This window comes from Vigna umbellata, chromosome 1, assembly GCF_029865625.1.
Source record: "Vigna umbellata cultivar VRB3 chromosome 1, Vumbellata_1.0, whole genome shotgun sequence".
Lineage (NCBI taxonomy): Eukaryota > Viridiplantae > Streptophyta > Magnoliopsida > Fabales > Fabaceae > Vigna > Vigna umbellata.
This window is the reverse complement of record NC_142165.1, coordinates 81,613,110-81,685,198: the sequence shown is the minus strand read 5'-3', so window position 1 is coordinate 81,685,198 and position 72,089 is coordinate 81,613,110. Positions and strand designations below refer to the sequence as shown.

Below are 72,089 nucleotides of genomic sequence, written 5' to 3'. Positions count from 1 at the left end.
TACATATTCAGCATGTGATAAATATGTGAGAATTGAAAAATATGACTGTAAAATATGAAGAAAATGTCGAATTATAAATTCTATGAAATTGTGATATTTAAGTAAAATATGTAATTAAGTAATTCTCATATGCAGCAAAGGTATATGAACCTAAGTAAAAATTCCAATAATCCCTTATGAAAGAGGTTAATTGGGTCATATTTGTTGGGAAATTTTAAGTGGGTCTTCATTTTTTCAACTATCTCAATTTGGTTCATATATTTGAAACATTGTCTCAATTGGGTCCAAATATTTTAAAATTTGAACCAATTAAGCCCTATTCGTTAAGTTTTCATAGACAACGCTAAAATTTGCTGACGTGGTGCACACTTAATCTGCTGATGTAAAACTATTATATTATGTGGAATTTTTTAACTAAATTAACAATTTTTGACGTGGCACAAAATTGAATTAGTAATGTTAGGAATTTCTTAGGATTAGAAATTTTTTAAGTAAACAGGGTTAGAGAAAGGGAATTAGATTTGATCAGTGAACACAATAGACAAACACACGAGAGAAGACAAACACAGGAATCTGATCCAGCCATCAAAACCTTGGTAGCCACCGCGTAGCACCTCCACCGAAACCTGCAAAACAGAAAAATCAAACTAGCCTTAATCCATTCCACACTGCAACACCCAACACTTGCAGTTCCAGGTCCGTTAACTCTGCCTTCAAGGCTTCTTCCAATTCCATTGATTAGCTTGGCAGAGAGATGCTCGAGATGAGATTGAGAGACCACGACGAAGACAAGGTCTGTACACTGTTACCCTTTTTCATCTTTTTTTTCATTTTTTTAATTCAAGAAGCATAATCTCACAATTCATCTTTTTCCTGTTCCATTCTCTTCTTCGTTAACCAGTATCAAATGTGCTCGGGACACAAACACAAGATTTGAAAACACCTTCTCCCGAACTTTTAATTTTTTTTTCCTACCTTTTTGTTGTTTCTGTTTCAGTAGGTTTCAATTGTCCCTGGTTTATATTCTGCAGGATAGTGAGCATGACATCATCGATGGTGTGTGGTCAGTGTGTGTGAATTAGGGATTGGAAGAGAGCTACTGATGGAAGCCTAATACATTGTGGCCAGCTTTGGGACAAAGGTTTAGGGTTTGGAGAATAAAATCTGGGGTTGGAGTGATGTGGAGTAGCTGAGGTGGAGGCGCTTCGAAACTAAGATAGGGTCAGAGTCTGGTTCTTTCAAAAGCTCAAAGGAGAGGTTATGCGCAATTTGGTCTATTTGGGTAACCGACGAGAAATGTCTGGTTATCAATCTCTTTGGAACTTGGAATTCAACATCCCAAAATGAGCTGCATTAAAAAAAACCACAACTTTGTAGTCACCTAAATGTTGGATACTTACTCAATAACTTTTTCTATCAGGCATCTTAGTCAAAATTTCCTTTTCTTCACGAGAAAAGATATGTGGACTCCCAGAAATTACACTAGATCCAGGGGACCATTGCTGAGTGTTCCACCAGTAAGTTAGCTACAACACGTAGTGGGCAACTGGAAGGGATCATTGGTCTTGTATGTTCTGTTGGCCATAGGCTTCAATAGTTTAAGTTTGCGGGAAGACCAGCTCACCACCGTCAACAACCATCGTTGTCGCCGTTGGCGAAGGGGTCATTTCCGGTCGCGACACACCTCTAACCCTATTTCATTAAAAATATCCTAATCCAAAGAAATCCGTAATCTGAACAATTAAATAATACAACATAAGACGTCATATAACACTTATACAAGACTTAATAACAAATTAAATAACAAATTCCACGTCAACAAATTTTAACGTCGTTTGTGAAAACTTAACGGACAAGGCTTAATTGGTTCAATTTTACAAATATATGGATTCAATTGAGACAGTTGAAAAAACGAGGATCCATTTGAGATTTTCCAACAAATATGAGGATGATCTGATGATTTAAACCTTCTAATATATAGCAAAAAAATTGTGATGAAACGTTGTCATTTTATTAGGATATACAAGCATTGTATTACATATGATAAATATGTGAGAATTGAAAAATATGACTGTATAAATATGAAGAAAATGTCGAATTATAAATTCTATGAAATTGTGGTATTTAAGTAAAATATGTAATTAAGTAATTTTCATATGCACCAAAGTTATATGAACCTAACTAAAAATTCAAATAATCTCTTCTTTGTTTCAAAGCAACAATGATTATAAAGAGGTTAATTGGCTAATTCGTTGAATGTCTCCATGAGCTTACGTTAAACTCGATAAATCTTATAAATTTTCTGAGATTATATTAGATTAGATAAAATAATTCATTAATTTATATTGATTAATTAAAAATTAATTAGAATACAATATAATCCAATTTATCTAATAAAAATTCAATTTCTCCATTAACAATTTTTTTATGGATAGATATTATAACATCACAACGCTCCATACTATTTCAATAACAAATATACATACAACAAATATTTACTATTTTCATTATTTATATATACTCAATAAAATAATTTACATGCCTACTGTATTTTAAATAACTATAAGTGAATATATATTACTAGTGCAAAACGGGGATTCTAACGCGGGTAATACGCTTCGATTTTCAGAAAATTGAAGCATAAGAAAACACAGTGGCACTTTTATAATTTCAACGAACTTATAGGTCTCGATTCAAAGGGAACCGAGACAAAGAAATCGTCTATTACCTCGGTTGCTTCAGAACCGAGGCATAAAACAATTTTAAAATTTTTTCGAACACTTTAGACATCGGTTAAGTAGATAACTTAGTCAGTATCCCTTGATATTTTCATTTTACCCTACTGCACTATTCTTTTTCCTCTTGCACAAGAGCGTCTTCCTCTCCCATCTCCCATGTTAGACGCGTTCTGCAGCGACTGCAAGAAGTAAACAGAGGTTGTGTTCGACCACTCCAATGACGACATCGTTTGCTCCAAGTGCAACCTCGTCCACGAGTCCCACTCCATCGACGAGACCTCCGAGGGGCGTACTTTCGCCAACGAGTTCAGCGACAACGATCCCAACCTTGTCGGTGGTCCCTTTAACCCTCTTCTCACGGTGACGCCCTGTATGATTATATATATATATATATATATATATATATATATATATATATATATATATATATATATATATATATATATATATATATATATATATATTCAAAATCATCTAAGTATATTAAGTACAATTAAAAAAAATGAGATTTTAACACTTCGTTAATAAAATAATAATAACAATAAATAAATAAAAATTGAAGATATAAACTTCTCATTAATAAAAAAATAAAAACAATAAATAAATAAAAATAAAATTATAAACACTTCATTAATAAAATAAAAATAAAAATAAATAAATATGAGGGTATAAACAATCTCACTAATAAAATAAAAATAATAATAATAATAAATAAATAAAAATGAAGTTATAGACACATCACTAATAAAATAATAACAACACACGTTATTAATAAAATAGTATAAATAAATAAATAAATAAATAAAAATTAAAAGTAAGGATACCAAAACAAATAAATCAATCAATAAATATAGATAAATAAAACATATAAAATGATAAATATTTTGCTTCCATTGCCTTATAAATTCTTTTAGAACTTGTAAGTGATGAATGATGAAGAAGATAAATAGGAAAATAGAATTTGATGTAATGAAGAGTTTAGATATAGAAAAGGAAGTGGTGCGTTAAAGAGAAAATATTTGGATATTGATAAAGTGGTGGATAGAAATGATGAATGTAGAAAAATTATAAAATATTAGTGAAATAGTTAGATAAAAAAAATTATGATTGATGAAGTAATTAGGTAAAAATAATAAAATAATATGGCTAGACTACGTTGGGCTTGTCCAAAAATTTTGAAGTTATGAGCATAAAATTTAGGGTGTTTTACCTGCATCTCTAAATCCTGTTCTTTTGAGTGGATTTGAAGATAAATTTTTTTGTCATTTATTTGAGTGAATTTTGAGGTAAATGAGAGTGAATTTGGAAATAAAATTTGTAAGAATTAGTATAGAATTGTATTGACGTGACAAATTAAAAAAATTTATTTCCAAATTCACTCTCGTTTACCTTCAAATTCACTCAAATAAACGACAATAAAAATTATCTTCAAATCCTCTCAAATTCCCTCAAATCCACTCAAAAGAACAGGGCATAAGGGTTTCATCTTGCACTTCCAAATTCTATAAAAATCCTTGTAATTAATTAGGTCTGTATTAAGTTAATTTGATCAAAATAGTTGACCAATTCAGTGATGCATCAATTAAAACAGCATGGAATATATACTTCCTTCTTCACTTTCATGCCTTCACTTTCTTTCTGTTTGCACCTCCATTTCATTTCTTTTCCTTCTTTTTTTCCGTGGTCCTTAAGAGAGAATGAGAGAGACTTTTGCTAACCTTACTTGTGTTAGAGACAATTGGAAGTGGTGGTTCGAGACAGAGTGGTGATGATTGACATTCAAGTTGAGAAAGTGTTTTTTTTTTAAAGATTTTGACGTCAAACAAGTATATGGATTTACTCTTAAATTCATAGTAATCAGATATGAAAATCCAATGAATAAGTTGAAATTCGATCTGATATTAAAATCTGATTTTCTTCATATGTGAAAATCTGATAAAAGAACAAAAATCAGACTTTGAAATTTGATGTTCTCTTTCACATTTTCATATCCGAAATATACTTTTTTTTTTCTCTTACATTTTGACATCGGAGGCATATTTCGCATTTACATATTCAAATCGAGACATACATGTTTTTTAAATTTTATTTATTTTAAACTCTTCGCAGGTCAATAACCGAGACATGTTTGTCTCGTATCCATATCCGATGGAGGCATAATGTGTTTTTTAAGTTTGTTTATTTTGAATGTTTAATTGTATTATATTGTTTTAAAATTTAAAAGTTTATTAAATTATTTTAAAATGTTTAATTATATTATTTATAATATAAAATTTTGTTTTTTTAAATGTTATATTATACTATTTTAAAATTTAAAAGTTTATTTATTTTGAACTAAAAAATTTATTAGATTATTTTAAAATGTTTAATTTCATTATTTATAATTTTTTCATTAAATAATTTGTATGAATATTTTAAATTTATTAAAAATATAAATTTATTTAAAATTCATATGAAAAATGTTTAAAAATTATTAGGTAGTTTTAACTATTATTATTTTGGTGTTTTAATTTTTAAGTTTATTAGATTATTTTTTTGATTTTATAATTTAATTATAAATGTTTATTTATTCTATTAGTTTTTCATTTTGTTAAAATTTTGTTATATAACAAATTATATGACTTTTTTTAAATTATTTAAAAAAAAATTGTATGTAAAATTGATATCAAAATTTTGAATGATTTTTTAGGTACTTTTATGTATTATTATTTTGGTGTTTATTTTTAAGTTTATTAGATAATTTATAATTGTTTCATTTATTGTATTAGTTTATAATTTTATAATTTAATTATAAATATTGAATTCATGGTATTAATTTTTTATTTTGTTTTTTTATAATGAAAATTTTAAATAAATATTAAATAATTATAAATTAAAAGAGAGCAATGAAGAAGAATGAAATCCAAGACAGTAGTAAGATGAGAGAGAAACCTGAAAATGAAACTAGTTAAGAATTTTTTACCATATTTTTTTTCATTTTTAGCAAATTAAAACAAACTAAAAACGTTTTTAATTAGAGATAAAATAGACATCTTTTTAAATTTTGGAGGTACAAAATGAAATCCGGGTAGGTGAAACTCCTAAAATTTATTAGATTAGATTAGTTGGCCCATTAGAAGGATTGGTAAATATGTAAAAATGGTGCGTGCGAGTTTCAAAATAGTAACAGCAAGGGTGCAATATAAGATAATAATAATAATATATTTTGTTTTTTTGAAAAAATGGCATACATAAGATTACATTAATTGTGAGAAGTTATAATTATAAACACCACACTCAATAAATTAAATGAATAGAATAATAGATATAAAATAAATGAGTAATGATATATGTGATATAACTCAACTTTCGTTCATATCCAATCTTGATTTTAATAAGGGTTATGTTGGATTTCCTAACAAGTAGAACATAATTTTTCATGTATTATTCTAAGATAAACAATTCAATCATAATGAATTACTCGATTATTGATCCTTGAACCTCAATCGTCGATCCTTGATCTCTATCTCTTGATGTCATCACTAACATCTCACACATAGACCTTTGCCCTATCCACTCATTAGCACCTATGCTAACTAACTACTTAATATAACCATTATAGTAACACCACTATTAAGTTAGCATAACCTATAACATTTTCAATATTATGATCATCATCATAGATATACCACCATCATGATTATCCCAATCATGATTAACACTGTGAGCATCACCAAACCATGAACTCCATCGTGACAAGATTCAGTCACATTCCTGTACCTTACGTCACCCGCTTGTAGTCACTCATATAGACCCATCTGTAGCTTCCTCTACAGATACACCCGAGTAATCCTTCTTCTAGCTTTGGACTTGTCCCCATATCACACAAGACAAAACATTTATTCCCCCACCAAAGAAGATTCAACACTCGAACACCATTCTTTTTTCTACAATTTTTTGATAAAGAGATAAATATTCTCTTTTTAATAACCAATGCTAAAGAGAGTCACTCCCTTTTAAACAACCATTTCCAAAGGGAATTTCCCTCCCTTTTCAACTATCCAATGCCAAAGGGAGCACCTATCTGTATATTATCTTAGGATTTACTAGGTACAACAAGTAGAGTAATCTCTCATGCCTCATGCTCGTTAATCACACACACTATTTTGCATTCCATCTTCAACTCATGCTTCAATCTCAACCATAAGTCAAATATGAACTTAAACACAACCACTAATCTCAATCTCTGATTATCATCACATTCCACAGCTCCTCAAGCTTAGGCCATGTTCATTCTTCATCAAAACGCACTATTTTCAATAAAAATACTCTAGGATAATCGATTACATAAGTGATAATTAATTATTTCTGAAACATACACATGTACACAAATTACACTATGATGATCGATTATCATTTAAGATAATCGATTATTAGTTGTTTCACACAACAAATCACCATAATTTATCATGCATTAAGGGATAATCAATTATCATTCTAGATAATCAATTATACCCACGAATAATCACATTCCTGGACCAAAAAACCTAAGGTCCAACCCTCATATATGAATTCCAAATCACGTGAAAACATGCTTAAGACATTATACATGCATATATCTCTTGTACATACATAGATTCACACTCATATGCACACAATATATCAAAAGAACCATCCAAAACCTCGTAGGAATTGGTATCGCACAACAAAATGTTTAAAAACGTGTAAACGGACACAAAACCAAGTGGGGAGGGGTGAATTGGTTCTATTAAAAACTTTGTTTTCCCTTTTAAAATTTTCTTCAAACAAATTAAAGTAAAGAGACGAAGAGATAAAGAAAATCACACAATTGATTTTTATACTGGTTCGAATCAAAAGATTCTATGTCTAGTTGTTAATCACTTTAAAATAAGTGATTAACTTTTCTCTAAAATCAGTTTGATGTTACAAGATGTATAAAGAACTAAACAGAAGAGAAAACATCTTCCTTCGACACACGAGGGAATAAAGAAAAACTTGAACAACTTGGTAGAAAACCACTTTCACCTTAGACGCACTAAGACAAGCTTCTTCTTCTTCAAGAACTTGATAAAGCAATCACTTAAAACACTAGAGCTTCCTCAAAACCAATTTTGTACTCTATAATAGTTTAGGTAAATTTGTTAAGGTTGTGGAGACTTTTATTTATAGGCCAAGGGTTAGAAAATGAAAATGCAGCTCCCAATTGCCAGTTATAATCGATTACCAAAAGTGATAATCGATTATTTTAGACCGTTATAGGTTTTGAAAAAAATGATAATCTATTATCCTTAGTGATAATCAATTATTGTCGAACCTTGGATAATTGTAGCTTTTGATGATAATTGATTATTATTGAAACGAAGTCTATTTTTAATTCTACTTATGATAATCTATTATTTCCGTAATAATCGATTATTGCTTAGAGAAAACTATAAGAAAAAATAAGTTACATGATATTTAAATGCTTACAATTAAAAGATAAATCCTAATACAAATGATTGTACAACAAGTGCTTTAACAATTCCTTTAGGTTTTCAAGTGCACGAGAGAATGAATAAGAGGCTGAGAAAATACAAGACTGAATTGAAGAAGAAAAAGGACAAGAGATTGAAGGAGTTCGAGGAATCCTTCAAGTTTTGAAAAATTGTGATTCTTTTTGTCTAACACTAAATTTTGTCTGAATAACTAAAATAAAATAAAAAAGTATTTAAAAGAAAACGAAAAAGAAAAAGTAAATAAACACAAATAATAAATAATAACCAGACAATTCTTTCTTTTTCATGATGTTTATTTTGTTTTACTTTGTTGCATTTTATTTGATTTGATTTTATTTATTTTTCGATGACTCTATTTGATTTCATTTTATTTGTTTCAAATTTTTATTTGATTTGGTTTTATCTTACTTTATTTTATTTTGTTTTATTTTAATTTTTTTTATTTTTTTATTATTCTATTTTGTTCTATTTTATTTTATTTTATCTCATTTTTAATTTTTTCTTTTGCTTCATTTTATTCTATTTTGTTTCATTTTATTTATTGTTGTTATACTTTGTTTAATTTAATTTATTTATTTTGTTAGGGATTCATGGACATGGACGGAGAAAACTAGAAAATGTAAAGCATTGTCCAATACATACAGAGAGGGGTTTTTTTTGGAGGCAGCTAGGGGAGGCTAGAGAAAACAAAAAAAATAGGAAGAAGTTTTGGAAACAGAGGGAGAGAGAGAGAGAGAAAACGGGGGAAATAAACCAAGAGAAATCTGGAGAGGGGTTGAACGCAAGATAGAGGGAAGGGTGAGAAGAAAGGAGGAAGACACAGAAAACAAACCAAAAAGAAGTAGTCTGGAACAGAAGGGGAGAATTAGAGAAAACTTCAAGAGGTATGTCACGAACTTGTATGAAATTACTATATGCATTAGTTATGGTTTAGACTCTTTTTAATAGTTGAAATGCGCTTTGAGATTCTACAATTACGTTGAGATTATTATTGGCTGTGATATTACCTCCCTTTCGTCACCCTTATCATTGATTTCATTCATCACCCATCAATTCACGTTACCTCTGTATCCTCCTATTCCTATTACTCTGTTACACCACACCAAAAACGGATTAATCATTCCACCCTCAATCATAAGCTCTTAATTTAAATATATAGTTAGCCAAACCAAGAAACAGAGGAAGAGAGGAACAATCATCAATGAAGAATAGCGGTACTTCTCTCTCGCGAACGAAAGGATATATGAAGGAGAGGAGATGACGCGGTGGTTGGCGAGGACTCCGCCGACGATCGGTGTCGCTGGTGATGCCTTTGGCCAGGCGGAAAACACGGAACGAGATCGACTCTGGACCGTGAATGCATCGCGAAGGGGAGAGACGACGCCGTGTTGCTATGAGCATCTCGCTGAAAGAAGAAGACGAGCGTCATGGAGAGAATGGCTTTCGCCTTTTAGGGTTTCGGTGGCGACCCCTGGTACAAACGGCGTGGGTTCATCGAGAAGGGAGGCTGCTCTCCTTCACCTAGGGTTTGCGGGTTTCTGAAGAAGAGAAAATGAAGGTTTGGATCCCTAGTTGGACTTGGACCGCACAGGCCCATCAATCTAGTGTTTAATACCCTCAATTTAAAATTAAATAATGGAATGAGTATTTGATCTCTTATCAAGTGTAGTGCTTGATACCTTAAATTTAAGAATAATAATGGGATGAGTACTTGTATGGTCGTTTGCATCATGTAATAGTGGTACCTTTTTAAGAATAATAATGGTACGATTACTCATATGACCACATCAGAATAAAAGTAAATTAGATATGAGTATTCGTGTGATCGTCTGCATCGGCTTACTATTCAGTACCTTCTTTTCCTCAATCATATAAAAAATACCAAAAATTCAAAATCTCCAAAAAAGCTAAAAACATTAACATTATCCTACAAATAATTTGAGTCAGAACTATGTGATCCTTGATTTTTCATTGTGAGTGAAAATACGTAGAAGCAAGGCTAGTTCTTGTTAGGTTCATTTCACTAAAATTCAAATCATTTCTCAAAATCATTCCTATAAAGAATTTCAATGAAGAGTTTAGAAAGAACTATGAACTCCTGATTTCTCATTTTGAATGAGAATACGAAGGAGCAAAGTTGATCCCTGATTTTTGTAGACCATGTCTTATTTTTATGTTTTTTTTAGTTTTTTAGGATAAAAACTTCGGTGGCAACTCTCAAACTCTATTTTCAAAATAATTCTTATTATTTTTTGTACAATTTATCCGTCTCCGTTGCGATTCTGGTTGTGACAGTTACTTTTTGATTTTCTCTTTTTCTTTCTACGTTTGATTTATGAGAAAAATTGGAAAAATTGCTTCTATGTATACTAATGATGTGTAATTTGCTCATTTACACATCCTTTTAAGAGGGATTAAAAGCTTCACTATTAACCCAATTTTATAGATTTAAAACATGCAGCTTGCTTCAAACCTAAGAAAGAGATTTGCATAGTAGAAGATTATGTAGATAAATGTATTATGTTTGACTTTAGTGGTGATTAATTTATTTTGTTGGAATATGTTTGATCATATGGCAATTTGTAGCATGATTCTAATTCAAATCAAACCAATCCTGTTTCAATGATTCAAAACACAACCTATTAAGAAACTATCCTATTAGTTTTCTTAAGCACAAAGTTGCAACCATTTTCTTCCTTCACTCTTCTCCTATGTTCCCTCTCACCATATTATCTCCTTTGATATGTCATTTTTCTTTCATTACATCAACAAAATTGTTCAGGAATCATTGTATATTTGAAGGACTTTAGTAGTTTTTTCATGTTTCCTCAGCATATTTAATAATTGCTCCTTTGGTTTGTTCATGTTTCATCTAATGCTACTGAATACAACCTAGGAAAGAACCAGTGTATTAAGAGCAAATAGTATGTTAAAAATAAGTTCCATATATATAACACTAATATACTTTCATTTTGTCTTTGATCATTTTAACTAGTTACATTGATTAAATCTGGTGGTACCCAACTTCTACTATCTGAACTTTATGACATGTGACATCAATTTGGAGTGACTTGTATCTCTCTACTGCATTTTCTGATACAATGCAGTTACAACACAATCTATTTATCTTTCAGCTGATTTCATACCCTTTTTGTTAATGACTTAGAGGCCTTGAACAAATATTGTATACTGTGTCATTCACTGATTATTCAAGTTGCAAATGTTGGAAAAAGCACAAAAAATTAACTCTCCTCGAAGTATAGCTAAATGTTCTAGAGAAATAGAAATTTAGAAAAATTAAATGATGTGAGATGCCATCGACATCTCACTCACCCGAGAAAACCTTTCCTGAGTATTTGCTTTCTATTGTAGATAAGATTAGTCTTTGAAGGTAGTTCAATTTTTGCACACTATCAAAATGTAAAGTTCAAATGACTCTTGTATATTAAAAATAAGACTGCAATGACCAAATTGTTTTGGAAAAGAAACATCTCACACGCCCACACAAGTTATGATGGCAATTGCTCTAGCTAGGACAAGCCAAATCTAGAAGCAAATCAAGTCATAAGTTCATGGATGAAGATTGCGGAATTTGGTGGTGGTGAAAGGTGTTGATAGCTCATGGTTTTGGTGAGTTGTATGGTGAGGGAAGATGTGTTTAATGGTTCTCTGAGAGAGGTTGGGCCAACTTTTGGAGGAAGGTGGCTAGAGGAGGCCACTTGGGTTGCTTTAGCCTAGGGTGACCTTAAAAGAGTAGTATGGCATAAAAATGGCAGCATAACTTTACTCTAAATCAAAGATGATTACATGATAGAGAACACCTCTATTTATAGGTTAAGGTGTCTCAAAATGGGCAGAAACTTTAACCTAAAAGAGCCACCTTGGTTGGCTTGGAGAGCAAGGAGAAATCCTCTCCAATAGGAGGGAGACAAGTGGCAAAAATCCTCTCAAATGAGAGAGTGACATGTGGCCACTACCTATGGAAAAACTCTCCATTCCTAGAGTGACACATGGCCACTAACTAGGAGGAAAACTCTCCAATGGGAAGCCTCCACATGTCTAGGACAAAATTCTTCTCTCTTGTTCTCCAAGCTTAGCCAAAATGTTGACCCCTTGGTCAACACACCCATTTTGGAGGTCCAAGCATAGTCAACTTTGGGCCTTGACCCTTTGTTGACTTGTTTGGTCAAAATCCCATTCTACTTGGCCCAAAATACAAGGCCCAATTGAAGTCCTACACTACTAGGCCCATAATACAAAACCCAAATAAAACCTAGATTACTTGGCCCAAAATACAAAGCCTAAAAAAACCTAGACTACTTGGCCCAAAATACAAGGCCCAAAATTATTCTTACTCTACTAAATCTTCATGATGACTTAAGATGGCCCAAGAGAAAGAGTCTAGGCCCATCTTCCATAGATGCCTCCAACTCTTCATGAATGTGCTAGGTCATGGCAAGGGGTATGCCATCATCCCCTCCCTCTTGAAAATGATTTGCCCTTAAATCTTCAACATGGAACAAGACAAACTTCCTTATCTTCTTTGGAGTTTTGTGTGCTTCTCCACCAAGGTCAAATACCCATTTTATAACACAAGTTAGAACAAATGTTATAATAATGAGTAAATGAAGAATATAGCTCCCAACAATGATACACCTTAAATCAAATGAATGATCAAGGTCTTGGAGTGTAAGAGCATCTTTGAAGCTTTTATTTGTCTTGTGTTGGATGTATATGTTTGAAAGACTATCCATCCCAAGAGAAGAGTTAAGTTTTAGGGATATGCCATCAAGTTAGATGGACACAATAATTTGAACACTTGTTTTTGTCCATTAAATCACTTAAAAATTGATCTGTTCTCCCAACAAATTCCTGTTTTAAAAAATTGACTACTTTTAAGTATTTGTAAAACCCTGAAAATGACACCTGGAAGGGAGGGACAGATGTCTCAAATGCAAGAGAGTGAACATTTTATAAAATTTCCCAAATCACAGCTCATCTCATTTTCTCAAAAATCTGCATCTCTCTAAAACTCAAACCTCCATCTTTTCTCCTCCTTCTCTCTAGAAATCCTTCATCTCATTTTATCTTTTCTTCAACCAGCCACAATCTGAGCAATTTTGGGGGTCCAGATCTTCTTTTCCACCAATCAAAATCATGTTTAGAGTCAGTAAGTTCACTTTCTTCTTAGAAATTCTATTTCCTGGCACATGCAAACCAAGTTCCTGGTTGCATGTGTTCATCAGCTTCTTCTTCTTAGTTCTGATCACTTTTCTGGTAATTTTGGGTTGGTCTTTTCTGACCAACCAGTGAAATATAGGTGTTCTTGGGATTTTCTGGTAAGAAAGCAAAGTCTGGAAAGAATAATCGTTGTTCAGTTCGGTCAAAGAGGTAAGGGAAGCTAGATAATTTAATTACTTGGTTTTGATGTATGGATATGTTGTTTGATAATTATGCATGTGTATGAAATTGATTTGGATAAAGCTGTATGAGTGTAAAATTGGATGAATTGGGTGTTCGGTGCTGTTGGTGTGGAATATTGATGCTGTGTTTATGATGATTGTGTATCTGTATGATTATGGAACAGTGGTCGAGTGAAATTGGTAAGGTTTGGTGTCGATCTTAATTCTGTAGCTATTCTGCAGAATTATGTAGTTGCTGAAGGCCTTTAATTGACCGTTCGACTTTTATCTGGTGCTCGGTCTTAATTAAGTTCTGCTATTGTGAATTCTCAGTTAATGACTGTTCGGTTTAGTGTTGATTTTAAATTAATGTAGCATTCGGTCTAGACATAACTTTTGTTGTGAACAACGTTCAGTCTGTCATAGGCTATAACTGTTATTGACCGCTCGGTCTTGAACTGTCTTGGTAGTGCTCGGCTAGATGCCAACACTCGGTCTCAGTAATGCTCGGTGATGTACTAAGCACTCGGTGTCGTCATATTACAAAATTATGTAATTGAAATTGTAACTAAGAGGGTTCGGACTAAGCTTGTAGTGTTCGGTCTAGGCTCTTAGATTTTGGTTATGAGCTTTAGTATTTGTTTATGTCTAATTATAGATGTTCTATAGTATTCAGTCAAATCTTTGGATTCTGTTTAGTAAATATCCCGTTCGACCATGTTCACCATAGGGAAATAATATCCCCTTCGGTCATGTTCACCATAGGGAAATAATATCCCGTTCGGTCATGTTCACCATAGGGAAATAATATCCTCTTCGGTCATGTTCACCATAGGGAAACAATATCCTGTTCGGTCAGGTTCACCATAGGGAAACCATATCCCGTACGGTCATGTTCGCATATAGGAGGTGTTCTACGGTCAGGTTTTGTTCATAATAAGTGTTGATATTTTCCAAGTTAGTTATGCTCAATGGTGATGTTGTTTTAATGTTCGGTTTGAAGTTATTTAAAGATGTTATGGATGAGGAAATATGTTGTTAATGAGGTATGGTATTTAAAATGTGATATGAATATGAAGAAGTATGATGTGATTTGTATTATATGGATATGAACGAGTGTTCCAAGGAGGAATATCTCAGAAATGGTTATGGAATTGTAAAGTATGAATATGGTCAAACTAAGCTGTCGTTCATCCTGACATTCTAATGGTCACCGAGTCTCAATTAGAGAATGGTGATGCATGTGTTGAGAATAGCAAGAGGCCCTAGCCTGGGCGGTATTTATTACCTTGACCTAAGGTAAGGAATAACGGGCTAACCTCGTGTGGCAGCAGCTCAAGGGTTTTCCATGCTGCGGTAATCATAAGGTTTTTATATTACCACCCACGAGTGCACGAACGTCGTAGCTACATAATTCATATAGTTCGGACAGTCAAAGGGAAAGTGGTCGGTTATAATATGTTGGTGTGATTTCTGTAGAAGTATGATTGTTTTATGTGTTTGTATGAATTGTTTTCCTATCTTATCATGTTGTCCGTTCGGTCGTCCTTGTCTTTGCGATGATCACCCTGTGGGTATGAGCAGAAGGTGCAGAAGCTTCTCTGGAGCAAGCGCTGGCAGAAGAGGATGGTCTTCGCTAAGAGTAAGACCGTTCGGTCTTGACTTTGTTTTGATAATTAGTATAGGACCGTTCGGTTAATACACTTTTTGTATGATCGATCGGTCAGCATTTTTTGGGTTGTATCAGTGTAGGTTTTTGTAAAGTTTTTATATGGTTATTTTAGGATAACTGTAAGTTAAACTTTATTTCCTGTAACTATTATATTTTATTGTAAATGTAAGTACTCTTGAATATAGTTTGCAGCTATATTTTTGGGATGTTACAGTATTTATTGAGAAAATTCTGTATTGTGATTCCAGCAAAGGGTTGTTAACAAATGCTCTAAACTAAAAAATATAAAAAATATTTTATAAGTTAATTACAATAGGTTTTAATAACTATTATACTTTTCCAGCAAAGGATAGGCACCACATCTCACACTCGTATCATCCGTCTGTACCGTCTTTGAAATTGGGTAAGGCTTCTTGTGTTCAATTCTAATTATGATCGTCTGTACGTTTTTGAGTGCTTTTCATTCTATGTTATTGTAAGCTTTTGTTGAAAAGAAAGCCAATTTGCAGAGCAAGTGCGTGTATTATGTAAAAATGACGAAACTTGCATTGAAGGTCGGCGAAAAGAATTGCGATTCTCCGTGCCTATCAGATTCACTTTGTTTTGATTATGGCCTCGAACAAGTCGCCACATGTTCTAGATTTTTCTTTTTCTTTTGATCAATTATTTTCACTGATATTTTGCAGGGTTTTTCATTTTATGAATTCATCCAAGTTAAGGTATTTGGATGTGATTTATGAATGAACGAAGCTCTTTAAATATGTATACTATAATGATTTGGTTTTCTAAACTTGTGCTCAAACTTAATAAAGTTTGAATATATGGTTATCGAATAGTGATAAGTGTGAAATATATGGTTATTTAAAATCTAGATTTTGAAGTTTATTTAGAGTGGAAAATATGGTCATCTATAAAGCAAACTGGTTTTTATATACCAAGATTGTGTCGGAAGATGACTAAATTCATCTTATGTCCTCCATTCCGTTAAAACACATGAAATCTTGTGTTCATGCAGTACTATAACATCGGGGGATACACATTTTATTTTATTTTAATGTTCGATATCCTTTTTGCAAGACGTTTATAATTCGAAATGATAGGAAATAGAAGTTAAGGACTAATGGATTGAGAAAATAAAATCAAATTTGTTTGATAACTGGTAATAAGGGAAGAAATTAAAGAAGCTATTTGAAACAAACCTAAAATACCATGTTTCATACCCATTGGACCAAATTCAAATGAAATCAAACTTGTTTGATAACTGCTAATTAGGGAAGAAATGAAAAAAAAAATGCTATTTGAAACAGACCAAAAATATTCATACCCATTCGACCAAATTCAATTTTCCATTTTTGTTGATTTTCACCGAGTATGACTTTGCCTCTTTTCTTACTCTTAAGGCTTTTGAACATATTCCTTTCTTTTGTCATGGGTGATGAGCTATCACTGTCTAGGTACAATCACTATATCATCTTGATACCATTGTTTTGTTTGCAAGATAAATTGTTTTATTTTTAAGTACCTGTATGGAGTTGAATGCTTGTTGTTAGTGTGTTTTCATAGTCCTTTTTAGGAATGACATTAAACAGTCTATTTTGGTTATGATACATGTGATTTAACTCAGCTTTCGTTCATATTCAATCTTGATTTTAATAAGGGTTCTGTTGTATTTCTTTACAAGTAGAACAAATAATTTCTCACGTATAATTGTTTGGGATACAACTTTCCTTAAATAAGTGTTATAATTGATTAGGTTTATTGTCTTATTCTTGTCTTCCTTAATAGAACATTTTCCAAGACTTTTGAAAGTGATTATTTCTTAGTTTTCTCAAACTCGTTTGGAGTTTCAACTTTTTGTTTCAAATCCTTGTTCTTCTCCTCTCCCACCGTTATGTTTGAGCTCAAGGTTTTCTTCTAAAAGACCATATGATGTTTCAAAATTTTATTTTAAACACTCAAGTTAAGACATGATTTTAAAATCCTCTAAAAGACTTCTTAAAACATGCTAGCTTGCAGTATTGGAAGTAACTTAATGATATGCTTCAGTAATAAAATGAATGTTAATGTAGTCTAAGTCATCGGAAATTTGGTTAGGCGTTGTATTTTTGTCAGTATCTAACCATGGCCCTCTTCTTCCTTTTCATCCTCAAATCTATAGATGTCAAGGTCTTCCCATATGGATATAAGACTTCCCTTTTTCTTTGTCCTGCCCAGAACATTCTTACCCAAAGCGTTAAGGCATTTTATGACGAGAGTAAATGACTTTCTAATATGTTTCCTTAGACTCTCTAGTATTGTATTGTCTACCTTTCCTACCATGTTTGAGTACTTTTTAAACTTATTTGTAAGGAAGGAGAAATCATCATTATCATCTTCATCGAATATTTTGGCATCTGATGAATCGTTTATGATAATTGACACCTTGGATGGAGAAGTTTTCTTTTGTTTTTGAATGCTAATGGTTAAATGGGTGTTGCGGTTGCGGTGAAACACCTCTTCATGTACTTTCGGAATTCCAATGATCTCTTCTAAAAATAATTTATCAAGTTTCATAGACAAGTTGTTTCTTAAGATCTCTATTTTGGGGGAGTAATCTGGTCAATGATATCGTAGCTATCAATCATTCTTTCAATTAATAGATTTAAGTTTATTGATGATAATCCAAAAGCTTATGACTTGAATGCTTTCAGTCATGTTGAACAAGTCATATATTGGCAAACTACAGGAATCAACATATTCCTCTAAACATCTTTTGATCCTTCTTGTGCTGATTTCTTACTCGATGAATGCTTAAAATGTAACGCTGTAACGCTCTTATGTGTCATATATCTGAAGATGAATATGGCAATATGTTAAAAGAGATGTGTAGTTTGTCAATATATGACTTGTTCATGATGCTACAACTTTATATAATATATTAAAAATATTTATAACAAACATCAATCACAACATTAAAAGGTCTCATGATGCTACAACTTTATATAATATATTAATCGCAACAGCCAAAATATCTCAAAAGTTTTGTATTTATATTTATTATCATCAAGATGCTATCTACTGAGAGAATCCACCTATTCAAAAAAGTAGACTTTCAAGGTTTCAACATAGATTATTCAGTTTCATGTTCAAAGAACTCATCTAAACTTTGCTTTTCATGAGTTTTATATTTAGCCTATGAAGTTTGATATTTTAATTTTGTTTAATAGGATGAGATTTATAAAGCATTCAATGTATATGATATCCTCTTTTGATTTAGTTTTGGTTGTAATTAGGATTGTTGAAATAAATCTAAATTGAGTAAATTGTTATCAAATGAGTAAACTCTTAAAAAAAACGCTAAATTGCATTATTTTTCAGTTTAGTATTTAAACGTGAACTATACTTACGATAAAACTAGTTAAACTTAATTAAACTCTGATTTATTATATTACGAAGCTAATTTATTTTTTGGTTTGTTCGATATCTCAGAAAATAGTTAAGAGGAAGAACTAAAGATTTTATTTTTTTGGTCAGAGGAAAGTTGAAGATCCAATTACTTGTTTATTGTGAAAATTGGGCCAGTGTAAGATTTCCAAAACAGAAACCCCATACCATTAAACACTGAAACTGAAACCATTCTCTGCACAAATCAAGAGTGAAGCAACAATAAATGAAGCCTGTTTCTCAAAAATGGGGTTACATTCGAATCATGGCCGGTACAATCCTTGGAGGCATCCTCGGATTCTACGTTATGCACCGTGTTGAATCTAACTACAAGGTTAGCATACCTTCTCTCTCTTCTTTCTTTTCAGTTGCTTCTTTAGCCTCTTCAATTTTATGGCTTTCTGAAGCTACCTAATGGAGGCTCGTTAGGGTATTCAGAAACCCTTTTCCCTTTTCTCTTTAAAGATTTTTTCTTTTTCGTTTGTTTGATATGGTGTATGTGCAGGAGAGAATGAATGAGAGGCTGAGAAACTACGAGGCTGAATTAAGGAGGAAAAAGGACGAGAGATTGAACGATTTAGAGGAATCCTCCAAGTTTTGAAAAATCGTGGTTCTTTTTTCTTAATTTTTTATTTTCTCTTTTTCTTTCTACGTTTGATTTATGAGAAAAATTAGAAAAATTGCTTCTATGTATACTAACGAGGTGTAGTTTGCTCATTTACACATCCTTTTAAAATTAGATACCATTAAACACTAATATACTTTCATTTTGTCTTTGATCATTTTAACTAGTTACATTGATTAAATCTGGTGGTACTCAACTCCTACTATCTGAACTTTATGACATGTGACATCAATTTGGAGTGACTTGTATCTCTCTACTGCATTTTCTGATACAATGAGATAAAGGAGTAAAGAAAGAGTGGAAATGTTTATTATGTAAAAACTGGTTTATTTTAAGAGCTAATAAGCTGGGTAACTTTCTGCAGGCGTAGTCTGTTTGGATGTGTTCTAGGGATGAAAGTTGCTAAACTGTCTAGTAACTAGGAAATACTAATCTCTGCCCTGTAGCCAAATACCTGGAATTAACTAAGTTGTGAACGTTATTGTTTTGAGATTGTTGGTCATGTTTGATGACCCCCTAATAACCATTGCATGATACACTAATTTGGGGTATAAACATAATGCAGGATACTTGCTCTATTCAAGATAGAGTCAGGTTTTCTTATGCGGCATGTGATAATATTTTGGTGTTCATGTATGTATGGAAACATGAAGAAATTTGTGCTAGTTATACGGTACCTCATTGCGTAGTATTAGGTGTCTACATGCATGATGGAATGTGATTGGCAGGGTGTAATTTAAGTCTGATAGAATAATTTCAGAACTACAGATACTACTATGCAAGCCATTCCATCTACATGACGCTAATGTTTTACTGCACTAATACCCTTTGTACTCCGTTGGGCATTGACTTTTTGATAAGGTTAAAAAGAAGAGAGTAAATTATTATTTAAGGGATGCCTAGGATATATGACTTAAGGATATGGTTGCATCGGTAATAATGCTGTTGTCTCGTAAGCCTAGTACAATGGTTGAGTAGATAAGGCTGATATGCTGTTCTGTTATGGGTCTGATTGAATTCTGTGGTTGTGATGAAGCATCTATGTATTGTTTTTACATGCAAAGTATCTGTCAGAGTGTTCCTTGTAGTAGTTAGTTCTGTTTGATATTTTTTTTGGGTTACTAGTTCCGCTGGGCTTATGAGTACATATGTAGCTATAAAGGATGGAGGTGTGCTGATATGTATCAATTATAAATTGAATTATCTGGTTACCTGAAATTGCTATCTGTTTAATATTGTTATTGTGGCCTAATGGAAAGTAGGAAATAATTGAGATATCATGTGTAGTGGATTGATTGAACTTTTCTGATTGTCTCAAATGAGCCTTGTTCGGTGTTTGATTGGTGCCATTGCATGGTCAAAGTTTATATTACATTATTCTATTGATAGGAAGTAGATTGGGTAAGACATTTTTCCAAGTACTTAGGGTTTACCGGTTGTATTAGGAACTTAAAAGCAAGAGATACACTCAATCTTGAATTCGGAATCTGTTTTTCATATTTTAAACTGTAGACTGAATTGTATGATACATGTGAAATAGTGAAGGTTGTAATTACTTAACAAGTTGCGCTAACTGAACTGGATGAAGAAGCATATACATGATGATGTTTGTGTACCTTGCTCTGTTCCATTTCTCTTAGATCTTTCAAAACAAAATATAACATGTTATAACGGATTTAAATTGTCTAAATAGATGAGAATTGATGATGTTTTAGTGTTTTGTCTGTTTCATTTGTGGTTGAAACTTCCGAATAGACTATAAAAGGGTTGGTAATGGATTCAACATGGACTAAACGTAATATAGATTGGAATTAAAAATGTATGTAATTTCGGTGCTGTTATATGCTATATGTTGGTAAGGATTATGTGGTGGGGATGATTTCATGCATTCCAGCCAGGAATTAATTTCTGGACTGTCAAAATGTGTTTGGCGTTGGTTTTAGCTATTAAAACATTGGTTGCTTTAAATATTTTGGTGAATTGAGTCAATCTTTGGCCATTGACTGCTAATGTGTGATGATATATGACAGGGGAATGTGTTTAACGTCGAATTAAAATTTGTTTGGACTGAAAAAGAGATTGTAATATTATGATTTGTGACTATTTATACAGTCATGCGTTATTGAGTTAGATTTTCCTTTTATAAACATTAACATCGACATTTCTTTTATGATTTTTATTAATAACTTTGAATTTATGAAATGTTTTATTTTTGTTTAGATTAAAATTTATAATTTTTTTTCCAAACAAATAAAACGAAAAGTGTAGATATTTTTAATGTAGACATGTTTTTGTTTAAATTTTACTTATTTATAATATTTAATTCTACCAACTTCAGTATCGATGAAAATCAAATTGATCATACGAGATAAAAAATTCAATAATATATAAATTATTCTTTAAAGAAATTTATTGAACTTCAAGTATATTATAAAAGTTAAATCAAGACAACATGATAAATTATTTAGTGATAAAATTGTTAGGTGAGAGGTGATTGTGGAGTAACTTTTGTTATCATAAAGGAATCAAGATGTTATTTAGTTAAGTGATTAATAAATTATTTTGCCAATAATATAAAAAATTCAAAGTAATTAGTTGATATTAAAGTTTATGAATGACATAAAATGTTTTGATTAAATTAAAAATACTTATAATTCTTTTAAGAAGCATTGATCAAACAAAACAAATGATGTTTGTAATAAAATAAAGTTGCAAGTGAATGATTTGAGAAAAATGTTATTTTCTGCTATTATTATTACAAACACTGATAATAAAGCCCTTTCTTCCACGGCCATTATCGCACCCTTCTTCCTCTGCCTACACAGGTGGTCCTCACTCGTCACTTTCTTTTTCCTCTATCGACATCTCCACCCATAACTTCATCCATTACAGAATCCAAAATATAAAATAAAATATACATTCTAATTTACATAATTTAGAATATAAAAATAAAATTTATATTCTAAAATCTTTTTATTTTGTATTTCAAAATATATAATCTAAAATATAATTTTTATTTTGTATTTTAGAATGAATGTATAATAAAAAATACAAAATTTTTATTTTAAATTATATAATCTAACATTTTTCTATTTCAAAATATATAATTGAAATACAACTTTTTCATTTTTGGTTATGTATTTCTGAATGCCTACATATATTCTGAAATTAAAAATAAAAAGATGAAATTATAATTTCTAAGTATATAGAGGTGTAGGAAGAAATTATGGATGTGCAGGAAGCAGCCCCAAATAACTAATTAAAGCCCATCGAGCAACTTTGAACTGAAATGAAGCCCCATTCCTTTAAGACTGTCGTGGCGCCTAGAACGAAATTAGGGTTTTCCGTTCCATTTAGCTATCTATAAAATCGGGGCACCACATCTCACACTCGCATCCTCCGTCTGTTCCGTCTTTGAAATTGGATAAGGGTTCTTGTGTTCAATTCTAATTCTGACCGTTCTGTACGTGTTTGAGTGCTTTTCATTGTATGTTTTTGTAAGTTTTTTGTTGAAAAGAAAGCCAATTTGCAGAGCAAGTGCGTGTATTATGTAAAAATGACGAAACTTGCATTGAAGGTTGGCGAAAAGAATTGCGATTCTCCGTGCCTATCAGATTCACTTTGTTTTGATCATGGCCTCGAACAAGTCGCTACATGTTTTTTTTTTCTTTTGATCAATTATTTTCACTGCTATTTTCCAGGGTTTTTCATTTTACGAATTTATCCAAGTTAAGGTATTTGGATGTGATTTATGAATGAGCGAAGCTCTTTAAATCTGTATACTATGATGATTTGGTTTTCTAAACTGGGTAAATAAATGGTTATTTTTAAATCTAGATTTTGAAGTTTATTTAGACTAGAAAATATGGTCAATCTATAAAGCAAAGCAAACTGGTTTTTATATACCAAAATTGTGTCGGAAGATGGCTAAATTCATCTTTTGTCCTCCATTCCGTTAAAACACATGAAATCTTGTGTTCATGCAGTACTATAACATCGGGATACACATTTTATTTTATTTTAATGTTTGATATGTTTTTTGCAAGACGGTTTATTATTCAAAATGAAAGGAAATAGAAGTTAAGGAATAATGGAATGAAAAAATGAAATCAAATTTGTTTGATAACTGGTAATAAGGGAAGCTATTTGAAACAAACCTAAAATACCATGTTTTATATCCATTGGACCAAATTCAAATGAAATCAAACTTGTTTGATAACTGGTAACAAGGGAAGAAATGAAGAAAATGCTCTTTGAAACAGACCAAAAGTATTCATATCCATAAGACCAAATTCAATTTTCCATTTTTGTTGATTTGCATCGAATATGACTTTGCCTCCTTTTATTACTTTGGAACATGCCTCCTTTTATTACTTTGAAACATGTTCCTTTGTTTTGGTATGGGTCATGAGCTATCATTAGGTACCATCTCTATATCATCTTGCTACCATTGTTTTGTTTGCAAGATATATTGTTTTATTTTTATGCATCTATATGGAGTTGGATGCCATTAAACAATCTATTTTTGTTATGATTCATGTGATTTAATTCAGCTTTCGTTCATATCCAATCTTGATTTTAATAAGGGTTCTGTTGTATTTCCTAACAAGTAGAACAAATAATTTTCCATGTGTAATTGTTTGGGATACAATTTTCCGTAGTGTTTTCATTGTTAGGTCTATTGTCTTATTCTTGTCTTCCTTAATAGAACATTTTTCAAGACTTTTGAAAGTGATTATTTTTTAGTTTTCTCAAACTCTGTTTTGAGTTTCAACTTTCTGTTTCAAATCCTTGTTCTTCTCCTCTCACACCTTTATGTTTGAGCTCAAGGTTTTCTTTTAAAGGACCATCTGATGTTTCAAAATTTTATTTTAAACACTCAAGTTAAGACATGATTTTAAAATTATCTAATAGACTTAAAACATGCTAACTTGCAGTATTGGAAGTAACTTAATGATATGAAAATGAATGTTAATGTAGTTTAAGTGATCTGAAGTTTGGTTAGGCATTGTGTTTTTGTCAGTATCAAAACATGGCCTCTTCTTCCTTTTCATCCTCAAATTTATAGATGTCAAGGTCTTCCCATATGGATATGAGACTCCCTTTTTCTTTGTCCCGCTCAGAACATTTTTACCCAAAGCGCTAAGGCTTTTTATGTCGAGAGTAAATGACTTTCTAATATATTTTCTCAGACTCTCTAGTATTGTATTGTCTACCTTTCCTACCATGTTTGAGTACATTTTAAACTTATTAGTAAGGAAGGAGAAATCATCATCATCATCTTCATCTAATATTTTGGCATCTGATGAATCGTTTATGATAATTGACACCTTGGATGGAGAAATTTTCTTTTCTTTTTGAATGCTAATGGTTAAATGTGTGTTACGTTGAAACACCTCTTCATGTTCTTTCGGAATTCCAATGATCTTTTCTAAAAATAATTTATCAAGTTTCATAGACAGGTTGTTTCTTAAGAACTATATTTTGGGGGAGTAATCTGGTTAATGATGTCGTAGTTGTCAATCATTCGTTCAATTAATAGATTTTTATTTATTGATGATAATCCAAAAGCTGTAGAATATGCTTGAATGCTTTCAGGCATGATGAACAAGTCATATATGGGAAACTACAAGAATCAACATATTCCTCAAAACATCTTTTGATCCTTCATATGCTGATTCCTTGCTCGATGAATGCTTAATAACGTAACGATCTTATGAGTCATATATCTAAAGATGAATATGACAATATGTTAAAAGAGATGTGTAGTTTGCCAGTATATGAATTGTTCATGATGCTACAACTTTATATAATATACTAAAGGTTTAATATCTATTTTGGCCCCTTGGTTTGTAGGGTGTGTTTAAAGTTGTCCTCCTTTTTTTTAAAAGTTCATAGGTTTACGACAGACTTGCTCCCATGACAAAAACTTGATGACTTGTTTAGTTATTATTGACGTGACACTGTGACATCATTTGAAGTGTTAATTACATTTAGGGTTAAAATAATGTGGAAAATCTAAAACATCTTTCAGTCCACGTGAGGACACCATTAACACCATCTTCTTCCTCCCAATTCAGACACAACAAAATCCAGAAAAATTCTCAATGTTTGAACTCCTAAATCGCATAACAAAGCAACCCAATTGCGTTGTTGCCATGAACCCTAGCTCACAAGCGTCGTCGCGATAAACCTCTATCGCGAAATTCCATCACGCTTAAAAAACCAGCATCGCGACCTTCGTCCTCTACGAGAATCACCATGCCAACCACAACGCGAGCCCCTCCACCAATCTCCACTACCTGCAAATCAAACACAAAAATCCAGAAGCTGAAACCCTAAATCACATATTCTTCGCGAGTTCATCATTCTTGCGCAACCTGCAAATGCATGAAACCCATTCTCCTCTCAAAGTGTTACCATCAAACCTGCATCCAAAATAGAACCAGAAACTCATTTACATTGTGAGGATCGAATCGTAGTGCCATGGCGTTTTCCTTTGTTCAACAATCGCGTTGCCGTTGTGAATACCTGAATCGCGCATCCATGGAAATTCGTGATAGAACCTCCAGTTCTCATGACGATGCAGAGAAAGCCGTTGCCCATTCTGCAACTGTGAAACCCTAACTTTGGGTGGAAAGGGATCTGCCACGTGGCATCATCTCATTGATCAAACAAGGGCTAAACACTTCACAGTGCCATGTCAACAATAATTGTAAAAGTCATCAAGTTTTTGGACAGGGGTCAAGTCTGCCGTTAGCTTTTTTAACATCATAAGCAAAAAGGAAAAGAGTGAGCTTTTAAAAAAAGGAGGACAACTTTGAAAACACCCCACAAACCGAGGGACCAAAATAGGTATTAAACCTATATTAAAAATATTTATAACATAAACATCAATCACAACATTAAAAAGTCCCATGATGCTACAACTTTATAAAATATATTAAAAATATTTATAATGTAAACATCAATCACAACACCCAAAACATCTAAAAAAATTTGTATTTATATTTATTATATGAAAGATGCTAGCTACTGAGAGATAGTATTGCAAAAAGCTTTTAAATTTAAGATACGTATTTTAGTGACTCTCATAGTTGGAGTGTTATTGATATAATGGTCGGGCCTACCAGGATGGGCAAGAAGGACCAATTGGCAAGATGGACAAAATTGGACGATTTGACAATATGGACTATGCTGGATGAGATGGACAAGTTAACTTGATAGTCGGGATGAATAAAGTTGACGAGACTACCAGAAAGGCGGGGCTATCTCTGATGGACCTGGTTGACAGGATGATCGGAATGGATGTGATAAACAAGATGACCAAGATGGACGCGATGAACAGGATGACTAAGATGGACCGGATGAATAGGATGACATGATGACCACAATGAACACGATGGACAAGATGGATGTTGGATAGGTTGACGTGATGGCCAGGGCCAAGATGGACGAATGATATAGTTAGACGGGTTAACTAGGCTGACGTGATGATTGGGATAGAAAGGCTGACATGGATGGACCGGGCTGACGAGTTGACCGAGATGGATGGACTGACAGGATAGTCGGGATGAATGTGAGGGAGCTTGTCGGGATGATCGAGATTGTCAAACTGATAAGATGGACGGGTTTGTCGAGATGTTCGAATGGACTGGGCTACATGATTATCAAGATGTATCGGACTAACGAGTTGGCCGGATTGATAGAATAATGAACGGGATGGTAGACCACGACTGAACGACCTTACAAATATTAAACTTATTTATACAAATATATTATGTTTTAAATTTATTATTATTAAAAGAATAGATTAAAAAGAAAAATAATTTATGTGCATACTCATTGGTCAAGATACTAGTACTCTTGAAAACGTTTCCCATCTTCTACCAACCTTGGGGAAAGGTTTATGTCCAACATGGCGTATTGATAAAAACCCACACCATAATTTCATGATTGCTGGACGAGTGATATCAAGTTCATTTAGATGAAGTACTATTTTTGATATTTTATCAGTTAATAAGAATATTTTTCTCTTAGAAGGATGGCACTGGTATCCTGTCTATATCTTCTTTTCCAATATATTTATAAGACCAACTTTTACAGTTGAATGAAGGAAGGAAGAAGAATTTTGCTTGTTTTTTTTTTTGTTATCATTCTTAGTTTGTTTGCCTTATGAAATTCAATATAGAATAACATTATAAATAAAAAACCAAAGAGATACGTATGTCATTTTCAGCATGCTTTCACCAAGGAAACTTTTCATCTCATATGCCATCTTCAGCATCAATAAATATACAAACAACGAAGGAAAGGAGCAGTTTGTTTAGGGTAAATAACTCGAAAGAAATTAGAAATGAGATCTGTAAACAGTTTTTTTTTATACACTATTTTATTCCTTATTATTAATCAATTACATTCATTTACTATATTTCAAATATACTAGAATTGATAATTATTGTATTAGTTTTCTGATATAGATTGTTGTTGCAGCATGATCTGATGATCAGTCTCTTTCTCTTAGCTCTTTCAACCTTCAGTTCATGGCTTGTGGTCTCTTTCACTTTTGGAAGCCAAAATGCATATCAGTAAGGTATGACAAACCTTGTATCCTGTGTCACTCACCGATTAGTCAAATTACAAATATTGGAAAAAGAACATGAAATTAATTCCCCCACATAAAAGCTCTATCAAAAGACAATTTGAGGTGAAATTATTTTGACATCACACTTACCCCTGGAAAAACTGTTCCTAAGAAGTGATATTTGCTTTCGGTTGTAGATAAGATTATCGTCTGTGAATACAGATCAATTTTTGCACACTGCATAAACATGTAATGTTCAAATGTCATGATAAAATGCATTTACATATATATGCAGCCAAATATATCCATTCATCTAGGACTGACAAAAAAAACAAATTTTCTTATGAAAAGTCACATGAAAGAAATGATTCCTATACCAATTTTTCACTCTTCATATGTTCGTACAGGTCAAGATTGTTGAATTTAGTTATGTGAAAGAGCACATAATCAATAGGTCCACCACATGCCCTAAGTTTAAACGTAATTAAAATACCTGTAAGATTTCTCAGAAATAGCAACGTTAATTAAAATAAAGCAATAACATTATATGCCATAAAATTACTTCATTGTATAGTTGACCATCCTTGTGGGTAAGAAGTGCACGATCTGAAGCCTACTCGACCAATCATCAGCAAGCCTGAAAAATGAAAGCAAAAATTCTTCGAATAAATTGTCGATTTAAACAATTATATATACCCTTTTGATTTTTATTATAAATTAAATATCACCCAAGCAAGTTATCCAATCTAAATAATAAGGGTTTTCCCTTACGTTTGAGAATTTTTTTTTTTTTTGAAAAAGACAAGACAATTAAGAAACTATAGGAATGGAAGATGAGTTCACTTACGTGACAGGAGATGTTGGTTTCCTCACTGCCTGTTTCACATACAAAAAACGAGATAATTTCTCATAATTGTTACAATGTTGCTCAACTAAAACATGAACAGAGTCCACTTCTGATATATTATTTCATCAAAAATTTAGACATTTATAAGCCTATAAAATTATTTCTTTTACCTTTGCAGCATTAAGGCATTCGCGATACGAGTAAACTTTTCCAATCAAACATCCCTACATGCACAAGAAAATATATTTAATGTAAGAACATCTATATATAAGCTATAACATTACATACCAAATTTAATATTAAAGTATTGCCTTTTTCGAACCACATATATATGTTCTGTCTTATACCTAATCAGATATTTGCTGGTGATAATTACTGCACATACTATATAAGGTTAACACAATAAAATTCAAAATTAATACATCTGCAACTTAAAGCACATCACGAACATGCTTCTTCACATCTAAACTGTCAATAAATTTAATATGCAAAATTTATGAAAACATCACCCACTACATTAATCAAATATTTATTACGAAATATATTTTTTCTCGGAAACGGTAAATATAAATATATATATATATATATATATATATATATATATATATATATATATTTGCTTTCAAAAATATATAATTGATTTTCACTTATGTCTCTCTCCTAACTGATGACTCTAACATTGCACATCGAACAAGGCTATATATGTAAATATGTATTACAAAAAATGATAAACTCTAAAGAGTCAAAATAAATCAAGAAATATACATTGAAAAGAAAACACTAGAATATATTAACATGATGTAACAATGTTTAAATTGTCTGTATAGATATTGTTACGTAGACAAACGTAAAGGAATAGATGGATTATGGTTTATCTCAAACTTTTGTTTTCTTACATGAGTTCATTCAAATAGGGTTTCAATCAAAGAAGATGTGGGAAGGCATTTTGTATGTGGTAAGAAACAAATTGACATATTTATATCAGTGCGTATATAAAGAAGAAGTATATATCCAATTAAGTTTTGAAATTATGATAGCATATATTATATTGATGATTTTATGAGAGAAAATGAGCCAAGTTAGATGACCTTCCATGCAGAAACCATGGTATCAAAATCGCTGAGAGATGGTGGGCGAGGGCAGAAAATTCCATGGTTGTTAAATCGATGAACCATTGCAGAAGCAGCTGGTGCATTCATCCCATTCGTTTGTAACGGAAGGGACCTTGGATGTTGTTGGTGAATATTGCTGCTGCTACCACCATAAGGAAGCACAGGGAATCTTGGTGATGGAAATCGAGTGATTGAGCTTCCTGTTACATTAGGGAACATGGGATTACGAAATGAAGCATTAAATCCTGGAGGATCCATTGTTCCGAGTCTTGCACTTGGATGATTCCATGAATCTGATTTCGCAACCCAGAAGTTTGGATTGTTTTGAGGCAATAACAGAGTTGAATTTGAACAGTTTCTGGAGTTGAGAATAGGGTTGGCTACACCCATGTTGCCTCCCAGTTCCTGTGCTAGCACTTTTGAAGGTCCTTCTCCTGTGGGAGTGGATGTATCAGATACAACTACTATCCCTGGTGAAATTGAAATGTTAGCTCTCTCAGATGAATTTGGGGTCAATTGAATCATTGAAGATGTGGCTTTTGAAACATTATGTGCTGGAGTATCTATAGCCACTTCTCTTGATTCTCCTTCTTCCACTTCTTTCAGGGCTTCCGAAGAAAAATAGTCTAAAAGAATCGGCTCATCTATTTGAAAAAGGGTTTCGAAAGTCTCGTCTGTTAGTGGCAAAATATCATTATCATTGCATAGATCTGCCAGAAAATCATCGTACATCTCATCCCATGTTGTTTGCTCCTCGATAACCTGGGATAGGGTTCCTACAGACTCCTGAAAGAATTACTCCAATTAGTTTACCAAATAAACCTAATTTTTTTTCAAAGTATAATAATACGTACATTTTGAACACCCTCCAAGGCTTGCTCTCTGATGGCCATGCTGAGGATTGGTCTTCTGAAAGGGGGAAACAGAAATCTATAACAAAATTCATGAACTTCACACCGATAAATCGTAAATAGATAAAAATACATTTGAAATGCAAGCTTTTAATGAGTTTTGACAGAAGAATGTTTATGCTACTACATTTATAAAGACATCTATCTTTACTGCAAAAGATACATACTAAAGAAAAGGGCAACGAAAGTTATATTATTAGCTAGAGAAAAATGATGATAACAAAATGATTGATGAAGAACACACATTGAAAGGGAGAACCTTCAGGAAACTGTAGTGAAAACTATGGGAAATGTAACATTTTGCACTCCTTTTATAGTGTGAATCCTCTGTTTCTTTTTTGTGACAATGTAAACTTAGCAATTCTATTTTATGCATTGGAGATACACGAGAAGGGTGCATTTCGCTTTCCCCTTATTCTTCGGGATATTTTTCAAGAGTGACATCAAAGACTTAATTGTTCATTTTAAAAAGTTACTTACTTTAACGCTCAGCAACTGGAACTTAACTGGAACTTTCTTCACGTTTTTTTCTTTCATTTTCTCTCTCCGTATTGAATACAAGATAAATAGTTAGAAAATCAAGAGCAGAACAAAAGGACGAATAAATTAAAAATGAAAACACTAAGGTATAGATGGAATATTATAAAATATTATCGGTACTATTTGCGTGTTTACTCGATGATATTTATGCATTTATACGATTAAATTAGACTTAAAATCTATAACAACAATAAAATATTTTGATGACGTGATAAAAAGTATTATTTTACGTATTTTTATACATTCATTTGATACAAAATAAGTAGATAAAAAAATATTTTTTAATTAAAAAATAACAACGTCAATACACACTCACGCTCAATGTGATGTTCTATTTAAAACCAAAGTGAGATACGAGGTTGAAAGTTCAAACCGGTAGAAAAACACAAACGCGTGACGTTGGAAACGTAAAGAGTCCTAATAAAGTCAAATTGATTTTCCCTAATTTTTATTTCGTATTTTCTTAAATCGTGATCTTATATTTAAAAAGTTTGAAACGTATGTTTGGTATATGATTTAATTAAAGTTGAAACATACTGAAATGTATGTTTGTTTAATAAATTATTTTTTTCTCAAATTATTTGCTTACGTTCTGCGGAAGTTAGAGCTGCGATTTTTTCTCTATTAGTGGACAAAGCTCTAGTAGCAACGGAGGTTCAATCATACAAGTAATTGTAATCAATGAATAGTTTAAATTGTTCTCCATTTCTAATCATACTTTCAAAATATATATAATTTATTGAAGTCTTTAAAAAGTTTTCGATAATAAGTCATGATTTGTATAATTATTATCTATAATCCAATTTTGTTTTGTAAATTTATTATCATTGGTCATAACAAATTTTCTTTATAAAATTCTAACACTGCATTTCAATTATAGTTTGAGCATTAACATGAAAAGATTAGGAAGTGGTGTACTGTATGTGACTGAAGACCCTTTGATTCTACTACTACAACCTTTTAATTGAGTTACTTAAGACAATAACATAATATAAGTTACCGAGTACTTGGTGTTGGATAGTCTATAAACAATAAGACGATTATTGGATACTTTATACATGGATCACCTAGCCGGATATTACCAGATATTGGGTACTATGTTTCCAACACCAAAAACTCCATCCACTTCGATAACAACATTGCTCAAGGCATTGCCTACCAGCATCTTTGTGCCTGTTGGGAATATTTCAATGTTAGATAACTTAGTAAAAAACGAGTCTAGTTTCTCATAGGTAAATTGGTCATTTGACTAGAATCTTTGACTAAGTACTAATTTGAACATCGAATGATCTTTTGCAACAATCTCATCATTCGATGGTGGATGAAGGAAGCTTAGAGGATGAGTACCGGGAAGCAGAGAGTTCATGGAATAGAAGGCAACTTTGCAGGGTACGTTTGGTTGTGGAAGAACTAGAGCATTCTTCATTATAAAGTAAAACACCTTCAACTACATGATCTTCTCTCATTAATTAATCTGTGTGGCTCTTGTGCTTGCAAGACATGTATCACTTTTATCAAAGCGATGTTTCATATCTCTTTGACATTGTCACTAGAATTTTCTCAATAAGTCTGGAATCTAGACACTTCTTTCTCCAAACAATTCATCTTGTTATTCCAATAATTTATTTGAGTATTCCTTAATTGTCTCAAACTCTTTCATTCTTTACCTTTCAAATTTCCTTAAGTTTAAAACCTTCATGCCTAGAGTCTTCTCGCATTTCCTTCATGTTCTTCTTTCAAATATTCTCAAATTTCGTTAGGTGACTTTAGAGATCATTTCTTAAATACTTGAAAGCATGACTTTACCTTTACCTTTCTCATTTTTTTTTTGTGCCTTTTGATTTGAGCTAGTGTTCTCCCATGATTTATATTCATAAATCTAGTTTCTTTTGATAAGTTTTCATTCTTACTGTTCATAAATCATAGCTTTTATCATCAAACAAAGAGTGAAAGTGACTTGTGATAAATTTTCTTCCATTATAGGTAGTAAGAAGAATAGCTATGATACTACTGCTTAAAACTTTTAAAAGTTATTAAAGTATGAGAGATATGAGATGTATGATAGATATAAGATATATGTTGTATGAAAGAACTTCTTATTTTATTTTATTTATGTAATTTATTTACAAAGAACAAAATGAAAGATAGTAACTATCTTGATTTTCTAAATATAAAATAATAACTAATTTTAAAACTGGATATTTTTAAAACTAAAATATTTCCTAAAAATTAATTTAAATAAAAAAGGTATTAAGCCAACAGAGTTTGTATTAGGTTGTAATAATCCAAAGAACCTATGTTATATAATGTCGAAACAAATATTCATAAACAACAAAGTTTCTTAGCGCCACAAGCCTCCCAGGTAATAGAAATTAGTTCTGCAAAGTTGGTACTTCTATCTCTTCTTCAGACCCAAATGCACCCTTCAGAGATGTTCAACAATTATCGTATCCTGTGACAGACAAAAACGCAAACGTTTGATCAAAAGACAACTTGAAACTAATGAATAATGAATCATGAATAATGTTATGATGATGATGATGAACAAGTATTCACATCACACTCACCCCTTTGAAAACTGATCCTAAGTAGCAGTGCTTGCTTTCAGTTGTGAATAATATTAAAGTATGAGAAGGGAGAACAATTTTTGCATACTGCACAGAAGTAACGTTAAAATCATTCTTAAATGAAGCTAAGTTAATGGCAGAAAGTAAAAGATTTTCTCATATTATGAAATTTTCGGATATATAAATGACTCGCCTTTTTTTCAGTCATGAGACGACCGTATAGATCAAGATTGCCGAATTCAGTAACTTCAAAGAGAATGTAATCAATGGGTCCACCATAAAGCCTAAGTTTAAATGTTATTAAAAAATGTCATTATAAGATTTCCATAAAAGAGATAACGTTAATAATGTGAAAAGGAAAGACAGGAATAACATCGTGCCATAAAATTACCTCATCGTATTGATGACAGCTTTTCTGGGTACGTACACGGCCACCTTCATCGTACTCGGCCACTCTGTCAGCCTTCATTTTACCAATTATGAGTTTAAACAATTATGTGAAAACAAATAAATACCTCTTACGGATTTATAGAATAATAATATAAAATTAATTGAGATGTTTTAAATAACTTTTTGTTTAGATATGTAATAAATATTTTCTATTTGCATGTCTTCCCTTATTGGAAAATGCTCAGTTTGTAATTAATTAACACCACCACTGACAGATAAGAACAATTAGGTTTAGACAAAAGAGAATTAACTTACGAGATTGGTGATATTGATTTCTTCCAAGCCTGTTCGAGACGTAAGGAAAAGAGGAAAAAAGTTCAGTTACTTTGTATTCAATTCTCGTAATTACTACGTACCAGTTGGCTAAATAAATAAATAAGAATTATAAGCCCCATCTGGTATATCTCTTATTACAAATTAAACATTCTAACAAAGAAAGATTTATTGTGCAATAAATAAAGTATATCGTCCTACCTTTGCTTTATTAAAGAATGGGCGATACGGATAAGTTTCTTCAACCAGACATCCCTAGACACAACAACAAAGCATATAAACACATATTATCAAATTTAATTAGTTGAATATATAACCTGGTTTTCTATTCTCTACGTAATCTAAAAATTTAATAGTCATAAATTGAAAATATAGGACCAAATTCTACAAAATCTAAAATATTCCTGCAGCATACACAAAAATCTGATACTGTATAAGTATTAGCACAAGAAGTTTTATTAAAACAATTATGATAGGAAAGAACCACAATCTAAATCTCTTGAGATATTATATTTATATTTTAGTAAACTATATATGTAGGTTAATGCTATGTATATGCAATGCTATAGTTATGAAATTCGCAGAAAGTAGGTTGATTGAAACAAGGTTAAGTGAAAGGTACTTGTACTTTAAGAAGGTATAGGGGATATTCTAACAACCTAAGATGAATAGCTATCAAAATAAGATCTTAAGAGTGTCTCTTCAGATATCTTGTTTCCTCAAAAAATTTAAAGTCAGATCAAACAGGACTGCAATTAAGGAAACTAAGAGGCATTTTGAAACAAATAATAAATTGCATATAGAGGTTTTGAAATTATAATAGTACGTTACCTCCCATGCCAGCACGAAGTCATTAAAATTCCTTAGAAATGGTTGGCGAGAAAGAAGCTGAGTCTGATAATGAGGCCTTGCTCCGATTGCAGAAGGAGCAGAAGGTGCAGCTGGATTGTTCTCCAATCGATGCTCCCTTGAAAATTGTTGATGACTACCATAAGGACTAGCATCGGCATTTGCAGTAGCATTAACATTAGCATTAGCATTTGTAGTAACATTAACATAACTAACATTAACATCAGCAACATTAGTGTTAGCAGCATCAAGACTTGCACTGGCACAAGCAGTGGGAAGCTTGGTGATTGAAATTGATGGAGTGAGTTTCCATCAACATTATTGGCACCAGCACTACTACCAACACTATGACTATAGCATAATAAGGATGGACTAACCTTGGTGATTGAAATTGAGTGAGTGAGTTTCCATCAAGATTATTGGCAGCAACACCACTACCAACACTGGGACCAGCATAAGGATGAACCAAGCTTGGTGATTGAAGTTGAGTTTCATAGTTTCCAACAAGACCACTTGCACTTGCACCAGCACAGCCATAAGGCTGCACTGGGAAGCTTGGTGATTCAAACTGAGTGAATGAGTACCTTGTTGTTTTAGGGAAGATAGAATCAGCAAATGAAGTAGCAGTTTCTGGAGCATAGAAAGCATTGGATCCGGCGGGCCAAAATTTTGGATTGTTTTGAGGCAATGAGAAAGTAGAATTGGATGCATTAGGAACTATGATCCCTGTTGGAACTGAAATGTTGATTCTCTCAGATGAATTTGGGTTGAGTTGAATAGTTGACCTTGTGTTTGTGATTACAGTTTGTGGTGCAACATAATGTGATGATGATGATCCTCCCAAGTGTGGCTCAGAAGGCAGTGTTTTGCCTTGTCCAAGAATCTCTTCTAAAGAAACAGGCTGATCTAGTTGAAAAAGGTATGACAAAGAGTCTTCGTCTCCTGATGTTGTTGCCAATGTCTTTGATTTTTTCCTTGCCTGTTCTTGTTGAGAATTTTCATTGTCATCAGTTAGAAATGCTATTATATCTTCATAGTCATTTTTGGGTAAGAAGCTGCTGCTGGGCGAAAGACCATTCGTCTCATTTGCCGCTGGCATAACCTGCGGAACTGTGCACGCAGACTCCTGAAAAACAAAGTGTTTCATGTTCACACAAACTATGTTAAAAACAAAAATAAATAAATTCATACTTCAAAATATTATCAGAGTTATTTCTTTTCATATACAAAATTATAAATGCATCTTTTAAACTTACCATTTTTATTATTTTAAATATTAAAAAGAAATATATATTTTAAAACATTGTTTTTTACTATAAGACGCGTTTTTTAAAGGTCTTGTGAGAAGAAATAGTCTTTTAGAGCATAATTAATCAATATCCCGTAATTTATTCATTATCTATCCATTTTTTTTACAATTTTTTATCTTAATCTATTTTTATTCTTTTAATTTGACACAGTTATTTTTTAATCTAAAAAAAATTTCACAAATTAGTTCTCAAAATAACACAATTATCTTTTAACTCCTTAAAAATTAAGCAATGCTCCATCAAACTATAATCTCATTTCTTAGAAGAAATCAAAGTATTCATAACTAGTGAGAAAACACAACCTAACCAATGGAGAATATGTTTTTTAGCAAATCAATAAACTAAGAAAATTATTATTTTTATATATTAAAATATTTTATTATAATTAATAATTAAAACTTAATTTATAAGTATTAACATCTTAAATTAAAAATACTATCATATATTTAGATCAATATAAAAAAAATAAGTATATAATAATTATAAACAAAGTGAAACGTTCATGACTCGTTTTTACCAATTTCATCTATTGAATCTAATCTGCTTTATCATTCTTACACACGCAGAGTAATTTTCTTTATAAATCGAAAAATAATTATATATTTTTCTATAAGAACTAATTTCTACCGATTTTATTTGAAAGTCTTAAAAAAAAAAGCAATGTTTTTGTGAAATTAAGGAGTTAAAATAAATTGAAGTCTTTCTTTTAAAAATTCATGCCTCTTTATAAAAACTTTTATTCTATCAAATAAAGCCCAGAAAATAAAAAACACGAAAGAAATATCTGTAAATGACTAACATTTTTGAAACCCTCAAGCCTTTTCTGTCTGATGTCCATGCTCTAGCTGAGAATAGGTCTCCTGAAAAATATAAAACAAAAGATAAAAAATGGTGGATTTTTTCTTAAAAATTGGACTGAATTTAAATGAAAAATTTTCAGGCTTCAGCAACAAGATCTGAGATTGTTACCTGGTATATATAGTCACTAATGAGTGTAATGAAAAAATAAATAAAAATAATAAAAAAAACAGTTTTTTATAATTTAAGCTATATTGATATAAAGTATAGTGCAAGAGAAAGAAGGTAAATTATAGGGTTAAGGATTTTATAAGATTAAAGGAGAAGAAACATAGCAGAATGGATGAAAGAAAGTGAGAAAACAGGAATAAATTTTAAGAGAACTGTGGGTGTGGTATATGTGTTACTTTCATTATCAATATTTTATAAGGTATAATAAATACTTTGACCATATAGGAGAAAGATAATCCGGAGAAAAGTGGAAAAGTTAAGCCGAATTCATGATAACAAAAATAACTGACATAAACTATATTGCGTGTATGACTTTATTTCACTCACATTTATGGATCCTTTACTTTCAGAAAACGTTTTCTTTTATTATAAAATATTTCAATATTTTTAATTTCTTAAATTTGGAAATGATAAATTTACTCTGTTATTTAAAAAAAAGTTTGGATGTTCAAATGTATTTCACCTAAAAGTTATGAAAACAAATACTTTGCGTAAAGACTACAAAAATATTGATTTAATTATAATGTTTGTTTCTATGCTTAATAAAACGAGTAATTTAGTTATTTATCTTTTTCGTAATTTTACTCTTTTTTTTTAATTATCTACAATTTTGATCTTTTATTTTATAATATGTTGCTTCATTCAATTTTTATTTTAAAATATGTCGTCATTAAATTGAATTAAAATAACCAATGCCATGTATTGTTATATTTTGAAATATGGATATAACATATTTTATAATTATGTTATAATATAATTATCTTAGATTTTTCTTCCAAATATGCCCCTATGCAAATGTGGATTTTAACTTCTGTTTGGTGTGGCTGAAATAGATCAGTGTGCTAACATCAATCCTGAATGGTTATCAGGTAGAAAGTTTATATCTATATGCGTACCCATGATATATGTGACTTTATAAAAGGGAACATTGTACATATTTTTTTATATGAATTGAAGTAATCCAAGTGTTTCATTATATAAATATAAACAACTACAAATTTGTTATTAAAAAAATCTTTATTAATATATTAACTGAGTGTTACAATTTTAAAACTACTACAATTTCTAAAAATCATTTTATAAGTCTTTACACTTATATATTACTTAAGAAAAAGTATTATGTATAATAATATATAAATAAGCTTTTTATTTGTGTGTGTATATATATATATATATATATATATATATATATATATATATATATATATATATATATATATATATATATATATATATATATATATATATATATATATATATATATATATATATATGGGGTTTGCTAACGCGCGTACGCCTGTTTTTCAGTTGGTACATTTTAGCAATGTGTACCGTGTTTTAGTAGACAAAAATATCCTTATATATCATGGATTCTAAGTTTTAAGATTAAGGGTATTTTAATAATTTTCTTTCTCAAAACTTAAAAAAAAAAAAGAAACCCCCAAACCCTTGCTCACCTCTCTCATTCCTCTCAATTCTTTCTCTTTCATCTCTCTCACTCCAACTTTTTCTCTGTCATCCCTACTGTAGTCCCAATTGAAAAAAATCAGAAACACCCTACTGTCTCTGTCATCCCTACTGGAGTCTCAATTGAAAAAATCAGAAACACCCTACTGTAGCCCCAATTGAAAAAATCAGAAACACTTGTCGTTAAACAATCTTACAAAAGAATGATTTTATAATGAGTTTTGATCTTATAATTTTTGTCTCATCTAATTTTATCCAATTTTCACAAGCATAAAGGAATTGGTAATTGACCTGGAAAAAATCAGAAATACTTGTAAACAATTTCTTACAAAAAATGATTTTATAATGAGTTTTTATTTTATAATTTTTGTCTTATCTAATTTTATGTAATTTTCACAAGCATAATGACATAAGAGGAATTGGTAATTGGCCTGGAAAAAATCAGAAACGCTCGTTGTTAAACAATTTCTTTATAAAAATGACTTTATAATGAGTTTTCATTTTATAATTTTTGTCGTATATAATTTTATCTAATTTTCACAAGCATAATGACATCCGAAAGCATTGGTAATTGGTCTGGAGTGTTTTTTTTGGAGATGATGATTCAACATACGCAGATGATGAAATTAGAGAAATTAGTGAAGATGGTGAAATTGAAGAGATCTTGAATGAACCTTTGCCTGAAGGTGAATATGTCAATGACTCAACTCTTTACAAAGGCAAATTGTTTAAAGGCAAGTGTTTCTGATATTTTCAATTGGGGCTACAGTAGGGATGACAGAGAAAAGGTTGGAGTGAGAGAGATGAAAGAGAAAGGGTTGAGAGGAATGAGAGAGGTGAGCAAGGGTTTGGGGGTTTCTTTTTTTTTTTTTTTTAAGTTTTGAGAATGAAAATTATTAAAATACCCTTAATCTTAAAACTTAGAATCCATGATATATAAGGGTATTTTTGTCTACTAAAATCCGGTACACATTGCTAAAATGTACCAACTGAAAAACAGGCGTACGCGCGTTAGCAAACCCCTATATATATATATATTATATTCTCATTCTCCTTTTAATCATAGTTTAAAATTGAAAAGGCATACATTTCAACATATAATACACTATTAATTAGTCACAATGTTAAAAACACAACGTAGTACAAATAATTTATTACTAATTAAGTAATTATTACATTTAATTTTATTTTCTTCAAAAATATAAAGACACAGAATGTATCTTTCTCGTTAGTTTAATTAATATTTTCACACAAGATAATTGTATAATTTATTTTTAAAAAAGTGGGAAAATAATAGTTTAAATCTACGTGTTAATTTATATTTTGTGGGACACGTTATGAGACACATGATATGTGTCCTTCAATAATAAAAATGTATATATAAGAGATGTTTTTCCAATGTCATTGTGTCATGTAATAAATTACGAAAACCCTAACAATATTTGAACTGAAAATTTAATAAAATGTTTATTAATTAAAAATTAAGACAGAAAAATTCTATTAGAATAATTTAATGACCAAAACTACAAATATTTGAAAATGAAAGAATTATACTAAGTGCAGAAAAAAAAATAGAGACTAAACTTGGAGATTTTGTAAAATATTGAATCAAAATTCCAATTAAGTTAAAAATATTTGAAATTTATTGTTTAATTATTAATTACATGTAAAAAAATAATGGAAATTAGATAGAGTAAGATTGTTGAGATGACAATGGAACAAGACAATGACAGGTTTGCTATCTCTACTCTTCTTAAAAAAGAAAATTATCATTGTTAAAAATAATGGGTATATATAAAATTTTGTTTCATCCCTAATATATATATATATATATATATATATATATATATATATATATATATATATATATATATATATATATATATATATATATATATATATATATATATATATATATATATATATATATATATATGGGGTTTGCTAACGCGCGTACGCCTGGTTTTCAGTTGGTACATTTTAGCAATGTGTACCGGATTTTAGTAGACAAAAATACCCTTATATATTATGATTATAAGTTTTAAGGTTAAGGGTATTTTAATAATTTTTATTCTCAAAACTTAAAAAAAAAAAAAAGAAACCCCCAAACCCTTACTCACCTCTCTCATTCCTCTCAATCCTTTCTCTTTCATCTCTCTCACTCCAACCTTTTCTCTGTCATCCCAATTGAAAAAATCAGAAACAGATATTCACCTTCAGGCAAAGGTTCATTCAAGATCTCTTCAATTTCACCATTTTCACTAACCTCTCTAATTTCATCATCTGCATATCTGCATAGGTTGAATCATCATCTCTAAAAAAACCCTTCAGGCCAATTACCAATTCTTTCGGATGTCATTATGCTTGTGAAAATTAGATAAAATTATATACGACAACAATTATAAAATGAAAACTCATTATAAAGTCATTTTTTTGTAAGAAATTGTTTAACAACGTGTTTCAGATTTTTTTCCAGGAGACAAAAATTATAAAATAAAAACTCATTATAAAATCATTTTTTTGTAAGAAATTGTTTAACCGCGAGTATTTCTGATTTTTTTCAGGTCAATTACCAATTCCTTTATGCTTGTGAAAATTGGATAAAATTAGATAAGACAAAAATTATAAGATGAAAACTCATTATAAAATCACTTTTTTGTAAGATTGTTTAACGACAAGTGTTTATGATATTAGGGCTACAGTAGGGATCACAGAGAAAAGACTGGAGTGAGAAAGAAGAAAGAGAAAGGGTTGAGAGGAATGAGAGAGGTGAATAAGGGTTTGGGGGTTTCTTTTTTTTTTTTGAGTTTTGAGAGTGAAAATTATTAAAATACCCTTAACCTTAACACTTAGTATCCATGATATATAAGGATATTTTTGTCTACTAAAACCCGGTACACATTGCTAAAATGTACCAACTGAAAAACAGGCGTACGCGCGTTAGCAAACCCCTATATATATATATATATATATATATATATATATATATATATATATATATATTTGTACCCTTGTCCGTATTCCTATCCATTTTTCTATTTTTTAATATTAATTAATTAATTTAAAAGGAAAAATACTATTGCAAAGTAAACATAATATTGAAATTGGAATTTGATTTGAAAGTGAAATTGATATAAGCAGGTTGGTTGAACTTTGACTTTAATTAGGAATTGAATTTGATTTGAAATTAAAATTGATTCACATGCGTTATAATTGGAATTGGAATTGAATTAATTACCAGTTTGATATTGAAATTGATTTAGAATTGAAATTGGATTTTAAGTTGAAACTTGTGATTTGTGTTTTCCATATTTATTTTCTGCAAGTGTCAGTACTCATACGATGACAAATATAAAAGTTAGTATGACAGTTTTATTCTTTTGAAAATTCTCCTCTCTATTTGAGTGTATTTCAAGGATAGTTTTGATTAGATTTTCTCACTTCTTTTAATATTAATGTTAAATGACAAAATATACATACATTTTACTACAGTCAATACATATCATATTCTTTTGCTTTAATTTTAAAAATATTATGTTTGTATGCAGTATCAATGTTTAATTTTTCTTAACTATTATCGATATATACTATACACTCACACTAAACTCATAAAAATAAACTAAATGTCTAGTTCTAATTATAATTGAACAATTTTATCTACTTTTTACCATCATATTTCTACATGAATTTTAAATAATTGTTTTGAACTAAATTTTTTATATATAACTCAGATGGTCATTTTTAAAATGTGGGTGTAAACACTATAAAATGAATTCTACATAAACAAATCATATTATTTTCATCCACTTAAGTATTAATACTATTTAATAAAATTTATCTTTTAAGTTCCTCTCCTTCCTTACTAATTCAATTTAATTATATTTTCTCCACACGAAAAAATTTTAAAGGTCAAAAGTATATATTATTTTCATCAATTTGTTAGCCTTATAGTAAACCTAGGTATATATGAATAATATATCCTCAATATTTAGATTATTTAAAGATAAAAAAATTAAGATAAACAATAACTCACTGAGTTTAAATGGAAAAAAAAATTGTTTTATGGGTAGTTAATTTGGTTAGGAGTACTATGAATTTTAGAGTCCAAGGGTCATGAGTTTATTTTATTGGTTAATAGGTAATAATTGTGTCTTAATAGAAAAGTTTAAGACTTGGAGATGAAAAGGCAAAATAAAGTTTATTTGTTAACAAAGTGGTATATTGAGTGTTTGAGTGAGAAAAAAAAAGTGAGAGATAATCTATCTTACAAACAGTAACCCAAGTTGACAAAAATGATTAATTATGATAATTGGAGTTTCAAGATAAAAGCTTTCCTTGACGTCCAAAAAAAATTCTGGAGTCATGGAAAATGGTCATGTAAAACCAAAAAACACTATAAATTGGTCAAATGCCCCAGATAAATGCATTCAAAGTAGTGTGCATGAAGGAGAAGGAAGCTTTGTACCTCCTGTACCAAGTCTTACTTTGAGAAAATTGCAAAATGTAAAATATGCAAAATTAGCAAAAGAAGTTTAGAACATTCTAGAGAAGGAGTATCAAGGGGATGCCCGAGTGAAGTAAGTGAGGCTACACACTTAGAGGAGAGCTGGAGAGGATGAGAATAAAGGAGACCGAGAGACTAGCCGAGTATATAAGTTGAAACCGTGGCGAACTAGCATAGTAGAAATGAAGAGATGTTACTTGCTAGCTACCAAAGTTGTTGAGAATGAGGTCATTGACCGATGACTTTGAGAACATGGTGTTCGTGATTAAGGAGTCAAAGGACTTGTCAACGCTTACGATTGAAGAGTTTGTTGGATCCCTAAAGGCACACGAGAAGAGAAAGAAGAAGAATTGAAAACTGCTTGAAAAGTTACTCCAAATGAAGGAAGAGGCTCGTAACACTCAAGGAAGAAGACAATACTGAGGAGGTAAAGGAAATGGTCCTGGTGATAGATGCTAAGGACAAGAAAAGAAAGAACAATTCAGTCAACAAAATTGACACGGAAGAGGATGAGGTCCATGGAGAGAAGGTTTGCCAACCAACTCAAATGTTGGTGCTTAGTGTGACAAATATGATCACTATGCAAAAGACTGTTACTCAAACTAGTGCTTTAGTTGTGGTATGGCAAGCATTTTACAAAAAAAGTTTGTCGATCTGAGAATGGAAAGGAAAAGATGATTAACCTTGTAGAAGAAGTTGAAGAAGTGATGTATTTGATGATGGGATGCATCTCGAGAGTCGAGCACAAGAAATTGGAGAACTTGACATAACAGTCAAGTAGTGCGATGAACTTGACAAAACAACTAAGTAATGTGGATAGGTCGACTAAACAACTAAGCCTGGAGAAGGGCAAGGAAAGCTCTGATTGTCTAGTAAAGGATATAGAAAGCTCGCATAATTCGGGTAGATGTCTTGATAGCTCGCATAGTTTGGGTAGGTGCCTTGATAGCTCACATAGCTCACATAGCATATATATATAGCTTCGTGGAACAAGTGCACATCTCAAAAGGAGCTAAATTTGTTGATGTGAAGTGGGTGTGGTATAATATCTCAAAAGGAGATCATTATTATATTGATATGAACTCAAGTAATAACAAGTCGAATACTAAGTACATATCTCAATTAAAAACAAAATTGTCACCAAGAATGTGAAGAACAAGTTAGCTAAAATGAAATTAAAGTACAAATCAACAAAAGAGAAGAACAAGTGGGTCAAAGAGAAGAGCATGTCAAGTACAAAAATATAGTGAAAAACCTAACTATTAATGAAAGAACCAAGAATGATGAATGATTTAAGTTTAATGGAGATTTGGTTAAGTAACCTTAAATGAGTTGTTCTATGGGTAGTTAATTTGCTTAGGAATAACAGAGTCATAAGTTTATTATATTGGTTAATAGATAATAATTACGTCTTGATAACAGAATTTAAGGTTTGAGATGAAAAAGAAAAATAGAGTTTATAATGTTTTGTTTACATGAAAAAACACAAAGAAGTATATAGGTAAGTTAATACGATTATTCATATTAAGGTTTATTTGCTAACACATTTCCCATCCGAAAATGTCATAATTTTAATTTTGTTTTGCACTGACATAAGATAATTCCATAAAATACCAGGCCAAATCGCTGCAATCGATGGTATACGACCAAACCGATAAAATAGAACTATAATTCAAGAAAACATAACCAAATTTAGATAAAAAATAATTCATAGTACCTAAGTTAGAAAATGTCTGAAACAAAACCTTATAAATCACAGTCATAATTAGAGTCACAAACAAGCCACCCAGAGTCACAGAAATTGGTTACGCAAAGTTGCTACTTCTTGAGAGCCAAAAGCATACTTCAGAGTGGTTCAACAAACACTGCATCCTGTGACATTAAATATCTACGTGTTGGATCAAAAGACAACTTGAAACTCACGAAAAGCAAATGATAATCTCAAGTAATAACATCACACTCACCCCTGGGAAAATCGACCCCGTGTAGCAGTGCTTGTTTTCAGTTGTAGACAATGTTAAAGTATGAGAAGGGAGAGCAATTTTTGCACACTGCACAGAGATGAAACGTTAAAATGAACCTTGAATGCAGTTGAATTTATCCTTCAGTCGGTGGCAAACATGAAAGATCATTTTATGTTAAAATCTAACATGAGGGAATCGATTCGAATGTATATGACTAACCAAATTGTTACTTGTGAGATGGTGGTACAGATCAAGGTTGTCGAATTGAGTTACTTCAAATAACACATCATCAAGGATTCCACCATAAGTCCTAAGTTTAAATGTTATAAAAAAGTGTATAAGATTTCTTTACAATAGATAATGCTAATAATTTTTCTAAAAAACATGACAACAATAACATCATGCCATTAATCACCTCATTGTATGCATGACAGCCTTTTTGGGTAAGTAGAGGGCGATCTCCAGCGTAGTCGACCACTGATATGTAATCCTGCAAATGTTTTAAATTTATTTATAATTTTTGTTTTTCCATTAGCATTGGCAAATGTGTGTTTTTCAATTATAACAAAGAACAGTTATGGTTATGAGAAGATCCCTTACGTGACAGGTGATGTTTTCTTCCTCCAGGCCTGTTTCACAGGGAAGAGAGGGAAAAACTTCAGTACTTTCTACTGAATATATTGCAGTTTCTTAAATAAATAAAATATAAAAATATAAGCTCCTTCTTATATATATATATATATATATATATATATATATATATATATTATCAAATTAGACATTCTAACAATTAAGAAAGACTTAGTCTTCAATAAATCAAACCTTTGCTTGATTAAAGAATGCGCAATATGGGTGAATACTTCCAACCAGAAATCCCTAGATACAAAAAATATAGATATATATAAACCAATAATATTAAATTTAACATTCAAGTACTTATTCTATCTGTGATATAAATTTCGAATATATAAAGGACAAACGCAACAAGTACAATTAATGTTAACAGTGTATTTTGAAATTTTGATAGCATATTATGTTGGACATTTATGAATGAATGAGAGAACTTAATTTACCTCCCATGCTGGCATGAAGTCTTGAAAATCGGGTAGAAATGGTTGGCGAGGCAAAAGCTGTGTCTGATTACACTGAGGCATGATTGGCACAGGAGAAGCCAAAGGGTTTGGTACCATTGCAGAAGGTACACCTAGTGGATCGATTCCTCTCATTTCGAACTGATTGCGTTTTGTAAATTGTTGACGACTACCATAAAGATTAGCACTACCATTTGCAGCAGAAGCAGAAGTAACAACAATAGCATCAGTACTTGCACTGCCACAAGCAACACCAGCAGTAAGACTACCATAACGATGCACAGGGAAACTTGGTGGTTGAAATTGAGAGAACGAGTTTCCATCAAGAGTACTGCCACCAGCACGATCACCAACAATTGAACTCCCAATAGGACCAACACTAGCACAATCATAAGGATTTACTGAGCTGTTCGGATATTGAAATTCAGTTAGTGAATTTCCAAAATCAGAACTGGAACTTTCAGCGCTAGCAGAACCATATTGAAGCATTGGGAAGCTTGATGATTCAAACTGAATGTTTGAGTTCTCTATTGTATCAAGAAAGGTGGAATCACCAAATGAAGCAGCAGTTTGAGGAGGAAACAGTGCATTTGATCCCGCAGGCCAAAATTTTGGGTTATTTTGAGGCAATGACAAACTAGAATTTAAACAGTTTAATTCTGAACCGAACATAGGGTTTACTACGCCCATGTTGCCTCCTAGTTCATGAGCTAGTCCATTTGAGGACCCTGAGGAAGTGCATGCAACTATCCCTGGTGAAATCGAAATGTTCATTCTCTCAGATGAATTTGAGGTCAGTTGAATAGTTGAGGCTGAGCCTCTTGTTACACTTTGTGGTACAATGTCCCTCAGAACCTGTGATGATTCTCCTCCCACTTGTGTCTTAGAAAACAGTGATTGCCCTTGTCCAAGAATCTCATCTAAGGAAACTGGCTGATCTAGTTGAAAAAGGTATGCCAAGGAGTCCTCTTCTTCAGAAGTTGGTACAGATGTCTTGGACTTTTTCCTTGGCTGGTCTTGTTGATAATCATTGTTGTCATCACTTAGCAGTGACATTATTTCTGCATAGGAATCCATAGGCACGAAACAGCCAGTGGAAGGAGCATGCATCTCACTTGTTACCTGTGGTGCAACCAGGGGTAGTTTGCTTGCAGACTCCTGAACAAGAAAGTGTTTCATGTTCAGACAAAGTAAATAATGAACGAACACAAAATAGATGGAAAACGACACAAGTTTAACTCCAAGACGGTTATTCTAGCAAGTAAGCTTTAAACAAATAAAAAATAAAGTTTATACTTACACGTCTAACATTTTGGAAACCCTGAATGCTTGGCTGTCCGATGTTCATGCTACTCGCCGAGTATCGGTCTCCTGAAAATATTAAACAGAAATAGAATATGAACAACAGAAGAATTTTCTTAAACAATTGGCGTAAATTTAGCAAGAATAGCTGAGATTTTCCAAGCAGTTACTAACTAATAAGGGAAACAGAAATCTAAACAACATCAGATGCAACTTTTGCTAGCTTATATCGGAAGAATGTTATCACAGTAGTTAGTTTTACCTATATTAAATTCTTAGTGTATTATTCTCCACTAATAAATATACGGCAAGAGATACACAAAAGTATAAAAATGCATGTGAAGGAAAATTTTGGTGTATAATTTTGGGTTTGGAATAGACTTTATGAGTGATTAATGTTTTAACTATTGGTGTCTTATGGTAATTAATGTATTAGTAATTGGAATATATAATGAGTAATTAATGTGTTAGCCGTTTTTTTGTTTGTTTTGAATACAACAATAAAAAATAGTCTATAAATTGTATTGTTGATTGTACCAATAATAATAACAACAACAACATAGGAATTAGTTTTTCTCAAATGAAATTTGTTGTCATCAATCAATGTTAGAAAGCTTGAATGTTTGAGAGTTCTTTGAGAAGATTAGTATTATGATCAACTTTACAAATAGTATATTTTTGTTCAGCTGATGAAAGTTATCAAGTATGATAATTGGAGTCTCTGAATGAAGACTCTTCTTAGATTCCTAAATAATTGGGAGGTGGTGGAAAATGGTCATGAAGAACCAATAAATACAACGAATTTTTTGAATTCCCACATGAATGTGTTGAAAGCATCATGCACAAAGGAAAAGGCAATCTTGTATGTATTATATTGAGTTACTCATGAGTTTGACTTTGGAAAGAATGAAAGTGCAAAATCTTCAAAAGAAGCGTGGGACATTCTAAAAAAGACGCATAAGGGGAACGACCGAGTGAAGCAAGTCTAACTTCAAACACTCAAGGGCTAACTAGAGTGTATGAAGATCAAAGAGACAGAAGGAGTTTAAGTACATTACTTCAGTAGAAATTGTGGTGAACCAGCTCAGCAAATATAGAGAGATGTTACTCGCTAGCCGAGTTGTGGACAAAATTTTAAGGTTGTTGACTGATTACTTTAAGAATGTGGTCTTCACAATTGAAGAGTCAAAAGGCCCGCTAACGCTCTCGGTTAAAGAGCTTGTTGGATCCTTTAATCAATTACTCCAAACGAAGATGTCAATTAAAGATGAGAAAACCCATAACACTTAATGTAGAGGACAAGACCAAAAAGGTAGAGGAAGTGGTTCTAATGGTAGAAGTCAAGAGGAGAAAGAAGATTCGACCAACAAAATTGGTGTGAAAGAAGACGAAGTTAATGGAGAGGAGGTCGGTCGAGCAACTCATATGTTGAGTGCTTTAAGAGTGGCAAATTTTGTCATTATACAAAGGTGTGTTACTTGGATAAGTGCTTTAATTATGGTAAAGACATTTTGCTAAAAATTTCGAATTTGAAAAATTGCCAATATTGGTAAGGTCTCACATAGAATGTTTAAGAGAAAGAAGCAGCTTTATTGATGGGAAGGTTGAAAATCAATCTAAGTTTAAGGACCATTCATACTGAGCTTGGAAGCCAAGGTACCGATCTTAAAATGGTAGTAGCTCATGCACCAAGCATATGAAATTGAACAATTTGGCAACATATCTGAGTTGTTTAGGTATCTTAGTAAGGTGCCTGGACAACTCGAAAAGCTCGATAAGGGGCATGGAGAATTCGATAGAGCTTATCAAGAGTTTGGTGGGGAGCCTGAGTAGCTTGATGAAGCAAGTGAACAACTCGAATAGTTGGGTTAGGTGCTTGGACAGCTTGCGTAGCTTAGTAGAGCATGCAAATAGCTTAGATAGGTCTATGTGGCATCGATAGCTTGAAAAAGTCAATGGAGCGAGTAGAGAGCCTAGATAACTTGGTGTGTTATCTTGACACGAATGCAAACAATCACATGTGTGAAGTCAAGCTTGCTATTTAAAGGTTAAAGCTTAAAAAGGTTATTTGCTACAAAAATTAAAAAGAAGGTTAGAGGCAATGCAATTCTACAAACAAGTTTAGAAGAAAATGGGTTTTTACATAAACAGTGCTTGGGACTTGAATAAGATGTTTCAAGATTGCAAAAATAGTTACAAGTCGAGAAGGCTCTTAGAACTGCACTTGAAATGCAAGATGAAAAGTGACGACTTAAAATGAATGAGGAGATCGATGTAATTGAGTGCAACAATACATGAGTGTGGTTTAATCTCTTAAAAGAAATTCAACCTATTGACAGAAACCTCAAAAGTAGCCAAAAAGAATAACAAGTCGACTAAAAAAAAGAATGAGTCCGCCACAGAAAAAAAAACAAGTTTGCCACAAGGATAGTAAAGAACCCGACTTTTAATGCAAGGAGCAGTGTAGGTTTCAAGTTCGTCCAAGAACAACAAGGTAAAGAAGGATTATTGCACTTGGAAAGCTGGAATGAAGGATAGAAGAATCATGATGAAGGATAGAAGCATTTAAATATATGAGAGAGTTTAATTGGGTTTGAAATAAATTTAAATGTATTATTAGCCATGGAAATTTTATAAGTAATTAATTTTTTATTTGTTTGTAGTCGTTTTTCTCTATTACTGCTGTCAAAAACCATGATTGACGTGGTAATAATTGTCGCGATATATTTTAGGATGTTTTTATATTTGATGGACTGTATTTATGCAACAGTTATGTGCTGCATTTATTAGGTTTATTTATGTATGATTGATCCCGTAATCATAGGGATTTGTTTCTTAGAATTAACAGTATGCATTTCCTAAAATATGCAGCTAACCCATGTATATTTATAGAGGTTAATAACCTCATAATGAGAATAAGAAAGAAATAATATTCCTTCTATATTTGAGATGGTATCAGAGCTCTCGATCCTTGGGAGTCTCGACCGTGCCACCAAACTGCAGCCGCAGCTTTCATTGTTGCGCGATCTGTAACCTAAAATCCCAGCCTTTATTGTTGCGCCCCAGAGCTAGCCTTCATTGCAGCGTAACTCCTTCCACCTTGATTCCTCCTTGTTATGACTGAAGTAGTGAATCTGGAAACTGGGGACAGTCCCCGAACCACTGGAGAAATGCAGAATATTCATTCCACTTATATTAAATGGGAAGAACTATCTCAAATGGTCTCAAATCATTAAGACCATCTTGAAAGGTAAAGGGAAGATCAGTCACCTGACTGGTAATACACCAGATGAGACTGATCCCAAATTCAAATCATGGGATGAAGAAGACTCCATGATCTTGGCATGGCTATGGAATTCAATGGTCCCAGAAATCAGTGATACCTGTATGTTTCTGAAATCAACAAAAGAAATTTGGGAGGCAGCTGAACAAACTTACTCTAAGGCCAAGGATGCTGCTCAAATTTATGATGTAAAAGTGAAGACTGTGGTTGCCAAACAGGGAAATAAATCAGTCACAAAATATGCCAATCAACTCAAGTCTCTATGGATGGAACTGGATCACTATCGAGTTATAAAAGCAAAATGCTCAGAAGACTCAGCAATTCTAAAGGAGTATATTGAACAAGATAGGGTCTATGATTTTTTGGTAGGCCTAAACCCTGAATATGACCAAGTTTGAATCCAAATCCTGGGAAAAGAAAAGGTTCCAGGGCTTAATGAAGTGGTGGCCATTATCCGGAATGAAGAAAGCAAGAGAGGGTTGATGTTGGAAACCTCAACCACCGAAAATTCTACATTGATAGCTGAAGGAGGAACAATCATGATTTCCAACCAGAAAAAAACTGGGTTCCCAATATGGAGAAAAAACATGAGGAGGTTTGGTGTACTCATTGTAATAAGCCTCGCCACACAAGGGAAAAGTGTTGGAAATTACACGGAAAACCCCCAAGCCGAGAATGGGGGCTGAAAGATGGAAAGATCTCAAGTCGAGAATGGGGGCCAAAAAACCCAAGCCGAGAGTGGGGGCAAAAAGGAGGCGTATACAAAAATGGAGGGCAAGGGAAAGCGTACATTGCTAATGGTCAAAGTGAAGAATCTGTATAGTTGAATCATGAAGAGATAGAACGGGTAAGAGCACTTCTTAGTAAATTGGAGAAGCCCACCAGTACAGGTACGTGTACATTGACATACTCTAGTAAGTTTCCATTTTTGTTTGGGCTCAATGTTTCAGATACACCATTTACACATTACTGGATATTAGACTCTGGAGCCACTGACCATATGACCCCCTTACCTAAATACTTTTCCACGTATTCCCCATGTCCTAGCAACAATAAAATTTCTACCGTAGATGGAACCCTTATAATTGCAGTCGGACAAGGAGAGGTCCAAATAAGCCCATCCATGACCTGAAAAAATGTCCTTCATGTCCCTAAACTATCCACCAACTTGATTTCCATACAAAAACTTATCAAAGATCTTTCATGTAATGTTGTCTTTTACAACAACGCTTGTATCTTGCAGGACAAGAACTCGGGGAGGACGATTGGACTATACTACATGGAGAACCCTAATATGCCTACCAAGAGTCTTATATCTACATCCATCATGACCAATAAAGAGAAAGCTCAACTTCATCATTACTAGCTAGGACATCCATCATTCCGTGTTATAAAAGTGTTGTTTCCTTCCCTGTTTAAAAATTTAAATGTGGAGAGTCTCCATTGTGAGGATTGTGAGTTTGCAAAACACAAGCTTGTACCTTTTCCCATTAGCAATAAGATGAGTTCTCTCCCGTTTTCTCTTGTTCACATTGATGTATGGGGTCCTACCTATGTTCCTAATATCTCAGGTGCTAAATGGTTTTTAACATTCATTGATGATTGTACCCGGGTGACTTGGGTGTTTTTATTGAAACAAAAATCTGAAGTTAGCTCTATGTTTATCCAATTGGTCTCAATGATTAAAAATCAATTTGGGGTCAGTATTAAAAGAATTAGGTCTGACAATGCCAAGGACTACTTTAACCTTGTACTAAACAATTTTTGCCAAAGGGAAGGGATAATCCATGAGTCCTCATGTGTAAACACACCTCAACAGAATGGGATTGCAGAAAGGAAAAATGGGCACCTATTAGATCAAACTAGAGCTCTACTTTTTCAAAACCATGTTCCTAAGAGATTTTGAGGGGAAGCCCTTCTTACTGCCACCTATCTAATTAATAGGTTACCCACTAAGGTTTTAAACTCTAAAAGTCCCATGGAAGTTCTATCCTCGTTCTACCCACACTTAGATCCTACAAATAACCTCCAACCTAGAATATTTGGGTGTGTATCCTTTGTGCATATTCATAGTAATGAAAGGGGAAAGTTGGATCCTAGGGCTGTCAAGTGTGTCTTCTTAGGGTACTCTACCACACAAAAAGGGTACAAATGTTTTCAACCCCTCTCAAAAAGATTCTATGTGTCAAGAGATGTCACCTTCAACGAACAAGAAAGTTACTTTAAACAGCCTCATCTTCAGGGGAAGAATGTAAGACAAGAAGATGAGACTCTCATGTCCCCGAATATGACGTTTGGACCTGAAATTGGCCCAGAAATTGACCCTGAAACTGAGGGAAGCATTGAACATGTTGCACCTGAACCAGTGAGACCTCTTGCAACTACTCCTGCACCTGAACCAACAAAACAGCCTGCACCTGCACCTGATGGAGGCAGAAAGTTTGGGAAAAATCTGGTATATTCAAGGAGAGAAAAGGTCATTCCAAGATCCGGCAATGTCCAAGAATCCAACCCACCGTCACTGCATGAGGTAACACCTTCAAATCCTATAAATTTAAGTGATTCTAATGAGCTTTTGTCAGAAAATCTAGAAGCACAGGTGGACCAAACTCTGGACCTGCCCATTGCCCTTAGAAAGGGAACTAGAACATGCACCCAACAACCACTTTACCCACTGTCAAATTTTTATCCTTTGAAAAATTCTCTCCTACCCATAAAACTTTTCTCACTAACCTCAACTCCACACACACACTTTCCTTTGTATCTGAAGCATTGTCTGACAGGAAATGGTAACATGCCATGGATGTGAAAATGGATGCGTTAAACAAAAATAGAACTTGGGAACTTGTCACTCTACCTCCTGGAAAAAAACCAGTTGAATGTAAGTGGGTATATACAATAAAGTATAGGGCCGATGGGACCATTGAACGTCACAAGACAAGGTTGGTAGCTAAAGGCTTCACTCAAACCTATGGAGTTAATTACTTGGAGACATTTACCCCGGTTGCTAAGATGAACACGGTCAGAATAATATTGTCATTGGCAGCTAATAATGATTGGGATCTGCAGCAATTTGATGTGAAAAATGTCTTTTTGCATGGAGATCTTAAAGAAGAAATATACATGGAATTGCCCCTGGCTACAATGATCGGGTTGCTGCTGAAACTGTTTGCAAACTAAGAAAGGCTCTATATGGGCTAAAACAATATCCAAGAGCATGCTTTGGAAGATTTACCAAGGTCATGACAGGTCTGGGCTACAAACAGAGCCAAGGATATCACACATTATTTATCAAACATTCAGTTTCAGGGGGAGTAACACTTTTATTAGTGTATGTAGATGATATTATAGTAAGTGGGGACGACAAGCAGGAACAACAAGTGTTAAGTGAGTGTCTTGCCACTGAATTTGAGATCAAGACGCTAGGGAGGCTTAAATCTTTTTTGGGAATTGAAGTGGCTCATTCCAAGAAAGAGATCTTCATATCTCAACAAAAGTATATTACTGATCTGCTCAAAGAAACAGGGAAGACAGGCTGCAGACCAGCAAGTACTCCAGTTGATCCAAATATAAAATTGGGAAGTATGGAGGAGGATATTGCGGTGGACAAGGAAATGTATCAAAGACTTGTGGACAGACTTATTTACTTATCTCATACTAGACCAGACATTGCTTTTGCTGTAAGTCTAGTAAGCCAATTTATGCACTAACCAAAGGAAGCTCATCTACAAGCTGCCCTTAGGATTGTTCAGTACTTAAAAGGAACCTCCGGAAGAGGAATTTTGTTCACGCGGAACAAGAGTGTAAGTCTTGAAGCATATACAGATGCAGACTATGCAGGGTCAGTTGTAGATAGAAGGTCAACCACGGGATACTGCACCTTCCTCGGTGGAAACTTAGTCACTTGGAAGAGTAAAAAACAGAGTGTAGTGGCTAGATCAAGTGTTGAAGCAGAATTTCGTGCAATGACCCACGAAATATGTGAACTTCTATGGCTGAAGATTATATTGGAAGACTTGAAGATAAAGTGGGACGAACCTATGAGGTTATATTGTGACAATAAATCTGCAATTAGCATAGCTCACAATCCGGTTCAACATGATAGGACTAAACATATTGAAGTCGATAGACACTTTATCAAGGAAAAACTTGACAGTGGCATGATTTGCGCACCATATGTGTCCACTCAGAACCAACTTGCGGACATCCTCACCAAGGGCCTGAACTGCAGTAAATTTGAAGGGATTATATCCAAGCTGGGAATGGAAAACACCTATTCACCAGCTTAAAAAGGAGTGTCAAAAACCATGATTGACGTGGTAGTAATTGTCGTGATATATTTTAGGATGTTTTTATATTTAATGGGTTGTATTTATGCAACAGTTATGTACTGCATATATTAAGTTTATTTATGTATGATTGATCCCGTAATCATACGGATCTATTTCTTAGAATTAACCGCATTTCCTAAAATATGCAGCTAACCCATGTATATTTATAGAGGTTAATAACCTCATAATGAAAATAAGAAAGAAATAATATTCCTTTCTAAATTTGAGAACTACGATAAGGAATATGAGTTTATAAATTATAATGTTGATTAGATAAATGAAAATAATAAAAATATAGGTAAATCAGTTTTTCACAAAGCCATCATCAATAATGACAACAAAGTTGATACAAAAGTGGAGTTCCAGATATTCTTAATACAGATTATTAGTAGTTGAAAAGTAGAAAGTGGGGGAAGGTAACACTGGAAGTTGTTAAATAGTTCCGGAGATTCTTGTGTATTATGAGAAACAGATGAAAATTGGTGACAAAAGAAGGATATTTATTATGGGAAGAAAGAAATGAAAATCAATGACAAACACATTATAGAGAGAGCGAAGGAGATAACCTTGATGACTGTTTGAGAAATTTATGGGAATAGAAGTTGTGGTTTTCACTGATTCTATTCCTTTGCTGTAATGGACATTCTTTGCCTCCTTAAAGTTATTTGACAATAAAACAGTAATCTGACCATTTCCATAGTCCATGATGGGGGTGCTTTTATCCAGAGAATTTCCCTACAAAAGGAAAGGTTAAAAACACGTATATACTAACCAAGACATAACAATAAATATTAAAAAACTAGTTAAATGCTTCAAGTATTAAAAAACTAGAATACTTTAACAAGATCAAGCCATTACATCTTTGTAGTGAGAACACAGTCACAGTACAAAGATAGATATCTTATGGAAGCAAAGTGAAACGAAGTTACGCATGTGATATATAAATGTTTACCTCATTGAAAATGGATACAAAAAGTGGATGTAGAGTTGGAGTTATGACAGAAAGGCTTATCCTGAGCTGCATGTAATTAACATAGAGAATGAGTAACGAGTAAAATGTGATGATAGATGAAAGAAATTAAGAATGGAGTTATAAGAAAGTACCGGGACAAACATTCTTGCCACGTCTAAAAAGTTGGCAAGAAGAATCCTGATTTGTCCATGGATAAATTTTCCATTATGAACCCTAGGCAAAGGCACTAACATTCTCTCAGCAACAGGTTCACCCGTTGCCACAAGAATACAATGCCTTTCACACTCGAAGTATTCTTTTTCTGTCATTCTTTCTCTTGGGAACATCTGCATAGTCCAAGGTTCATATATATATATGTAAGATGATCAAATTGATTAACAACAGCTATATGTGCTTTTTACATACCCCTAAAGCTTCTGCTAAACCTTCTGCTGCGGTATGTTTTAGATTATGTCCTTTGAAAGATAAAAACGGCAGCAATGCTAAAAACTGATCCATATTGTTTGTCCAATTGATATAGTGGATGTTCCTACCTGTTCAAAAGCAAAACTCAAAAATTAAGGATTTCTCTTTCTCTTCTCTCTCTATATATAATATGGTCATTTTATTATAAAATGAAAAACCTATACATTATACAATATTACAGTATGTCATGCAAATTACTCTACTAAAAAATTTCATGCTGTATATAATGTGTTTCCTAAAATTAATGATTGCATTAGAAGAAGAAGAGACAGACACAAGAACATTAAAAAGTACCTAGGCTTGGATTGGGGTTGTACATTATTAATCCAACCTCACAAGTAGGATAACCTCCCTGTAAACAATAAAAAGTACGTAAATGGTAAAATGTTTCCAATTTTACCAGTGAGGAAAATAATAATAATAATAATAATAGTTACTGGTATATCAATAACATGATAACAGTTACAAAAGACTAATACAAAACACAGGCTCTTGGTTCCTCTGAAATTCAAATCCTTCTTCTCTAGCCTTATTACACCATATATATCAGCTTTGGTTTTGAGAAAATTCAGAATATGTTTTCCATTGAAGGTCATATTTCTGATGACAGACACCAAATACTGGCAAACTAAATGGCATATTACGCAATTTTTCCTTCTGGGTGAAGCCTACACCGTTGATAAAATGAATCTTGCAACCCTATAAGTATATCTATAATATCCTTTCCTGATGAAAGATGGTTACTTTTCTTCTTTTCCTGATCTCAGTCAATTTCCTAATAATGATATTTAATTATGTGATCAACTATATTTTCTTGTCTTAATACCAAAACGCGTTAATTAACATAGGAATACTATGATTGGAAATCTTTTAATTATAGTGAAGTAATGGAAGTGATATAAGGTGTATAAAAGAAACAAGAAGCCTTAAATTTTTGTGTTGAAATCAACTAATTTCTGGAACAAGTGCAAGTTTACAAGATCATAACATGTAATATTTAAAAACTGTAAATTACCTCTCCTCTTGAATTGCCAAAGAAGGACCTGCATAATAAGTGAGTACATTCAATTCACAAAGGGTTACTTAATTAAATTAAGTAAAAAAAAAAAAACAGTGGACTTAATGTAAACTAACAGTGAATTTTTAAAACTAACAGTGTATATAGTGCTCACACTTTCTTAATTAGGTTTTCAAGTTTCATTTTTGTATAGATTTTACTATAAATAATACACTTTAGAATTTAGAACAGCGATAAATAAAGGGACTCTTGACACCGGTTTATTTATTAACATTTATCACTTTTGAGTTGCCATTAAGTAACTATTTACTATGCATAAAATATGTTTTCAGTCTTATTCATGGTTTTCCCATAAGTTTAAGAGTTTGCTGCATGAAATATTATGTCAATTTCTACTCTTTTAACAGTTGTTGATATTATTCTTGATTTACCACATTAAAACGAGGTCATTCTATTTATTATTATATATATAGAATACTAGTGTACAATTGCAAACCTAGAAAAGTTTGGATTAAAAAGACTTTGGTCGGGTAATCCTTAAGCAAGAAAAGGATGGACAATGATTTTGTTATCCTGTTCAATTTTGTTGTAATTTCTTCAGTTTTTAAAAAGAAATTCTCTAATTTTATATGTTATAGTTCTCTTCATCACTTTTGAATATATAATCACTTTCTCAGAATTTTTTTTATACGTTTTCATGTTTGTAGAAGTAAACAGAACAAAAAAAGTGACACTTTTATACTTAAAAATTAAAAAAAGAAAAGAAAAAAAGAAACTTTTTCTCAAAATACCTTCAACTTTGCCCCTAATTCTCCGTCCCAACCCGCTCCTTTTCTTTGTTTATCTTTGTTCTCCTTTAATTTATCATTCTTTAGATTTTAACTCTCTTTTGTATTGTTATGACTCACTCGAAGTTTTGATTATATTATTTAATTTAAGTACAAATCCGATTCAATTAGAGTTTCAATTTACTGAACCAAAGATAGAACAATTTAAAACTAAATTAAGTTATGTTATTTTAATATTAAAAAAATTGTTATATATGAGATCATATCATACAAAATATTTTGTTCTAAATAATAATATAAAAAAAGTCCAAAAAACTCGTATTTCTGAAAAATATTTTAAAAAAAAAAGTTGGGTTGGATGTGTGCTCACAAGTAGAACTTTTTTTTAGACTCAACCCATAAAAAGAATCACTCACAAATTCATAGATCTAGCTTTAAAAAAATCTTAAGATCTATGATGTAGTCTTAATCTCTTAAATAATTTTTTTTTTCACCTTTTAATTTTCTCCTCCCATATCTAAAACAATTCACCACATTATGAAAAGTTATTTGGACCCATAAAATGAAATCTTCCTAATAAGTACAGATCTATATATAAGACAAGTGAAAAAAGAGATATGGTGACTAATTAACTAGTTGACAAACATTTGTATGTAGCATATCACAGAATGGTTATAGAAAGAAAATCATTGTGCATGATAAATAGAGCAAGAAAAAATTAGGATTTGTAAAGTTAAAACCTAATTGAGATAGCGTAGTTAATTTTGAAAGAGAATACCTGACAATGTTTACGAGATAATCTGAAACAATTTTACGCCAATAAGGAGCCATGGCTGTGCTTCCATCGACCACAATGCTGAGCCATCTCCTAGCTGCCATGGAAGCTGCAAAATGGAAGAAAAAAAGAAAAAGAGAGAATGGAAGAAGATGAGGAATGAGGAGAATGAAGAAGAGAGAGTGTTGTGTTTTTATATAAGAGTAGTTGAAATTGTGATGAAGCTGCAGTGTTGTTAGTTTTGGACAAATATACTAATTTACTTTGAATTGGTTTCGGTTACCTTTAGCCATGGATGACACATGTAAGAAATTATTTATGATTGACTGTTTTAGGGTTGTAGCGTTGAAGTAACTGATCACATTCTATTCTATTCTTTGTAACGGATTAAATAGGTTGACTTCTTTTCACTCATTGTATTATATATTGCCCTTCGGATCAGTTTAGTGTAATAAATGATAATTAGTCAAAAACATTAAACATGTTATTAATTAAATATATTTATTATTGCCAAACGTTCACAGTCAAATTATTACACGCACTTCATTTACTTACCAATCACTCAAAAACGCTCAGTCAAATTGTAAGCACTTCATCATTCACTCACCAACTCCTCAAATTCAAATAAATAAAACTGTGAAAAATTTAAATAGTTTTAGTTATAATCACTGTAAAATATATATATATATATATATATATATATATATATATATATATATATATATATATACTACAAGAAAATTATTAAATTACTCTCTAATTTTAAATTAAAAACTATTTAAATACTAATTATTTAGTAACTAAAATTTTCATAGATCAATTTAGATTTTAATTTACAAATTAATTATACCAATAATTTTGAGTATATAAATTAGTCATTAATTATTCTTTATCTTTAAAATTAGATTTATTTTCTTGTAGTTAGAAATCGATAAAATAATTTAGTTGTAATAGTATTGCCTTTTATATTTGCTAGTGAAAAAAAAATGGTACTTTGTGGTTCTATATTTTTAGGAACACAAAAAATAATAATTATAGTTAACTAAAAAAATTGGTTTTAGCTAGGTTACATAATAAATAATGATTGAGTCATAATATATTGAAGTGTGAATAGTTTGAAGAGTATTAATAAAATTATAAGAGAAATAATATCAGTAGTTATGGAAGAGAAATAGGACATAAAAATATGTACACTAAAACAACGTATTACTTTATCTATAGTTTTACAATGTTATACAATGTCTTTGATCTCAAAAATAAACATTAATGTAATAACACTTGTTCATTAATGAAAAACTTTAAATATAAGTTTAAATTAAAGACATTTGGTGCAAAAAGAAGAAGAGTAGGGAAAGTAAAATAACACATTAAAATTGAAAGTGGTTTTAAGTAGATTTAAACAAGGAAATTAAAATAAAGACAATTTTTTGGTTTAAATATTTTTTTATTTCACTAATTTTATCAAACAATGATCTTGAATGAAAATTTGTTGTTAACTTTTATTAAAAAAAAATATTATTTTAAATTATTTAAATTAATATTATTTTATATTTGATTTAGTTTGACTTATAATTTTGGCTATTTTAATATAAATGTTTTACTTTTTACTTTTAGTTGAAAAAGTATAATATCGAGATGAAACACATTATATATTTTGTAAATTTAATTTTCTATCATTTAGGAACTAAAGTGTGACATTTTAAATAAGACACTATTATTTTAACATCCAACAAACTTTTATATCCACTCTATATTTATTATTTTATCTTTCAATATTTATTTTGTTTATAAATACAAAGCCTCGCTTTTTTATCAACTAAATTACCTCTAAAAATGAGTTGTGAAGTGGTATTTTTAGTGTAAAAGAAAATCCTTTTAAATATGGAGAGTATCATTTTATCATTTCTAAATTAAGTGATATGTACATTTTTAAAGTTATATATGTGTATGTACGGTAGATTTCTAATTTTTCCCTATAATAATATCTAGGGTTAAATATGTTTTTAGTCCCTAAACTATTGGCCGTTTCTGGTTTTCGTCCCTCTTTCAAAGTAAGGTGTACAATTTGGTCCTCATTCTTTTCGAAACATTCGTTTTAGTCCTCGAAAACTAAACACTGTTTAAAAATTTAGTCCTCATTTAGCATCAAATGAGGACTAAAACCAAAATTTCGAGGACCAAATTGTACCTTACTTTGAAAGAGGGACGAAAACAAAAAACGGCCAATAGTTTAGGGACTAAAAACATATTTAACCCTAATATCTAATGTCATTTTTTTTTCTTTTTGTCACTTCGCTTTTCCCCCTCTTATGTTATCAAGGATTATAGAATTTAGTTAAGTATGATAATATATTTACTGACATTTTAAAGCAATAAATTTATTATTTTAAAAAGGTTTTGAAAGAAAAAATATAAAGCTATTGTGTACATAAATATTACAATTAAGAACGATAAGAAAACTTATAACTAACTTAGTCAAAATTCATCTTAATTCAGTCAAAATTCACCTCAGTTCAATTAAAGGTCGTCTTAGCAAGATCAAGTTTGGCATCGACCTTAACTCAACCGTAGGCTATCTTGGCAAGACCAAGTTTGGCATTGACGTCGGCTCTGCCAAATGTCATCTTGGCAAGACCAAGTTTGTCATTAACCTTGGCTCAATCAGAGGTTGTCTTGGCAAGACCAAGTTCGACATCGACCCTCATTCAATTGAAGGTTATTTTGGCTATGACTAAGGCTAGCAAAGATCAAGGTTGGTATTGACCCTAACTCGGTCAGAGGGTAACTTTGACTATGACCCAAGTTAGCATCGACCTTAACTCATCCAGAAAGTCGTCTTGGCAAAGATCAAGTTCGACAATACAACATATGAACATAAACTATTAATTGGCATAAGTTTGTGGGAGATAAATTCAAAATTAAGTCATAGGACGATGTAATATAAGTGTTCTTTATAGCTTGATAAAGTCCAGCAATACATTATAATATATACTGGTGTAATGAAGTGTGCATAAACATACATGAGCATCAATAATAAATGAAGTGGCATTGCCAAATATACATAGTTTAGTCAAAAATATTTTTGAAAATATTTTAAATAACACTCATGATGAAATAAACTATATGTTAAAGCATTTGATAGAACATTGAGGGACATTATGAAAAATGTTGATGATGCAAACAAGAAAAAACCATTTCCATTTAGTCGTAAAGTGATTGTTTTGGGAGAAGATTTTAGGCAAATCTTTTACATGGTGAAAACAGGATTTAGATATGATGTTGTCAAATTAGTAGTAATAAACTATTGTGAGTTATGGAAACATTGCAAAGTGTTCAAACTTTTAAAGAATGTGAAATTAATAATACCATCATAAATCAAAATGCAAAAAATATAAAAAAATTTGTTAATTGGATCTCAAAATTGGAGATGGAGATATGGATTTAAATGAAAATGATGAAGGCAATCTTGAAATACCAAAAGATCTTTTAATTAAAAATATTGAATTGCCTTTAATATCATTAGTCTAATTTTTTTATCCTTAATTTGAGCTTAATATGATGTCTCCTATAATTTTTTTATCCTTAATTTGAACTTAATATGATGTCTCTTATATTTTATTTTATTTTTATGATGGAGCCATTGTATGTTCAACAATGAATTTGTAAAGCAAGTGAATAACTTCACCTTATCCTTCATAAATAGTAAAGAAATTACATACTTAAGTTTGGAAACACCTTGCCAATCAGATAGGGACCAAGAGGTTGAAGGGTTTACACCAAAATTCTTGAATGAAATAAAATTTTCAAGCAAACCAATTCATCGATTGAAGTTGAAAGCAAGTGTGTCAATTATGCTCCTAAGAAACATTAATTAGTGAAAAGGTTTTTGTAAAACAAGGTTGCAAGTTAATGAGTTGGAAAAAAAATGTGATTTCTACTACTGTGATCACAACAAAAACATTAGTCAAAAGATATTTATACGAATAATGAATTTAGTGAAATCAGTTAGCAAAATGATGAAGATGAAGTTTTGATGATGTCCAAATCAAGTCAAAATATATCAAGATTCATGAAGATCCTTTGAAGACTTGTTTTTGTTATAAAAAGTTTTTGTAATAATTATAGTTTAAGGTTTAGAAGTTAGATTTGTAGTAGGTTTTGATTCTTGTACTTTCATACTTTGTATTTGTTGTTCAGAATAAAAACACACAGTTTTAATCGACTAAATCAAGTATTAATCGATTAAAACGTTGCAGGTGCTGAAAACTCAACTGACATGGAAATAATTGATTATTACCTATTTTAATCGATTAGTTAATCGATTAATTCTTAAAATAATAGATTAAAGATGATCAATGGAGTTTTTTGACTTTTAAAAACTAGCCGTTGTACTCATTTTAATCGATTAACACTTGTATTAATCGATTAAAAGCGTTAAATGGACAATTACGAAGAATGGAAGAGTATTTGGTTGAGTCTATAAATAGGCACTCCTTATCCATCAACAATAATCTTGTTCGACTTGTGAAACTAGTGTCTGTGGAGCTGGTGAAGTGGTGCTACTGTGACAGAGGAAATAGCCGGTTCATCCTTGGTGTGTCTAAGGAGGTGTTCGGAAGAGGAAGTTCATCCTTCGTGAAGTATTCAGAGGAGGTGTTCATCCTTTGTGAAAACTCGAAGGAGGTGCAGGTTCATCTCTCACTAGTGCAGTAAAAGGAAATAGCACCGGTTATAATTGCTTATAGGCACCGGTTCTACGACCGAGGCATATATGGACGAGGTAAAAAGGGGTACGTTTTATGCCTCGGTTATGAACCGAGGGGTAAAGGAATAGGATTACATCTCGAGTCATTGTAACCGATGCCATAAGGTTTTGGTTTTTTTGATTAATCCCCTGCCACACTCTCCCACCGTTTCGAAGAGTCCATCAGAGACCCCATCACTGAAAAATTGAACAACAAAAATGTTTCTGGATCAAGAACAAAACCAAGAACAAGATTGACAGTGGAGGGTTTTATTTGAAAATGGTGTTTCCAGTGTCTCTGGATCCAAAAAGAAGACCAAGAACAAGATCCAAAAACCTTGGACAACGCGGCATGGCGGCAATAGAGACAACGCAGCATGGCGGCAACAGAGACAACTCAGCATGGCAGTTAAGCAAGAACCCAGGAAGACCACGCGACGAAGGCGGCAATGCGGCGGCAACACTGTATTCACCACGTGACGGCAAGGCAACAGCGGGGAGGCAGCGACTATGACGTCCTGGACGCAGCAGGGAGGCAGCGGCGGTGACGTTGTGGAGCGGATCTGGAGCGAATCTGGAGCGGATCTGGAGCAAATCTGGAGCGGCTTGGAGATCTGGAGCGGTGGATCTGCAGCGGCAGTGCCAAGATTGAAGTAGCGGCGGGCCACCAATGGCGCGATGGCAACGGGAGGAGGTGCGACCAAGAACGCCAACCACAAGCGGCAGGCGCGAGCACTGGCGCGATGACGAAGGCAAGACCGGCGCGAGCACTAGCACGAGCACTGGCGCGAGCAGCACAATTACCGGCGTGACGAGGCAAGGAGTATAGAGGAAGAATGGGAGAGCACGATGATGAAGAAGCTGCACAGAGGAATAGGAGAGCTTGAGAGGGAAGAAGAAGTTGTTGGGCGACGACACAAATGAAACGTGTTAAGTTAGAAAATGAAAGCTACTAATATGGCATCGGTTAAACTCAACACCCGAAGTCGAAAGTGGAATCAACAACTTCGATTCCCCCAAAGAATCGATGCCTTAGGCCTCCCCAGTAGTTGGTCTGACGTGCACATGTGTATAGGCATCGGTTCTGTAGCCAATCGAAGCAGTAGCGCTTTTCAAAAAGCTGTCAGTCTGATTTGCCTGATTTGTAGTGTTGTATAGGTCTCGGGTCTTCGACTAACCGAGGCAGTAACTGCATTCTGCTTCGGGTCATCCAGTAACCGAGGTATATAAGTTTTTACGCTTCGGTTTTTGTTTAACCGAAACGTATTTGGCGTGTTAGAAACCACTTTTTCTACTAGTGTCTTGTGGTATCAAGAGAGGTGGTTTCTAAACTTTTACAAATTGTTTCTTTGTGATTGTAATTTGTAATTGTTTTGTGAGTAGTGAACTGTTTATCTTGTTTTGGGATAAGCGATTGGAGGTAGGATTGGTAAGATCTGAACCAGGATAAAATCATCTGTGCAAATTTCTCTCAACCTTACTCTCATTATTTGTCTTTATTATTTGCTTGGTAAGTTTAATTGAGTAGAAATTAAAAGGCACATGTTCGTATTAAAAACCCTCTTGGTTTGTTATTCCACGCTAACAATTCCGCTGCAGTCGCTCTGACAAAATCACGGGTAAACTTTAGAAAAAGGGCACGGGGGCGGGGTTGTCTTGAATAGAGTTTAAACCTTTTTTGCAATAGAGTGTTAGACACTATTTTCAGGGGTTAGACGGTCTGCAGATAGTATTGAACACTTAAGGATTTTTAGAAACGTTTAGAAAGCCTTTAAAAACAATAACAAGGAAGAAAACTTGTTTTTATACTGGTTCACTCCAAATTGAATTATGTCTAATTCTCCCTTAAGCTTTCTTAAATGATCCCACTAATCTTTGAAAAGATTACAATAAGTTTAATTGCTTACAACGAGTATTATCACTCCGTTTTACCATAGTACAACTAATTAAACGAATTTCACCGCTCCTGATATATAAATAGTCCAACTAACTATATTTTTTAACTCCACTGAATTACACAAACAAGTATTTTAAATCACTTCTGATTCTACAATAACAACAAAGTGTTTTTATGAAAAACAAGTACTGATAGTAACTCTCTAATGAATGCATGTTTATCACTAGTGCAAAAAGGGCTTTAGACGTCTGTTATTTTGGCTTTTTGACGTCTGACCTGTACCCGACGTCTTTGTGGGTGACGTTAGTCAGACGTCCGTTGTGTCAAGCCCGACGTCTATATAGACGTCTGTTGTGTTAGGCCCGACGTTTATATAGACATTCGTTGTGTTAGGCCCGACGTCTATATAGACGTCCGAGACACACCCCCCCGACGTCTATATGGACGTCCGATGAAGCCACCCTAAACGTCTATATGCCTGAACGAGTTGTTTAGGGATTACGGGTTTGGACGTCGGTGTGTGCACTGCCAGACGTCTATAAACGTCCGTCAGTGCACTAACCGACGTCTACTGGGCGTTTTTTTTTTAAAAATCAATTTATTTTTGCATTAAAACCACACCTAAAAAGCAGAAAAATGTCCTAGAACAATATAGTATAGTATATCTGTGTTTCATATAAAGAAAGTTCTACTTAAGTTTCTTTGATCTGCACCAAACTCTGGAAATTTTTCATCAATCTTTTTTCATTGGGGTGAATCAGCAGGGTATCGAAGAAGATTATCGCACTTTCTTTCGTCAAAGTGCCAGTTAAGGTTCTTTGCATCTTCTTTAACAGAAAACATACGTTTGAACCTAGGTATTATAGGCAAATACCACATCACCTTAGGAGGTGAACCATCATTACCTTCATCAGCAGTGTTTCTGTCAGATTTCTTTTTAAAACGGGATAAACCACATGTTGGACAATACTTTAGCGAAGCAAACTCCTTTGTGTACAAAACACAATCATTAGGACAAGCATGTATTTTTTGATATTCAAGACCCATTGGACATAAAAAAAAATTTGCCTCGTAATCACGAATAGGTAGAGTATTATTTTCTGGAAGCATCTCCTTCAACAACTCCAACAACTTGGTGAAACTTTTATCGGTCCATCCATTCCTTGCCTTTAAACTAAACAACTTTAAAGTTGCAGACAGACGTGTAAAGTTCGAGTATCCGGGGAACAACAGTTGTTCTGCATCATTTATAGGAGAATCATACAAATTAGCTCTTCCAAAATTATCTTCACCGACATCACGTATCATATCTTCTAAATGATTACTCATCCATTCTTCCACATAATCCGCTCCTCATGACGTGGTAGGCTGGTCCAATACTTCTCCATGCCAAGTCCAAACAGTATAAGTCCTCATGATGCCGAACATGAATAGATGGTCACGCACATTGCCTAAGTCTTGCCGTATTTGATTAAGACAACGCACACAAGGACAAAAATATGTCCGTTCACAGACTTAGCATTTTGTTCAACGTATTGCAAGAACTCCGAAACACCCTTATCATATTTTTCACTGATGCGACGTTCATTCATTCAGCTTCGATCCATTCTATGTTCGTAAAATCATCAGTTTAAGTTTTTAACTCTCACAAGGTTAGGCCCTACCCATTTGAAAAAATTAATTTTCATAATTTGCTAAGAGACGTGCAAAGAAGTCTACATCATAAATTTGATAAGATTTCGGCAGCATTTCGCATTGGTCTCCGAAATACACGAAATGAGAGTAGTCAACGATGACCACAATTAAATATGCATCCAGAGAACAACACAAATACTGAACCGAAATTTTATCAATCTTATTCATAAACTCCAACTTACATGTTATTGCAAATTATGAAAATTAATTTTCTCAAACTGTCTAATCGGACAATTCAAAATTTAACACAGACGATTAAAAGATTAATCGTTTGTGTTAAATTTCAAACGGGAACTAAGTGTCACTCAATGATTTGATACTTATAATCTGACATGACAATTATAATAACACAACTAATACATGCATATTCAAAAGCCAATAACACATGCAGACCTTAAAGTCAAAAACATGCATACACAAAACCCAATAACATGCGTACAAAAAAATTATCAACGAAGAAGCTAACCTGAAAAGCATATTCCAAATGAAATGGAGGGAAATCGAGGAGTGCACGACCTAAATCGTAGGCCAAAAATAGTCAAAAACGTCGCCCAAGAACACGCAAGAAACTGCACCAAAACGCACCGAAAACGATTTTTAATCGATTCAAATCAAAGATATTTCATTGCAGAACAATTTAATCGGATTAAAAGTAAATTTAAACGATCAAAAACAGAGAAAACACACCTGGAAATGCAATGCCGCAAAGTGAAATCGCGGGGAAGACGATGAACAGTGAGCGTAACTCCTCGCGGGTTCGCGTTTAAGTATAAATGGCACTAGACGTCCAGTACTGGAAGGCCCCGACGTTTATAATGTTATAGACGTCGGGGCCATAACTAATATGACGTGTTTTGGATTTAAATATTGATATTCGCGGGGGGTTTTAGACGTCCGTTGGAGGGACCCCGACGTGTATAATATTATACACGTCGCTGCCCTCCACAACGGACGTCTACCGTTAAACTTATTTACGAAAATGTCACCGTCAATTATTTACGTTGGTGTTTTCGTGGACGGACGTCTATTGAGTGACGTTAAAGGCAAATTTTGCACTAGTGTATGTTAATGAATACATGTTTATGTTCTCATTTAATCTTTAATAGTATATTCTTAATTGATTTTTTTACTTTAATAAAATGTTTTAATTAATATTAGTTATAATTAGATTTATTAGCATAAGATAAAAAGCATGCTAAAAATAAATTTTTAGTATAAAAGATTAATTAGATCCTTCATCAGTTATTTAATCTTGAAGAACCTCTCCAAGAAAGCTGTTTATTTTTGCCTATGTACATATGCACTCAGATTTTTCTGTCACTTTTTTAATAAAAATTTAATATAAATTCTTTAAATAAATAAAAATGTCAATTTTTTTTACACTAGTACAGTTAAAGACAATGGCACCGGTTATTTTAGCTTATAGGCACCGGTTCTTGACCCGAAGCGTATATAGACGAGGTAAAAAGTCTACGATTTTATGCCTCGGTTATGAACCGAGGCAAAACGATACAGGATTACAACTCGGTTCAAGGAGAACCGAGGCAGTATGACAGGATTACAACTCGGTTCAAGGAGAACCGAGGTAGTATGGTCTTCCTGGTTTCCCTCGCCGACCACCATCCGACTTTCTCACGCTACCAAGGTTTCCCCCGCCGACCACCATCCGTCTTTCTCATGCTGCCAAGGTTTCCCCCGCCGACCACCATCCGTCTTTCTCACGCTGCCAAGGTTTCCCCCGTCGACCACCATCCATCTTTCTCACACTGCCAAGGTTTCCCCCCGCCGACCACCACCATCTTTCTCACATCAGACCACCCAAAACACCGTAGACCACCTTCGTCCTTCGCGAGAATCGCCCCACCACCCAATTTGCGAACCACCATCTTCTTCGTCCATCATAAAAAATTTACAGACCTGCAAAAAACACCTCACACCAGCAATCTCATCCTCCTCACGCAATGCCTTCATCAATCATCCAACCACCAAAACCCACCATCACCACCGTGAGCCAAATCGTGAGTTCCTTCATCTCCAACAACCTCCTCATATTTCGTCCATGAAACCTGCAGAAAAAATCCCCAAATTAGATGGAAACCCTAATCGCGAATTTGCACATACACAGAACAAACGTGACAGAGGGACGAGCACGCGACTGAGGAGCGAGCACGCGGTGGAGGGGCGAGCACGCGGCGGAGGGGCGAGCACGCGGCGGAGGGGCGAGCACGCGGCGGAGGGGCGAGCACGCGGCGGAGGGGCGAGCACGCGGCGGAGGGGCGAGCACGCGACGGAGGGACGAGCACGAAGCGGAAGGGAGAGCACGCGAAGGAGGACCGAGCTTGCAGCAGAGGGGCGACGAGAAGCTGCGGGGGAGGCGGCACCGTGGATTCCTTGCGTTGAAGAAGAAAGCGTGAGAGAGGGGAGGGAGGCGAGAGCGAGGGGAGGGAGAGTGAGGGGAGGGAGGCGCGAGAGTGATGGAGGGGAGAGTGAGGGGAGGGAGGCGCGAGAGTGATGGAGGGGAGAGTGAGGGAAGGGAGGCGCGAGAGTGATGGAGGGGAGAGTGAGGGGAGGCGAGAGCGATAGCTAGGGTTTCGTTCAATTTGGGGGTTATATGCCTCGGTCCTTCTTGGCGCGAGGCAGTAGAAGCTGATACGCCTCGGTCCTTACTATCAACCGATGCAGTATACCCTTTTCATCTCGGGTTTCTCTTAACCGCGTCAAAAACCGTGTCAGAAACCACTGATTAGGCACCGGTTGCTTTTACAACCGAAGTGGTAACCCTTTTTGGCACCGGTCAAGTCTGAACCGAGGCCTATAAGGTCTCGTTAATTACAAAACTGCCACCGTGTCTGAATAGACAGCGGTTTGGTGTAAACCGAGATCTATTGTGCGAGTTTAAAAGCACATTTTGTACTAGTGTTATTTTCTCAAATTATACTTGCATTTCATTTGTTTTCCTCATTATTATGGTAATTTTTCTTATTTTAAAAATATTTTCAAATTTAAAGAAGCGATCAATATAACAAAAGTAATTCATTATAAAATTATAAAATTAAAAAACTATAAAACTGTTATAAAACTATAAAATTATAAATTTACAAAATTATAAAATAACGTCTCTAGTATCAACTATACAAGATGACATAATAAAATACGGTCACCGATTAATAAAAAAATTAAATGGTAATTTAATTGAAAAATATAATTTTGTTTTAATATTCATTAGATAAAAAAATTATTAAGAATTCAACTCAACACAGCAAATTTATAAAGGACCTAATTAAACTTTTTTTTATTATCACATCACTTTTCTAAAATTATAAAAAAAACACCTATATATTAAATATTAAATAAAAACCTAAATATAATTTTAATGATCATTAATGAAGCATCTTAAATATTAAATATTAAATAAAAATAGTTTTAGTCTTTGTAAAATTAATTATCATTAATTTTATTAGAAATGTAACGCCCAAAAACTCAACAATAATGTGATAGTTTATCTACATGTTCTAAAATAAAACATTAAATAAATTATTTAGCTTTTATAATGTAACTTTAGGGTATGGATTCATGTGTATGTTATTATTTTTTTATGTAACTTTCGATTCATATTTACGTGTGTATGTATGTGTAAAAGAGAATGTATTATATGAAGTATCCAGTAGAGTGATTTAGACTATACGTTCGCTTAAACGTGTCTACTTTTTATTGAACAATAGTTTTATATGAAACACTCACTACAATGACTCAAGTGATACCCTCACTTAACAACTTAAAAAAAACTTTATCTGAGCGCATCTATTTCATTAAATACGAATATTAGACGAAGTTCACTTAAATGACAAAGACAATACTCACACTTGAGCGAGCGTATTGGACAAAACACTCAATAAAATAACTTATGTTATACTCTTGTAAATATGTTTATATCTAACTCATAAAACTAGCTTATAATTTGCGTT

The 72,089-nt window shown here is 32.7% G+C and overlaps 4 protein-coding genes, 2 non-coding genes and 1 pseudogene across 18 annotated transcripts; 4 read left to right on the top strand and 3 right to left on the bottom strand.

The window, feature by feature from the left end:
- The first annotated feature begins 8,215 nt into the window (after positions 1–8,215).
- Positions 8,216–19,597, top strand: LOC124841264 (ATP-dependent helicase/nuclease subunit). 13 transcript variants are annotated; one of them, XM_088104392.1, is made up of 7 exons: positions 8,811–9,117; positions 13,337–13,403; positions 13,544–13,624; positions 15,220–15,277; positions 15,651–15,710; positions 18,821–19,064; positions 19,236–19,597. In XM_088104392.1, the coding sequence occupies exons 6-7, from the start codon at positions 18,957–18,959 to the stop codon at positions 19,329–19,331; spliced, it is 204 nt and encodes a 67-aa protein (XP_087960518.1). In that variant the 5' UTR covers positions 8,811–9,117; positions 13,337–13,403; positions 13,544–13,624; positions 15,220–15,277; positions 15,651–15,710; positions 18,821–18,956; the 3' UTR covers positions 19,332–19,597. The 13 variants fall into 13 exon arrangements, 10 of the variants coding, with proteins under 10 accessions (XP_087960516.1, XP_087960520.1, XP_087960517.1 ...); XM_088104390.1 differs by lacking the exons at positions 13,337–13,403; positions 13,544–13,624 and adding an exon at positions 16,708–16,761 and having other exon boundaries at positions 8,810–9,117; XM_088104393.1 differs by lacking the exon at positions 13,337–13,403.
- Positions 15,816–15,941, top strand: LOC124841270 (small nucleolar RNA snoR86). The gene has a single exon (XR_007029105.1). It is a non-coding gene; the product is annotated as a small nucleolar RNA snoR86 (small nucleolar RNA).
- A 3,289-nt stretch (positions 19,598–22,886) lies between the features above and the next one.
- Positions 22,887–23,012, top strand: LOC124841267 (small nucleolar RNA snoR86). The gene has a single exon (XR_007029103.1). It is a non-coding gene; the product is annotated as a small nucleolar RNA snoR86 (small nucleolar RNA).
- A 4,750-nt stretch (positions 23,013–27,762) lies between these two features.
- LOC148206589 (uncharacterized) lies at positions 27,763–30,678 on the bottom strand. The gene is made up of 7 exons (XM_088113878.1): positions 29,875–30,678; positions 28,957–29,010; positions 28,787–28,815; positions 28,502–28,576; positions 28,317–28,407; positions 28,090–28,176; positions 27,763–27,967 (listed from the first exon to the last, which is right to left on the bottom strand). The coding sequence occupies exons 1-7, from the start codon at positions 30,628–30,630 to the stop codon at positions 27,941–27,943; spliced, it is 1,119 nt and encodes a 372-aa protein (XP_087970004.1). The 5' UTR covers positions 30,631–30,678; the 3' UTR covers positions 27,763–27,940.
- A 2,955-nt stretch (positions 30,679–33,633) lies between these two features.
- On the bottom strand, positions 33,634–34,890 carry LOC148206588 (uncharacterized). The gene is made up of 6 exons (XM_088113882.1): positions 34,841–34,890; positions 34,622–34,650; positions 34,308–34,379; positions 34,110–34,200; positions 33,917–34,003; positions 33,634–33,801 (listed from the first exon to the last, which is right to left on the bottom strand). The coding sequence occupies exons 3-6, from the start codon at positions 34,355–34,357 to the stop codon at positions 33,775–33,777; spliced, it is 255 nt and encodes an 84-aa protein (XP_087970008.1). The 5' UTR covers positions 34,358–34,379; positions 34,622–34,650; positions 34,841–34,890; the 3' UTR covers positions 33,634–33,774.
- Positions 34,891–45,643: 10,753 nt separating this feature from the next.
- LOC148206587 (uncharacterized) lies at positions 45,644–48,201 on the bottom strand. Its single transcript, XM_088113871.1, has 8 exons — positions 48,154–48,201; positions 46,836–48,011; positions 46,585–46,638; positions 46,363–46,391; positions 46,178–46,252; positions 45,982–46,072; positions 45,763–45,849; positions 45,644–45,670 (listed from the first exon to the last, which is right to left on the bottom strand). Exons 1-8 carry the CDS (start codon positions 48,199–48,201, stop codon positions 45,644–45,646), a joined length of 1,587 nt encoding a protein of 528 aa, XP_087969997.1.
- Positions 48,202–51,271: 3,070 nt separating this feature from the next.
- LOC148206586 (uncharacterized) lies at positions 51,272–52,731 on the top strand (annotated as a pseudogene).
- Positions 52,732–72,089: the final 19,358 nt, after the last annotated feature.

Excerpts from the sequence above, each read along its gene's own strand:
- LOC148206587 (XM_088113871.1), bottom strand. The coding sequence starts at position 48,201 with ATGAACATCGGACAGCCAAGCATTCAGGGTTTCCAAAATGTTAGACGT. Across the intron at positions 48,012-48,153 it reads GTTTCCAAAATGTTAGACGT|GAGTCTGCAAGCAAACTACC; the intron begins GTAAGTATAAAC and ends TTTCTTGTTCAG. Across the intron at positions 46,639-46,835 it reads ACTTCATGCCAGCATGGGAG|GGATTTCTGGTTGGAAGTAT; the intron begins GTAAATTAAGTT and ends TTTTGTATCTAG.
- LOC124841264 (XM_047317510.2), top strand. The coding sequence starts at position 18,957 with ATGAAGCCTGTTTCTCAAAAATGGGGTTACATTCGAATCATGGCCGGT. Across the intron at positions 19,065-19,235 it reads GTGTTGAATCTAACTACAAG|GAGAGAATGAATGAGAGGCT; the intron begins GTTAGCATACCT and ends GTGTATGTGCAG.
- LOC148206589 (XM_088113878.1), bottom strand. The coding sequence starts at position 30,630 with ATGTACGATGATTTTCTGGCAGATCTATGCAATGATAATGATATTTTG. Across the intron at positions 28,816-28,956 it reads AATGCCTTAATGCTGCAAAG|GCAGTGAGGAAACCAACATC; the intron begins GTAAAAGAAATA and ends TATGTGAAACAG. Across the intron at positions 28,177-28,316 it reads ATATGAAGAGTGAAAAATTG|TGTGCAAAAATTGATCTGTA; the intron begins GTATAGGAATCA and ends ATGTTTATGCAG.
- LOC148206588 (XM_088113882.1), bottom strand. The coding sequence starts at position 34,357 with ATGAAGGTGGCCGTGTACGTACCCAGAAAAGCTGTCATCAATACGATG. Across the intron at positions 34,201-34,307 it reads GCTGTCATCAATACGATGAG|GCTTTATGGTGGACCCATTG; the intron begins GTAATTTTATGG and ends ATTTAAACTTAG. Across the intron at positions 34,004-34,109 it reads GTCTCATGACTGAAAAAAAG|TATGCAAAAATTGTTCTCCC; the intron begins GCGAGTCATTTA and ends ACTTCTGTGCAG.